Source organism: Taurulus bubalis (genome assembly GCF_910589615.1).
Source record: "Taurulus bubalis genome assembly, chromosome: 9".
Classification (NCBI taxonomy): Eukaryota; Metazoa; Chordata; class Actinopteri; order Perciformes; family Cottidae; genus Taurulus; species Taurulus bubalis.
This window is the reverse complement of record NC_136597.1, coordinates 14,636,331-14,697,976: the sequence shown is the minus strand read 5'-3', so window position 1 is coordinate 14,697,976 and position 61,646 is coordinate 14,636,331. Positions and strand designations below refer to the sequence as shown.

General features: G+C 41.6%; 4 protein-coding genes across 5 annotated transcripts; 2 read left to right on the top strand and 2 right to left on the bottom strand.

The window, feature by feature from the left end:
- Window positions 1–1,678: 1,678 nt before the first annotated feature.
- Window positions 1,679–25,884, bottom strand: iqsec3b (IQ motif and Sec7 domain ArfGEF 3b; the record flags this gene model as incomplete). The annotated part of the gene is made up of 15 exons (XM_079223246.1): window positions 1,679–2,098; window positions 3,184–3,230; window positions 3,939–4,031; window positions 4,142–4,300; window positions 5,006–5,105; window positions 5,238–5,369; window positions 5,519–5,658; window positions 7,375–7,541; window positions 11,507–11,629; window positions 13,620–13,781; window positions 14,555–15,270; window positions 15,477–15,872; window positions 16,907–17,024; window positions 20,855–20,929; window positions 25,364–25,884. 15 exons carry the CDS (start codon window positions 25,882–25,884, stop codon window positions 1,679–1,681), a joined length of 3,369 nt encoding a protein of 1,122 aa, XP_079079372.1.
- Window positions 25,885–27,371: 1,487 nt separating this feature from the next.
- On the top strand, window positions 27,372–32,756 carry wash1 (WAS protein family homolog 1; the record flags this gene model as incomplete). Its single annotated transcript, XM_079223994.1, has 10 exons — window positions 27,372–27,511; window positions 28,617–28,728; window positions 28,874–29,020; window positions 30,521–30,657; window positions 30,811–30,946; window positions 31,068–31,263; window positions 31,355–31,519; window positions 31,754–31,912; window positions 32,451–32,522; window positions 32,617–32,756. The coding sequence occupies 10 exons, from the start codon at window positions 27,372–27,374 to the stop codon at window positions 32,748–32,750; spliced, it is 1,398 nt and encodes a 465-aa protein (XP_079080120.1). The 3' UTR covers window positions 32,751–32,756.
- A 1,134-nt stretch (window positions 32,757–33,890) lies between these two features.
- Window positions 33,891–40,667, bottom strand: ddx11 (DEAD/H (Asp-Glu-Ala-Asp/His) box helicase 11). The gene is made up of 27 exons (XM_079223993.1): window positions 40,587–40,667; window positions 40,266–40,481; window positions 40,079–40,165; window positions 39,859–39,995; window positions 39,715–39,772; window positions 39,484–39,591; window positions 38,995–39,082; window positions 38,492–38,694; window positions 38,221–38,295; window positions 37,976–38,053; window positions 37,841–37,887; window positions 37,588–37,667; window positions 37,436–37,477; window positions 37,295–37,362; window positions 37,162–37,200; window positions 36,864–37,002; window positions 36,408–36,539; window positions 36,200–36,312; window positions 36,044–36,116; window positions 35,345–35,448; window positions 35,107–35,256; window positions 34,914–34,982; window positions 34,709–34,809; window positions 34,529–34,613; window positions 34,366–34,441; window positions 34,115–34,269; window positions 33,891–34,017 (listed from the first exon to the last, which is right to left on the bottom strand). The coding sequence occupies exons 1-27, from the start codon at window positions 40,650–40,652 to the stop codon at window positions 33,991–33,993; spliced, it is 2,616 nt and encodes an 871-aa protein (XP_079080119.1). The 5' UTR covers window positions 40,653–40,667; the 3' UTR covers window positions 33,891–33,990.
- A 948-nt stretch (window positions 40,668–41,615) lies between these two features.
- fkbp4 (FKBP prolyl isomerase 4) lies at window positions 41,616–48,759 on the top strand. 2 transcript variants are annotated; one of them, XM_079223138.1, is made up of 12 exons: window positions 41,616–41,749; window positions 41,888–42,019; window positions 42,494–42,638; window positions 42,719–42,861; window positions 42,989–43,109; window positions 44,726–44,882; window positions 45,160–45,250; window positions 45,360–45,443; window positions 45,545–45,730; window positions 45,925–46,068; window positions 46,947–47,042; window positions 47,160–48,759. In XM_079223138.1, exons 2-12 carry the CDS (start codon window positions 41,927–41,929, stop codon window positions 47,256–47,258), a joined length of 1,359 nt encoding a protein of 452 aa, XP_079079264.1. In that variant the 5' UTR covers window positions 41,616–41,749; window positions 41,888–41,926; the 3' UTR covers window positions 47,259–48,759. The 2 variants fall into 2 exon arrangements, with proteins under 2 accessions (XP_079079264.1, XP_079079263.1); XM_079223137.1 differs by having other exon boundaries at window positions 47,157–48,759.
- The last annotated feature ends 12,887 nt before the right edge of the window (window positions 48,760–61,646 follow it).

Below are 61,646 nucleotides of genomic sequence, written 5' to 3'. Positions count from 1 at the left end.
ATGTGAATAATAATAATAGCTATAATAATTATAATATTCTTTTTTTTTTTAAACTAGATTCTTCTCTGTACAAATACATACGTAGATACACACACTGGGCAAACCAATCACTTTTTCAGAATAAATCTATATTATCTATTTACAATATATCCAATATATTCTGTGGTGCAAAAGGTACAAGACATGTTTGGTGTGTCTCAGTTGGATGATTTGCAATCTGCTGTACAAACTGGCTCAAGCTCGAACCATCGACACTGGACAGACAACCCGATGATGAAATCAATAATTATTTCATGTGATTTCATCTTCAGTTTTCCCCCTAATTAACATTCAGTATAGAAATGCAACTCTGCTTATATAATTTTCGGTGTGCAAGGAAAAATATAATTCGTGAGAGGGGAGTGATGTTTTTGTGAGGTGACCTTGGTCTACCCTGTGTGGAGCAAATCAAAAACATTTTCAAACTGAAGCTAAGAGTTTTCCGGGCACACAAATATTGCCTAAATATGAAGGTAACAACAATATTCACACTAGGTAACCCATTAGAAGTAAATGTGCAGCAGGAGAAAGGCTTCCATCTGGCTATTGTAGCCTTGTTTTGGATTAATTACCAGCCCTACTCCCTGCTGCCCATGAGTAAGCAGACTGAACACCGTGCACAAGCACGCTGCTCTCAGTACAACTCAGATATTACATGTTACAGTGCAGCAAATAATCTCCTGAGCTCTGTGGGAGCAAAATGCCACATAAGCAGGGCAGTCACACACTATTGTGAACATATCGTCTCTCACACAAGTTTAGCAAAACACACAACAATGAAGCACAGAAAAGTATGATTGTCGTCAGGATGTGGTTTTAGGATGATTTAGTGAGTAGCAACATCCTTGCTAACTGCACTTTACTGCACATGACAGGGTAGAGATGCTAGAGCAATTTACCTTCTTTTTTGGCCTTCTGCCTCGCACACTGATTATCTGTTCCCGAGAAGATGAAGGAAACAAATAAGCTGGTACTCTTGTTTCTTCACATTATGCAGAGATGAAGGGGAAAAAAGATTGTGGTGAGGAGAAGCTACATTAGCTCTGCTAAAATGATTCTTCACGGAGAGCGGTATCTAACACTGAAAACCTGGACCAAACAAAGAGGTGTGAACTTAACATCAATATCTTGAAAGAGAACAAAACAAAACAGAGTTTTGTTCTTCATATTTAAAGCGATCCCTTGTCCTTTCAGCGCTGCCAGAGTTTCCTTTTTCTGACGATGCCCCTCAGTTTCAGTCAAAGCTCACAGACACGTTTGTTGGAAAGGTGACATTTAAAAAGCAAAGTCACAAGATATTTTAAGAGTGTGATATCTAGACAGACAACACCTTCAGCTACCGGTTGACATGTTGGAGACAAAAGAAAGAAGAAAAGTTGTCTTTCAGAAATGGCATCAAAACTACTCCATGTTCAGAAACACCGCAACTCAAGACTATGAATAGATTCTTGTTGATTTCCTTTTCCTTTGTTTTCCTTTTTCTCGACTCATGCAGTATATTCCTCTGTTTGTTTGTTTTTAGCAATGCTTTAATCTTACCATTCAAAGTGAGTCAGCTAGTGCTCCAGCATGTGTCTGTTGCTGCATGTGAGTGTGAGGCTTGTGTCTGGGCCTCAAGGTTTGTAGAGTAGCCGTCGACTCAGACGATGCTGCGGGAACCGCTGGAGTTGCGCCTACGGGTGAGAGGCAGGGTGTGGTGGAAGGGCATGGGTGAGTCAGGGGGACAGAACTGGTGGGGGTGGTTGTAAGGTGGAGGTGGAGGCGGCAGAGGAGGTTGAGGGCCATCCCCCTCTCTGACGTGCACAGGTGTGGACATGGCTGACTGGATGAGCTGATGGGTTGCCGGGCCTTGGCTGAGAAAGGCCTCCATCCGCCCTCGCCCACTCTGGTCCACAACAATCACCTTAACAATCTGCTGACATTGGATGAGTGTTTCTGGCCGGAGATCTCCAGGCTGGATGGAGCTGAGCAGGGCGGGTGGCGCAGCCAGGGCCAGAGGTGTCGACTCAATGCTGGGCTGGCTCAGTTGATAGGTCTGCAGCCTGTTGTGAATTGACACCTAGTTTAGGAACAGTCAGAGAACGCATGAGGAGTTACCAGCCTGAACGCAGCCTCTACGCAGCCCTCTGGTGTTTTACGCACATGGGCATGCAGGCATGCAGGTAGGTAGGTAGTGTGCAGAGCGAGCACATGCAAAATACACACACACTCCAAATATTTTTCTCTCAATCATGTTTTACACACACTGACCCAGAAAGTAAGAAGAGATTTTGGTGAGAGGTCGTGGCGGGAACATTTTGGATATTGTGTGTGTGTGTGTGTGTGTGTGTGTGTGTGTGTGTGTGTGTGTGTGTGTGTGTGTGTGTGTGTGTGTGTGTGTGTGTGTGTGTGTGTGTGTGCGAACATGGTGGCAGGATGTGAAGCTTAAATTCAGAAAGGAGTGTCAGGAGAGGAGAGAGGTGACACCGAGGGCGGGGTGTCTCCCTAACACACTTACTTACAAATCTAAAGGACTGACTGAGAAGTAGGAGAGAGGGGAAAGAATGGGCAAAGGAATAAAACTGAGAAATGCAAAAGAGGAAAACAGCCTCCTCTATCACTACGCTTCGTTAAAGAAAGGGGACACACACCCACCCACACACTCCACAGACTGATAACAGTATCAAGCTTGTCTTGCTTTGTAGATGGTATTCTAGGAGCCATCCAGGCTTATGGTGGCTCGCAAAGGCTTATATAGTAAGGCTGGCAAGCAGCAGCTGATGAAAGACAGGATGCTATATAGCAAGCAGAGTGGCTGCTGATCCACTCATAAGGCACAGAAACAGACTGTTTGTAGCACCACTACAGCAGACTCCTCTCAGCGGCCTTTCCATCCGTGGCTACACAGTGGAGATGGGCCTCAGGCGGAGCTCTTTTAAAAGCAAAGCATAAAGCAAACTTTCTTTTCTGGGTGAGGCGCAGTCCCTATCTAACTGCGCACGCACACACACACACACACACACACACACACACACACACACACACACACACACACACACACACACACACACACACACACACACACACACAAATACAAAACCACACCCACAGAGCAGGGCAAGCAGGCACTTACCTGAGGGAGACAGGAGTGGCTTTTGCACTTACCTCAACTGTGTTGTTGTTGCCGGTTTTATCGTACACATCCTGTTGGCCTGTAGGTGTAACAGGTCCATTTGTTAGTCAACAGGCAGATTTAAGCTTCATATATATATATAATGTTATAAACAGATAAATAGTTCCTTATGCAGGGGACTCATTTGTTTAAAGGAACAGTTCAGTATTTTGGGAATATGCTTAATTTATTTATTTCTGAGAGTGAGATGATATCACCTGGTTCTGTCTAAAGTAGAATACAATATCTAAAGCTAAAGGTTTGTTAAGAGTTTGGGAAACAAGTAGATCAACACCTCTCTCATGTCTGTCTAGTAAATATAGAGCTGGAGCTAGCATCCTAGCTTAGCATAAAGAAAAAAGTAAAGAGCTAGCCTGGCTCTGTCCAAAGGCTACAAAACTCATCTGCAAGCACCTCTAAAACTCAAAACATGTAGCTTAACATGTAGCTTGTCAGTTTTATCCATACAAATAAATCTGTGCACAAAGAGAAATGCAAAATCTAAAATTGAAGGTTTTGCAGGAACTAACTAACCTTGTATTAATACAAATGTGACCATTATAGAAATGTTATGCCCTCTGATCATCATCCACTCCTTTTTAACATTTATTTTTCAGTGTGGTGGGCTTCATGCGCTCGTCTTCCATTAAGTTGTCCTATTTTCTACATTGCCTTGAGTAGTGTATGCATTGTTATGAGTTATGTATGCAGTGTTTTGCATTTTATGCTGCACGAGCAAAACTAGCACCTGAGGGAGAGCCGTGTCCTGTGTGTGTGTCCACTTGCCCGCCATTGGTGTGTATGCCATGTGGCTGGATGCCTTGGTGCCTCTCCAATTCCCCTACAACCCAAAAAAAGAGATTGAAAGCAGCCATAAACAGTAGTATGTGTTTGTTTGTTTGTTTGCAGTGTGTGTTTGTTTGTATATGTTGAGGTGTGTGCTTCACTTACACTGTATGTGTATCTGCTCCATCTCGTTGACCTCTGTTATAGCCTCTCTGAGCTCCTCTGCAAACTTCCTGAGTTCTTCTCCACTCGGGGAGCAGAAACTCACCAGCTGCTTCTTCTCTGAGGTAAACGGGCTCAGCATCGTGATGCCATGGGCGTAGTCTGAAGAGAAACCCATCAATGTGTCAAAGGGAAAAAGAAAGCGCTTTTACCACAACGTTAACTGTAAAAAAAGGATGCATGATTTTCAAAACATGTCAGTATTGCAGCTTTTACTTCAGATCAATGACCAGATGTGTTTCTGTTGGCAGCAATTTTTTAAGATTGCAACTAAGGGTTTGCAGAAATATTAGAAACTATTTTGTACTGAAGATCAGTAGTTTTCTATTTTACTTTGTATGCAAATACATTTAGCCCTACCTTCATGAAGCGCCATCATCAGGTACATTTGTTATGTGTCCAACAATTGATTTAAGATTATTAGCACCACTAGCTGCTAGCCACCGGCTCAGTTGTCACCATGTTGAGAGCTGTGTGGAGGCAATCCCTGTCTTAATATGTATAGTAAATATATGCAGAGATGAACAATTCCAGTCAACCTTTTCTACTGAACAGGCTCTGGTTTTTAACAGATTTGTATTGTTTTTAAATTAAATTAGCTTTTAAACTGGCTACTTCGACTGGCTAGTCTCACATCTCAAGTTGGTAATCAGAGTGTAAACATTATTAAGCTGTGCATAGAAAAGGAAATCTTAGCTCAGAGATCCTCTGGCTAGACCAAAACATGACAGCTAGCTCAGCATTTTTCCAGCACGAGGGTGGAACTGTACTGAGAACAAACTGCAGCAGAGTGAAATAGCATCTCACATTCATTGCTGAAGAGGTGAAACTGCATTCCCAGAAGACCCATAGCTTTACAGAAGGTGTATGAGGCCGAGCTTTTCTTCTTGGGACACAGCTTCAGGATCTACCGTCGAGACACATGACACACACAACATGGCGGAATTAACAATATGTCTGATTATGTATGAACTAGCAATAAAATGTGGTTTCAGTTGCATAGAGTATTGTAGCGAGTCACTGAATAGAGGTTCCTCACCAGCAGCAGGTCATTGAAGAGGAAGACTTCTCTCTGGAGCTGGGACAGTTTCTGTTTATGAGGCTTGTTGGCGTCAGGTACCTCAAACAGACGACAGCAGCACACCAGACGTCTGTGGGGCACAGCGAGGATCTACAGAGGCCAAGTTAAAGAGATGGAGATGACAGATTGAGAGGACGGACTGCTGAAATAAAAATAATAATACATGGCACAAGAAAATAGGCGACAGTACAAACAGCTCGCCGAGGAAAGACTTGCACACAACAACAAATATCACTCACAGTTTTGAGGCCAAGGATAGACTGCTCCACGCGGCTCACATAGGTGACGTGGTCTTCGTTGGAGCGGAGCTCTCGTTGTTGGATCCTCTCATAAATGCCTGCCACCATCTCTCTGGGGATGTCAGCTCCATCATCCACACCTGAGGGAACAATAGTCCAGAAAAAGTAGCAGTGGTCACTATCAAGGTTAGAAGGAATCTGAAAGCCTCCCGCCGCCCTAGATGCTGTGGCTACGCCTTTCAAGCCTTCCATTTTTGCACAACGCATGCAGTTTACAGTGATAACGGTAATGGATATATAAAAACAACGGCTCCTTGACCTCAGACAGCCGCAATGATTTTATAAGCTGTAGCTACCTAGCTAATTATGCTAACTTAACTTAAAAAAATGCCATCTTTGACTGACTTTTAAATGATTCCAGCTGCCATGTTTGACAACATTCGTGGTGAGGTTAGTTTTACTTTTGGATTCTCGACAGACATTCACTCAGGATCCTGCAAAGTATTCTTCACCCATGGATGTGTTCACCCAGTGTTGGCAGACGGACAGTTAGCTCACCTGCCCACTCTGGCGGTTAACAGCTTGGGGTTCATTTCAGGTCCATCACTAAATTAGGGTTTTCATGCTGACTATCTTTCATTCAGTTTTTTCCATATTAGTGAAAATTATGATTTAAAATGCGCTGATTTTGGTCCCATGTACTTATTTGTTATAAGTGTATAATGCATAAATATTTTAATTGAACTTTTTTTTCAATAGCATCCATACTATGACCAATTCACTACAAAACGATGCCAAAACTATTACAATATACAGCATATTCAATTAACATGTATCTTATGAATGTTTGAATTATTCACAGATGTTAATTAAAAAAGTTAACTGTGCAGATGGGAAGATTAGTAGCAGCCACAGTCGAAGTTGATAGGGATCCAAATACACTTAATAATCATTGAATTTGAAACTGACTGTGTGGGCTTCTATATTTTTGTTATAGATGTAATTAGCTGTTTTTCATTGAGGGTTTTGCAGCTGCGAACATTTGCTTTTATGTCTGTATGTGTGTTGTCAGTTTGTCCTGGTAGCTGTGAAGCAGCACACAGACATCCTCACTGAAACCTTTTCAGATCACAAATTAAAACTCCATGAAAAACGATATTTCAAATGATTTTAAATGAAGTGCTTTTTTTCCTAACACTGAATGTGTTAAACTTCTCTTCTTTGAGTTCTGGTAGATATAAATGTAACCATTCAACCGCTGGAGAGAGACCTTGTTTAGAGCCTCAGGTGATGAGATGCCTCTGGAAACTCAAGCTCATATCATGAACATCTGATGCTAAGTGAGCCTCAATTAAATGGGTCAATGCCACAGTCTCTGGAGCAGAGCTCTGAGTTAACGATATCAGGAATCTCCTCCTGCACAGCTGATGGTTTTCTTGATGGTAGCTAGCGGAGGCAAGCACCCACCGCCGCTTTGAGTAATTTCACTTGAAGAGGCTGTCACTCAAAAGACTGATGGTAAGGTTGATAAGAGAGTGCTTGTTGTAAAACTTTTACTTTCTCTGTGATCTTTTTTGTCCTCCGTTTTCATTCTGGAATATTTCTTGCATGGATCTCCTCATGATCGCCAGTAAAATGTTTGAAATGTGCATGTGTTTATACATGTGGTTAGGTTACTATATATAACCCATGTTAAACTCTCTTCTCATAAAAACACTTAACATAAATGTTGAAACATGTCAGCCAGCCATTTTACCCCCCAACACTCCCTGAGATGACACATGCACACAGCCTCTAAATAAATACACACGTTATTTCTGTCAAACATGCTCATACATGTATTCGGACACACTAACCTCTTAGGTTGCGTATGAAGTCATCAAGGCCCATTTTGCGCTGGGGTTTGATGTTCGGTGAGTACATGTCAGTGTTGAGGAGGACCACAGCAAAGGCCAGGATGAAGATGGTGTCTGGGTTGTGAAACTGCTGCACCACATCAGGATTACACATACAGTACCTCTGGCTGTGGAGGGGAAATAGGACAACAGAGTTATATAGTGTGACACTTTTCTATCAAGTCTTGGTCTGAATTCTAGGCCACTCTACCACTATTATAGACCCCAAAAAGGAGATTTTGTAGGTGAGACACTGCAAGTACCAATCCCAGTAATTCAAATATCTTTCATATCCTGAGAGGTTTATTGCTTTTACTTGAATAACAGCATGTACTAGCTGACACGTTTTCTCGGGTGCAATAAAAAGAAATCAAATATGGCACAGAGTCAATAGGATTGCAAAGTATTTGCCAGCTTACCACACGGTTGGCGCATAATACAAAAAAGAAAAACATACGAACCACACTGAATATAATAATATCCATTGTACTGTTACAAATAATCACATAAACCAATCCAGCCAGATTATGTTATTCATAAGGATCCTATTAAGTATGTACATACAGACATGTACGGGCCAACTTTACAGCAACACAAAATCATATCAACAGAGTGAATATGTTAATACACTGAGCATCATGTTTTAGGAAAGTGGGATTTTACTGCAGCGCTAAAGTGAAATCACACACTCAGTTGGCTCTTAATCAAGTACACCTTGCTAAAACTAATGCACTCTAATACAGTAATACAATAAATCACACCTTCATGAAGCTTTTAATATTCATCTAATATGCTGTTAAATTGTATTAATACTTAAGAGGTGTTTCTAATATTTTTTCAATCCCATTTGAGGGCATACTGAAAATTAGCATCATCCCTTAACACCCCTGTATCTTCAGGCTCGCAGAGCCAATGTTTCAGAACTCAATGACGCTCTCCATGACTTTGTGCCCAACTGCACTCCCAAAATATCCCCTCAGCTCGAACAACAAAATCAGGGAGGGCATCGTTAAGAGAGACCGGTGCATATTGATGAGATTATAAAAAGCCGTTATTATGAAAAGTTGCTTATTCCTGCATTGAGATGGACATATTCCGACTGCTTTTATTAAGGCCGATGTCTCACCATACAAGCTGAAGCATTTTTTATTCTGACTAACTGACTCATAGACAGACTGACTGACTGTAACTTATATTCAGATGTGAGGGGCACTCTACCATGAAACCATGAGACTGACAGGAGACAGGAGTCATTTGACAAAATGCCACTGCCCTAGGTGGGGTAACGCTGCCCAGTCTGCATTGGAGCCAAATATGCCATATTTGGACTTCCTTTGCTCCATCACTGCCCACAGGCTTCACAAACTCCCCTCCTTCCCCCATAGCTCCCTCCCTATCTTTCATACTGTCACTTACACTTACACAGTGGGCCATTTTAGTTGTGGGAGGCTTTTATCTCTGCAGCCAGGCAGGATGCAGACATGGAGAGGGCTGCTCTGCTCCAGAGAACTATGTACTTGTCAGAGCGTATGCAAGCGAGAGGCCACATCTGAGACCTGCAACCAGAAAGCCTTTTCCCAGACCCCATACAAGATCTAAGACCAGAGTACTTGTTGGGCATCAATTGACTGCAGCCCAGTTCAGTGGCTGTTTGAGGGAGAATAGATCCTGCTTGGCACACACACTGCTACAGATGTAATATGCACACACATAGACACACAAAGGCACAAACGAGCCTCCCGATTTGACATCTTGATGTAATTCTGCAGCAAATTCATCAAAAACTGAAAGCAAGGCAAGATATACTGTGTGAGCGTCTATGTGATAGCTAATGGACATGTGCATGGATGTGTAGTGCATATGTGAGCAAACAGTTCGAGTGAATAAATAAAGCTTCGGTTAGGCCTATGCATGTGTGTGTTTGTTTGTGCTTCATTCACGCATTTTCATTTTCAAGCACGGATCTCCGTCTTATGTAACCATTTCAACACTAGCTCCAGATCTCTTATCTTCATATCTGCATATGAATGTTGCATGCCAGCTGGCACAAATACCGCTTCGTAAAAAATAACTACTCACGACAAGAGTACAACGCGCTTCAAACAGATGACATAACAAGTGTTACGTAACAGACATGGCATCGGATGTCTGGCTGTCCCGATAAAAACCCGCTCTTTTCTGACCTATACTCACAGTTCCCTGCTGCATAGAGTGTGGTCTCAGATCACTGATGAATTTGTAATCTGCACCCAGGGGCTTGGCACGTATGATTGAGTGAGTTGTGATTAACTGATGACCTCACTGGGTGTTCTGATTGGCCCTCAAATCAGAAGCAGAGAGGGGATGTGTCATAATTGCTCCTTTTGCTCTCTCTCCTCACCACTTTGTGACCATAGTAAGAACCCACTTTCCTTAATAGATAGGGCTGATGATCTATGTTTTACCATCAACCAAAACCAACAAATCCTTCTAACAAGTATTGCTTATGAATTTACAGCCTGCTATAGCAATTAAAACACATCAATGCCACACATCAAAAGCCACACATTTGTACTGAGTGACATGTGCCTTTATTATGATGAACATTATGATGGACCTGGAGTTTATTTTGACTCAATCCTACATACATCCTCTTGCTGTTAAAAATACTCACCAGAGCACGAAATGAGTATTAATCCGCGGCTGAAAATAGTCCTCAACATATGTGCTATTTATTTCTGTCAGAGTAATGTTTGATAAAAACTACAATGCCCAGCTGTTTAAGGACATAAAAAAATATATAAATTTGTGCCACACTAGACGGTGTCTCGCGTGAGGGCAATGTTGATCTGAGGGCCACTTTGGTCCTGGTTGAAATGTATTTACTACTGGATTGTTTAGACATTCATGTCCCCCTCAGGATGAATTGAATGACTTTGGTGATTCTCTGACTTTTTATTTAGTACCATAATCAGATCAAAATGCAAATTTGTCCAAAATCTGTCCTGACTGTATCTTAAATGGTTTAAGTCGTCAGTAGGAACCAATGGACTTGGCGCCAAGTACCACAGACAGGGAACGGCAGTAGGGAAGTACTGAGAAAAGGCCTAATATATAATATCAGCAGAGGGAGATTCAATGTATACGACATTGCAACCAATTACTCTGAAACAGAAAACAATGATGGCCATTTTTAGTCGTGGGGGCAATCTTTAAATGTTACCAGGACATCTCAAGGGCAGTGTCAGCCAGAAGATTAGGAGTCAATTGCAGCTCCTATTTTTCCGGTCACTTCTGTCTGTTTTTGCCTCAAAGACCTTTCAGTCAGAAGGTACAATTGCATCATTAAAACCCTGTTTCTGTCCAGGAGGTTGTTAGAGGCAAAACTGGACAGTCCACTAAAAGGTACAAAGGGAGTGTGCAAGCTGCAGTATGTCTCTCAAGGTCCTCTTAGTATTAAAATAAGTATTTTTCAGATGGCTCACTGGAGGGCAAGTCACAATGAGCAGAAAACCCGCTTAGGATAAAACCCCAAACATACCACTTTTACATAATTCAAGTGTGATTTTGGAAAATGGACACACAACTATAATGCAGAGAGCCTGAAGATTTGTCTAGAAAGTACCATCCAGGGGAGAAAGTTGTGAAATAGAGCATGTATTTTTGTTCCACTGATTGCCTACAGCTCAGATCAGCTCAGATTGGCTGACAATCAAACACTGGGTTAAGTCAAAGGTTACAGACAATCAGTCTAATTTGTTAATGATACACGGCTTTGGTTACATCAGAGCCTGCCACAGCAAGCTGGCAGAACCAGTTAAAGACGACACAGTCGTCCTATTAGTATGCCATTCCGGGTACGTGTGCTACCCTAAGGCTGCGAGATGAGATCAGAAAATACTTTTCTATTTTATTGCAAAATATGTGAGCTTGGTTACATGTGTTGCATAAGTGGCCAAAGGCAAACGTTCTTTTCATTTCAAAAGGTTCAGAGTGCCCTTACCAGCCCTGCGAAGTCATGTGATGGAGTGTTGTTGTTTTGAACTCTGTTAAAAAATGAAGCCAGAGCCTGTTAGTCAGTGAAGCCTGGTTGTAAGCGAGTTGACAGTCTCACCTAAAGGCTTCGATGAGTCTCTCCACTTTCTGTGCTTCTCCCTGAACACGAACGTGAGCCTGGAACTTTCTGAGGGCTTCGTCGAGCTCCATGCCGGAGAAATCCATCTCATCCACAACACAACTATTAGGTGACAGACAGAGAGAAAGGAGAGAGACATCGGATTTCGTTACAGTGTGTCACTGTAATCAGAAGGTGTGTGTGTGTGTGTGTGTGTGTGTGTGTGTGTGCATCACACTATGCATAACCAAGTGCTGATGGCAAATCTTCCTCTCACAGTCATACCTCCATTACAGAACCACTGACCTGGAAGACGCACATAGAGACAACATGTTTGCACACGCACACACTTTGTGCAAACATCAATAGGGAAGACAGGGTCTGATGATGGGAGATAAGAGGGAAGGAAAGAAAGGGATGAGAGGGCGAAATAATGAAATGCAAAGAGCAAGGGGGCAAAAGAGAGGTACATGAAAGGCTGAGGGCAGGCGGAAGCAATGGAAGGAGTGCGTGTGCATTTATGTGCACTTGCGTGTTTGTGTCCATGCACGTGTGTCTATGTGTCTGAGGGAAAGAAAGCGAGGATGTGTGTGTGTGTGTGTGTGTGTGTGTGTGTGTGTGTGTGTGTGTGTTCAGTGCAGTGACCTATTTCTACAGTCTCTGCAACAACCTCAGCAAAAAGCCTCTCTATCGTGGATCTCTGTCTACACTGGTTGGATTAAAAAGGGTGAGTGTGAAGGCATTAAGTAAATGCGTGTTTTCATGGATGTGCTGCATTTATGCATGCAAGTGCTGCATGACAAGTGTGTGTGTGCGTGTGTGTGTGTGTGTGTGTGTGTGTGTGTGTGTGTGTGTGTGTGTGTGTGTGTGTGTGTGTTTGTGAGTGTGTGTTTGTTATCACGTGTTTATGTCTGGTTAGGTTCCAACAGCTATTTCTATTTTAGGTATTTTAAAATACCTGAATCCATTAAAGTCAGAGTCAAAGTCTCTTATTTAATTTTTTATGTCCTCTCTTTTTTTAGTGGTAAAGACCAACATACAAAACATCCATTTAAAGTGAATTTATGACCCTGGAAGAGACTTAGATACAATTGAAAGCTCCATAACTGCTATTAAATGGACCTTGGGGTGGGATTTTTTTTTTATCTTAACTGCTGTTTCCAAGGTCCTAAAGAAATTTGATCAGTAACTTTAAAGTCAGCATGGATTATAAATCCTAGAGGTGCTCAGAATAATTTAAAGTTTGAACATCTCTAAAATAGTGGCAATAAAGCAAAGTATACTTGTTAATGAGGACCATGTCATGTGATGGAAACCTCAAGAACTATAAATTGAGATTTTGATGTCAAGTATGTGGCATCATTTAGTTCAGAAACAAATTCAGTTTCCCATTTTTAAATAAATAATCAATTATACAATAACTATACATGTACAAAAATAAAATAGATAAAGGTACAAAAATCAATGTTGAAATCAACTGCTAATGGCTTCTGTGTCTCTGGGGGAGCTTTCTAAAGTCTGAGAGAATAACCCTGATGATGTCATCACGGTCATCTCGGCATGGGTTTGGAAAATATGAAATGGTAAAAGAAAGCCTGCGTTTCAAACTAGAAGTGTGGAGTTTGAAAGAAGTGGACGTTTACTATTCAGGAAGAGTCAAACAAAGAGAGACTTTTGAGTTCTAACATTTGTTGGAGCTTGACCAGCAGGCAGCAAGAGTCAAAATATCTCTGTCTCTGCTGCTTTGACTTTGATCGTTTGAGCATAAAGTCCCCCAACTGGATGCAAGTACAATTATAAATCAAGAGTTCACTCCATGAATGGCTTCAAACTGATCGATAAAGTATAAGTGAGTAACTAATCAACATTAATAAATCCAGTAGTTACAAATAAGTCATCTCCATGAAAACTGAGGAAACTCCACTAAGGAAGTATGAGATAAAAAAAAACTGCTAGTAAATGGATCTTGAGTTAAGATTATTATTATAAAACCTGAATAGATGCAATAGGGAATTCAAAGGGATTTGAATTTGATGACAGGACTCATTACAGGAAACCCAACCAAGTATGTGTCTGTATGTGATGAGTACATGTACAAATAATCAGGACTCACTCAAGGACATCTCTGTTGAATTGCAGTTTGCTGTTCCCCAAGAACTCTCCAATCATCTGTCTGCTCAGGCCCTTCCTCTGGAGCAGGAAGTGAGCCACTCCAATGGCTGTGTCCGGGACGAAACCACGCGTGATGAGGAAGTGGATGCCTCTCTCTGGGTTCCTAACCGCAGATAGCCAACAACAGAAAAAGCATATAGTGTTAAGAGTTTAACAGCAAGTGTGCAATGTATTTGTGCGTTCAAGCAGATAGGTGTGTGAGAAATACAATGTGTAACACTGCATATAAGAGAAAGGGTGTGTGTGTGTGTGTGTGTGTGTGTGTGTGTGTGTGTGTGTGTGTGTGTGTGTGTGTGTGTGTGTGTGTGTGTGTGTGTGTGTGTTAGAGGAAGCAGAAAGAGACAGAAGAGTGCATTCAAGCGGAAGAGCTGTTAGCTCTGGACTTCTGGATCAGGCCCACTGTCACTGATGCACATGAGTTAATTTACTTTCATTTGTATTAACTAATAATACGTGCAGGCCAACCGTGGGCTCTATTTATAGACATTGAGAGGCTCACACATTGTCCATGACCTCCTTGACTGCCTCTCCTCTTCAACCGCATTTGCCCTATCTCTCTCTCTTTCACTCTTCATCCCTCGCCCTCCTCTCTAACTCGTTTTTCGTTGATCACAAGATGGCACTGAACACGCAGCTCCTCCCAAAAATCACAAACACTAATGAGCAACTGCTTAGAGCAGTTTTGCAGGGCTGTTGGAGATTTGTTAGACACAAACAATAATAAGTATACTGTGAACCCTGAGCCAGAGGGTGCAGAAATATTTTGCTGTGTGTGTGTGTGTGTGTGTGTGTGTGTGTGTGTGTGTGTGTGTGTGTGTGTGTGTGTGTGTGTGTGTGTGTGTGTGTGTGTGTGTGTGTTGCGGGCCCACTACTCACACATTGAAGAGGTTGAGTCCTATACGGTAGAGGCGTTTGCGGTGTGTGTCTGTGGATAGAGTTGGCGAGCGACAGGAGGCTGGATCCTGGCAGCGGTCCCTGGGCAGGGAGACGACCAGGGCCTGCAGGGCATCTGGGCTCGCCCCCCCAGGGATCTGCTGAGGATGAGTGTAGTGGTACTGCTGGTACTGGGTGTAAATCTGAGCAGGTTGCTGGTTCGACTGGGCTGAGGTGGAGATAGAGGTGGAGGTAGAAGTGGATGTGGACCCAAGTCTGTCTGAGCCACTTTCTCCCTCCATTCCTCCTCCTAGAGCTGGCATTGCTGAGCCCCTCCTGGATCCTAGATCAGCCATTTCCAGCTCCTCACTGGGTGGAGGTGCAGGAAACTCTGGCTCCTCTGCAAACTGGCCATCTCTGCCTCCGGCCATCCCGCTCACAGAAGTCGTCCTGCTGCCCGGGTCTCCCGCGCCCGCATTGCCCAAGGAGGTGGTGGTTGTGGTGGTGGCGGTGGAGATGGTGTAGGAGCTATTGCTGTCGATATGAACAGTGACATCCCTGAAGGCCATGAGCAGCGAGCTGGCACTCCGAGGCATACAAGCATTCTCAGCAGCTGCACGAAGGGCCCCGGGATCCATCAGTAGCCCCTTCCCGTCTCCACCTTCCGATAAGCTCCAACCACGAAGGGCGTCATCAATTGACTGGGCCAAGGAATGAAGCTGCAAATATGATCATAGAAAATATACACTTCAAAACCAATTTAAAAATGACCAAATGACTCACTTTGTCATTCCTATAGCAATCCTGCGAGCTTGCTTGGCTGAAAAACTATAATAAAAACATTATTGCTTGATTTATTTTTTGGGACCAGTCTGCATCTCTAATTCAACTTATGGCAGCTGAACCATCAAATAAAAACACTAACCTGGTCAGAGAAGCAGTCCTCCAGCTGTGTGAGTGTTTGTCCAGGATTTTGAGGTGGGCCTGGGGCAGGAGGATGACTAGCTGCTGGGGCAGATGCAGGAGAAGGGGGCAGAGAGGTGGAGCGACATGGGGGAGGAGGAGGAGTTTTGGAGCGCAAGGGAATCTGTCCTCCTCCAGGATGCAGACTGTAACTGTGTCTCTGGGCTGCGTTTCGGTTTCGGCCTGAAGGACTTGGATGGCGCAAGGAGATCCGGCGGGGCAGCTTGCTCTCCGACAGAGAGTTACGGATCTTCTGGAAGTTTTTGCTGAGCTGGTACTGACGGAAGGCCGTCTGGATACGACGGGCTGCCCGCCTCGCTATGAGATGGCCTCCATATTTCTGCTCCAACTCATCTATCTGGGGATAAGAGGAGAGAGTTATAGCGGGGGTGAGTTTAAATATCAAACATGTTTACAAGGCTCTAAAACTCACTGAAGACTCTGCAAGAGTGATTGCAAAGCACACATATCATGATGCCATTTTGTGCCCATGTCTACAAAAGATCAAACGAATTTGAGCATTGCCTGAGACATGAGTCAGCACACTCACACCTCTCTTCTTAGAAGTATCCTTCTTACTTATCTGTCCACTCTTTTAAAACCGCTAAGGGTTTATGGCATTAGACCCAAAGTAAACATCATCTATCATCATTCAACTGCTAATAATGGCTGAAGGGCCATGGGAAGGAGGATGGATGGGCTGTGACAAAGGTGATTTTGAGAAAATGAATAGAAAAGTAAACACCCGCACAAGCCTATTTCTGTTCCGTTTGTTGGCAGAGCAGCTCAGCCTAAAATCTCAGCTTCTTACAGAATTTTGCCCTCCTATATTTCCAGCAAAAGTGAGACGAAGGAGGGGGAGTCGGAGGCGAGGGAAGAAAAGACAGAGAGAGAGAGAAAAAGGAGGACAGCCACACATGTGCCAGTGTGTGTGCGTGTGTGTGTGTGTGTGTGTGTGTGTGTGTGTCTGCTCACACAAGCCTGTCCACAAAAAGTGCATGTGCACTCATGCACATACTGAGACACACATACACACTCACACAGCAGCAGCAGCAGCAGCAGCAATAGCAGTAGCAACAGCAGACCCTTCAGCAATTTGGTATGTGAAATAAAGGCATCTCCAGCCGCCAGAAGCAGTTATTAGCTGTTACCATGACAACCTAGCATCTTTTGCGTTGCTGTCGCTGTGACAGTGGAATTTCTGGTGTTCTTTTTCATGTCGACACAACAGACAGAAATAGATCTCAAAGGGAATCTATTTTGTCTCACAATGTCAAATGATCATCCTTCACACAGATCCTTATGTTAAAACAGGTCAAGGAGTCCGCATTCACTTGTGCTTACGGGCCACACACACACACACACACACACTTGAATCAAAGAAAATCATACCTGTTTGTTCTTATTCTCAAGGCTGATCTCGTACTCACTCGGTCCCTCTCTCTTGTTCCCCTCCACTTCCTGTCCTCCACCAGAGGATGTTCCATCCTCCAGGCTCAGCATCTGTCCACTGCTACGGAAATAGGAACAGAAAGCTATTAGTCCTCCCTCCTGACCTTCAAAACTCTGCCGTCATTGCAGTGGCAGGTCATCAGCCAAGCAGTGTTTGAGGAGGTTCATGCGGGGAGCAGCCGGCGCAGAGTGATGTGTGGCTGAGGTGGCTCGGGGCGAAGGTGACTGAGTTTATGTGTCCAGTGTTGTTTGGTCAAATTTGTGGCTCCAATGCAAGTTGCAGGAGTGAAATTATGGATATAAGATCGGAAAAACTATATTTTTTTGTCCAAGTTAACTTGTGCTGTGACCAAAATCATTCCCTCCTTCACTATTTCCGACACACTAAAACTAACCAGTTTAGTTTATAGTCGGACTGCAAGCATCAATGTCTTCATTGCCAAATACTCTGTAAAATATGTTCATCACAATTTCTCAGAGCCCAAGTTGAGATAACACAGAAAATAACAACATATTCCCAAATTTTGAGAAGCCAAAAAGAGTGAATATTTAGCATTTTTCCATTAGTAAATTACTTTAGCGATTAATCAATTATCAAAAAAATGTTAATGATTAATTTTCTATCAATTAACTGATCTAGTGGTTCCAACCTATTTCTGTGTGTGAGCCTAAAACAAAGCGATATCTCCTTGTGATCCCTCGTCACAGGTTTCACGTCTAAATTATCAGCAGTTCAGTCAAGGAGAGATTTTTTCTTCTCAGATTATTTCAATTAAATAATTAATTAATTCATTTGTTGATGCCCGTCTGAGTTGAAATGATGGAGAATTTCACAACAAAAAAAAAAATTGGAGAAAAAATTGGAGAAAACATACACAAATGTGTCATACTTTTGTTTTCTGTGTGATCTACTTTGTTGAACATGTAGGTCCAACTTGAGACTGGACCCCTTGAGGGAGATCATTTTTAAGGGCACTTTACACTCTCCCAACAAGCAATGCTTTGATGTCACAGAGATCTTTGTGAGGCATTGTCAGCTTCACACAGTCAAAATGGTGCGCTGCACAATTGGCAGATCCAAATGTGTTCAGCGCACTAACAACGTTTTCTACGGAAATCAGAGCGGATTTTGTGTAAGAGACTCCAGAAGCTGATGTGTTTCCATGGCAATGACATACTTTGGATGAACATTTCAGTGAAAGTTGTGATGAAAAGTAAAACTTTCTGAGTCTCCTACATAGAAATGGGATTACTATTTTTTTTTATATAACATTTTTTCTATATTCTGCTGAAAGGGTTACAGTATGAAAGCATATTCCTAATCAAGTAAAGTAACAGCATATAAGCATTCAAAAACATTGGAAGAAATGCAGGACAAACATGACTGGCAGAAAAAGAAGGAGAATAAATCAAACAAATTGAACTCATAAACAATCATTAATATAATATAGAAGCAACTGGAAGCAAAAGCAAAACAAATATACATTTGAATTCGGCCTGAATCTGTCTCAGAACTTAACAGAGGCTCAGTGCGTCCCAGCCTCTTCTTAATCCATGTCCACAGATGGAAACATTTTCTTTTTCATGACAGCATTATAAAAAATCTGTGGAAGCCATAGCTTACCTAAGCAAATTACTGCCATGACAAAGCAGAAAATCTAATTTTTACCCAAAGGTTGTTTTAGTAAAACTAAACAAAAAAAAGGTGTCTTGTGTCCAACATTTCTGGCATCAAACCACCTCTCAAAGATATAAAGCACCGCCATTCAGCACCTTTTATCCAGCCAAACTGGCCTGATGCAAGCATTGAGTATGATCACATCCTAAGAGGTTTTATAACAGTGTGCAATTATGAGTGTGAGTGTGCATGATGTTGTGTGCTTGTGCGGACTTTCTTCCACCCAGATAATGCTTACCGTTATAATTTTTTACACGAAAGGGACGAGTGCTAAACACGACTGGGGAGACTAAAAAGCCTGCTCATGGTTAAATAATGAGCTCATCACTAAAGCCCCTCTTTGTTTTCTTTGATTGCTGTTAAAGCAAATACTCTGCATTCCCCAACCAAAAGTCAGAGATAGGGCCAGAGAAGCTTGGTCATATCTTTAAATTAGATAAAGTTAGAGAAGGAATAGAGAGATAAAAAGGGGGAAGAGAGTGGAACCAGTGGCGGAGATAGAAACAGGGAGAGGGGAAGATATAATAATAATAATAATAATAATAATAATAATAATAATACATTCATTTTATATAGCGCTTTTCAAAATGCTCAAAGACGCTTATAGAGAGAGAGACTGTGTTGGTGTGTGCATGCTGGAGGCTGTCTCTATCAAAAACTCTATTAAAACGCTGCCATGCCCCTGCGAAGCATCAGAATACATTAGAGTACATTAGAATACATTAGAGGATTTAAAAGCAAGAGTTGAGCTATTAATGCATCTGGACAGCAAAAGCCTCCATAATGATATGGCATCTATTCTCTCTCTCTCTCTCTCTCTCTCTCTCTCTCTCTCTCTCTCTCACAGACACACACACACACACACACACACACACACATGGTCACATACATAGCAGCAACAAGCAAACCAAGCACACACTCCTGCTCTGCCTGCATGTGTGATGTCATGGTTGAAGAGAAATGAACATCTGTCAAATCACATCTCTCAAGGTCCTTCAGAGAATTATATTCCTGTACAGCCAGGCACGAAAAACACAAACAGGAGAGAAAAGGCTCAGTAGGTTAGACTAGAGGCGGATCTCGTGACATCTCTTGGGAGGTTTGCATGCTCTGATGGATTCAGTGGATGACAGTTAGGGTGTAGAGGTGGTGCGAGTTTGCAGCCATCAGGCACACACAACTTCATGTGATGATAATAATGAGCTACCGTGTTGCACGGCTCGTCTACATCTCATCATCTCAGGTGGGTGTCCACTGCTGCTGTGCCATTAGCTCATCCAATCAGGAATATGTGGGTGTAGATGATGATAGTTAAGTCATCAAATCAGAGAAAATAAGAGGGATTCCAGACAGACAGATGGTGATATTAATAAAAACAGAATGAGAGAGAGACTTGATAAGGAGGGATGAGACATACATAAACAGACAGATAAATAATGAGTTGTGATGCATACAGAAACAAACAACACAAGGTGGAAGATATAACAGCAGATGAAGAGACATAATAATGTTACTGGATGAAAGACTGGATTTAGAAGTACATAGGATTAAACCGTGGGAGAAATGCCAGAGGAAGGAGGGCAAAACATTCAATTCAGTCAATCATTGAGAAACATGACAAAATCAGCTTTTGAGCATTTTACAACTGAGCTTTGCTCATCCAACCATCACCAAGTGAAACGGCATGCCTTCACACACACCACGCATAAAACTAAATATGAACAAACTCATACAACAAACAGACAAGCTGCCCACACAGAGACGGCAAACAGGGCTACAGTAGATCCTCAAAGTTATATTCTCCAGTTACTATGGTAGTGGTAACCATTGCGTCATTACTGGGTTGCCATGGGCACTTTTGTAATGCCAATAACACTTCACCCCCCTCTATATCTCTCCCTATATGTGAATCACTATTGAGGCTGTAAGATCTATAGGCTTGTTTCAGTGCATTTAACTGGAACTCCAGGCATCCCACGTCCACAAATACCCCGATTCACACTTGCATACAGTTCTGTGCACGGACTAACGAGCATGATTCAAACCCTGAGTATGGACATTACTCAGTCCGATGACACACATGCATGCAGTGTGTATGTACAGTATACAGAAAGTTTTCAATGGCCGAAAGAGCATGCTGTTGGAGCAAAACCTGCAGAGACAAATCGTGGCCTAAAGGTGTCTGTGATTGGTGTGTGACTCTGTCTTACCTGGACGAGCCTATGGTGTCAGCCTCTGGGTGTTCAGGGGCGGGGCAGCAAAACTGATGCAGCACGGTCTCGCTCCTGAAGGGCAGACGAGAGAGGAGGATAGTTAAGCAAAGGGGGGAGGAAAGAGGAAAAGCAGACAGAATTGAAAGGACAGCACGTCATTCAGTTATTATCGGCTGTTGCTGGATATTTGCCTTGTTTCCATATTCCTCCTTATGTCGTTCTTAGTCCAACATCCCAAAAGACACTGAAAAGGCTCCCATTTTACTCTTCTGGATTATTTCCATGGATTCTGTTTACAATTTGGCACTGATCCCGTGGTAAATACCCTATGTAGGTCAATTCAAGGCTGAGGACGCTTAGATTGAGTGTGAGTATATGTGTGTATCCGGATGTGCTTGTCTATGTCTCCTCCTATCCAATTAATCAGATCTGTGGCGATTTAGCAGAATTCCCAATCTGGACAGATGGTTACTCCAGCAATGTTTCCTGCACTGTCTCTTCTTAAGTTTGCCTCTCTCATTTCTCCCTCATACATTTTAAATTTACATTCATATTTTAAGCATCTTGCTGGTGCTCTTATCGAGAGCAATTTAGTGTGAAAAAAAAGAAGAAAAAATATAGAAAGAAAACAAGACACATAATGTTTAAATTGTTCCATACATTGACCTTTTGGCCTTCTGTGCAGGACACCTTCCACCACCAGTGACATGAAAACAAGAATAATCATGACTTAAAAAGAAAGAAAGTTGTATAGTAGGTGTGGGTGTGAGTGTAGGTCACATTGGGTCATTTCACAATGAGCTGAAAGCATTTAGTTGACAGTGAATTTTATGTTATTCTGTCTACTGACCTGAGCTCAGCTCAGCATATTGTTTGTGACACAGACCCACAATGACAGGCAGTCAGAGTCTGTGCGAGGCTCGGGGTGACAGTCCAAGCTATAAAAAGCTACTTTTTCACGGCAAAATCCACAGACTTAAAGGGACGCTGATGTTTAAAAAAATATATACCTCTGATCAACACTCCTCACGGTTGGTTTCTATGAATAAAACTGCTCCATTTGTGCAACACCTCTCACATTTCACATTCAGACACACATAAAAACATACTGTGCATCCATGAATCATTTGTTCTCCATTTAGTGCTAGCACTGCTGTTGTGGTTCTTGAGCCTGGGCTTAGAACTTTAAGAACTTTTCCCAGGTGAGGTCTTGAGTGCAGTATCTGCCTTTTTTGACTTCATTTATTATAATGAATTATCCTTGCGAAATGTAGAGTACTTTAATCAAGCTTTTGCCTTTGTTTACCAGCTCACAGGGGTTAAAACAAATCTCTAAATAAACCCATTTCAATACTTTTTCAAATTTTTTAAAGGTTTGCCTTGTATGAGGTGAATTCATTTTGGTTATTAATGCATCTCTTTAATAAAATTCTCTTTATAATATAGGTACCAACTAATTGGACCTATAAATCAATGCAGCATGAATGTGCAGTTCAGCTTCTCTGTGTTGTAGGTTTTGGGGGTCAAAGTGTTATTGGGTGTGCACCTGGCTGACAGAGAAGGGAGATCAAACAATAAACTTTACATCAGAACGTAAAATCACTGAACTAGCAGAGCCAATTTATGTTCACCCTCACAATAAGAGCTGAATTATTTTTGCCAGCCTGATATGAACCCTGAGGAAGAGACCACGCTGAGCGTGTGCAAACACTCACACAACCACACTAACACACACACTTAACGGGTCAATCCATCTGTCGGAACGAGACACACACATTACGGCCATACAACTCCAACAACGCTTACAAAGAGAACAGGTGAATATTTCAACAGTACATGTCTCCTGCTGTCAGGCCATGTTCTCTCTCTCTCTCTCTCTCTCTCTCTCTCTCTCTTTCTCTCTCTCTCTCTCTCTCTCTCTTTCTCTCTCTGTCTTTCTCTCTGTGCCCCATCATCCCTCACACCATCCCGATCCTCTGTCCTGTTTTGTAAGAGTACTTTAAACACAATACTTTTTCATCTGCCAGTATCCAGTAGAGAGTGTAAGCAAGAGGAAGGTTGACATGAAACAAGATCAGCTCTATTTGGACTCAAAAGATTGCCGGTACATTGTATCCACCTTCCACTGTGCCACAGGATGCAACAGCGTGTCCCTCTCTTGTCCCACCTATCTATTTGTCTGCCAGCAAGATATAGATAAACTGAAGCGACAGCTACCCCAAATGCACCCTTTATATCATCTGGTTTGGTCTCTTGTTGTACCTGTCTCGCTCTATGGGTACTGAAACCCCTCCCTGTCCTATTCTCTCATCCCCCCCCCCTTTCTACCTCCTTCCCTTTCACTGGCCTACTCCAATGTCAGCCACAAGCTCCTTCCTCTAGACACCTCAAGGGCTCCATCAAAGACAACGACTGAACATGCATCCCTCTCTCTTTCTAGCTCTGTGCCTTTCTCTCTCCTGAGAATGGCTGATTACCGTTCGCTCCATGGGCTAAGTGGGGCAGATAGGAGGCTCAGCTGGAGAGAGACATAAAATGAGTAGAGAAGAGGATCCTGTCTCTCAACCCATAGGACTTAAACATAATGCACACTCACAGCCAACCATACGCAGCCCACAAGTTATGTATCTGCAGGGCCAAGAAAACTGGGCTAAGTTGGACAGCAATTCGGATAAATACAGATATAAGATGTGTAAAAGAAAGCAAGTGTGCACCTACACGTGCATTTACGCAGATATACAATCCATACACACACACACACACACACACACGCACGCGCATGCACGCACGCACGCACGCACACACACACACACACACACACACACACATGGTTTTGTAACATATACACTTGCTGACACACACAAGTCACTGGCAACAGGGAAAGATCTAACAGATCTGATCTCCAGTCAGCTGCAGAGAGGATGCAGCAGGCATTGACATGAAGGTGAATCCGTGGAAATGCAAGTGAAAGTCTGAGCTCCCCCTCACTTGCAAGCAAAACTACACATTAGGTGTTAAGCTATGGTCTTATCCAGAGCGACTTAAAATCAATGGACAGGTGAAGATGCAAGGTTGCATTTAAGGACACACAATCAGCAACTGCAGGAACAAGACGTCTATTTTACCCCTTGCCCATTATGCTGCATGATCAACTGGTGGATGGTTCTGCTGTGTTCTCCCTCCAGCTTTTATAATGATGACAATTGTTTTATGTCTTCCTCACCAGTTAAGCTAATTTCAATTAAGAACCAGTGGTGTTACACTGATTCCTGTCAAATAATAACAAATTTGCCGCAGGGTATGAGAGGGTAAACTCAGGTTCCAGGCAAAGTGAGAGCAACAGGCACACACAAACACACACCTCAAGAGCAGGAAATGTGATGTTTGGCAGGTGAATCATTCACTGTAGGATCAATATCAACAACTCTTTTTTTCCATAGGCATGTAGCCCCTTCTGCACTCCTATTCTCCTCTCAACTCCTCCTCTGTTCTGAGTTGCTCCCATCAGTGGGGGTGGAGTCCCAGAGAGACCAATCAGGACTCCTGCTGGGAAACAACTTATGAACTGAACATACACACACATGCACACAGAACTAGAAAAAGAGAGAAAGATGGGTTTTTTCTCATTAGATGATGTGCTGATGTACTATGAGGCTCTGGTGCCAAGCAGGGGGTGCTGGTGTGTGTGTGTGTGTGTGTGTGTGTGTGTGTGTGTGTGTGTGTGTGTGTGTGTGTGTGTGTGTGTGTGTGTGTGTGTGTGTGTGTGTGTGTGGTGCGCGTGTATGACTATGTGCACGTGTGCCTCATCTAACGCAGCAACATCAGAAGCCCAGAGGTCCCGTGAGAGTTCACAGATCCCGTGCAGTAATTAATAGAGAAACCAGCAGCACTGTGGACAGCCACTCGCGATGTCTCATCATCGCAAGTGAGGCTGCGCCTGTCTCAAGCTGGCAGTGACCGCTGTGCAGAGCCTATATGTTTCCAGCACACACACATACACACACACACACACACACACACACACACACACACACGCGAGAGCTCACAGACAGGCACATGTATAGGCCTACTACAGCTGTTTGTTATGTAATGATTCAGTATTCGTGATCCAGCGTCTCATTTAAATAATCCGCCTCTTCCTCTTCTGGCAGAGTCCTTGTATGTGTCCTCCGACACGTTCTGAAATTTGAAAATGTGCAAGCTCCTTCTTCATTAGCCTAATTAAACGCCTCTCAATCTGCAGGACACGCACGTGTGCGCGTGCACACTTGACGTTATACAGTTTTTAAAGGATGCTTCTCAAAAACTATGAGGGAAACAAGAGAGGCTAAGGAAATTGATTTATACTATAAGTCGATACTGGAGGGGATGTGATGTGAGATGTGTGCGGTTTTAAAAATATTACCATAGAAACCTACTGAAAAGCTTGCCATACAGCCTATATTCTCAATTGGACTATTTTAGGACTGCCACACACAAATGCATATAGCCATATTCTCTACTCACTCTGATTTCTTTGCCAGGGCCAGGGATTGACAAAGATGTGTGGGGGTCATCGGAACCACAGAGCGGCAGCTTTGGTAACTTCCGCCGTTTTCTGGGTCACTGTCAACTGGGGAAACCGTGGACAAGTCGGCCGGGACCAGCTGCATGTCCCCCGGGTCTATAGGTTCGAGAGGTGACGGCTGAACCCCCGGAGTCGCCTCGACTTCTACTGGTTCCGCTACATGGTCTGGCAGAGACCCCGCACTGGTCTTGAGCTGAGGTTCCTGAGGGTGGTGGTGTTGATGAAAGCAGCTGGGGTCGGTGTGATGGTGATAGTGGTGTTGGTAAGGATGCTGCTGTTGAACCCTGACGTCCCGCAAGTGCCTGTTCTCGCCGATGAGCTCGTCCACCCGTCGGTCCAGCTCCTCTATCCGGGAGCGCTGGGTCTGGATGAGACTCTGCTGGTTCTGGACGATGGTGGTGAGCTCCCGCAGGTACAGAATCGCCTGCACCGGATTTTCCAGCAGACTGGAGCTCATCATAATACCCAAGACAGGAGGAGGTGAAGAAAACAGAAGCTGGACTGACGGATGGAGGAAAGGAGATGTAAAATATCCGTGAGTGCGGATGAGAAGGTGAGATGTCCTTTCGTTCTCCTCTCCTTGATTCTGCTCGGCTGTGGATGAAGGTGGACCGACCGAGCTAGCCTCCGCTTCTCCGGTCGTTTCCCTCCCTCCCTCTCTCTCGCTCTCTTTCCTTCTCTCTCCCACTGCGCTGAGTGGTACTGATGAGAGGAGCCAGATCCAGATGTGACAGGAGAGAGGAGGGGATGAGAGGCGCTGGCAGGCGGATGCGTCATTACGCACATGCACGAGAAAGCTACAGAGCAAGCACGCACCCTACAGGCTGTTCAAGGAGGCTCAAATCTGAGCCACTCTCCTGTTCCTGGTGTAAGCACGTAAAATAGGAAAGTGCTTATGTTGTTTGTATCTACAGCATTGTAGTTAAGTGTGTACCATTATACTCGCCCATCCACATATATACCTACAGTTATATTTTACATAATGGATATCACCTGATCAGCAGATCTTTAGATCTCCTAATGTTTCTCGTTTAGCTTTGTTTACAGATGCAATTTACATACTATTTCATCGTTATCACTTTATATTAATCTAAAAAATAAAAGTGTGTTTACCGAGTCTGCTTGGCCTATACCGTTAAAGTTAGCCAAAAACTCTGATAACTCAAGTCGTTCAAGTGGTACGTGGAGTATTTCAGTCAGAATTCAGACATTTTTGAGTGAACATGAAGGCAACACTCTAACCGCGTAGTGGTCACGTGTCACATGTATGCGGAAGTACAGAACCGTTGCTTTCTGTCAGCAGTGGTCTCGGATGTTAGCACAGATTGCCTTGCTAGCGTTACTTATTTTCTCTAACTGTTAACAAGTTAACAACACCCATGGTCATGTAAGACATAAGCTTCATTTTCTGCATAAACTGCATGTTTTTTTTTAGTCTGTCGTATTCCTAATTAAATGTGAATTGTTCGGCTCATGGCGATTCTTTCTTTTGCATGGACAGGCTTTCCGTTGACTGCCAATATATTAGTTAGCTACATTATAACGTATAGCACTAGATTATTTATTTAGAATATATTTATTGTGAACAGTAGTGCTGGATTATTTGACCATAAACAGCTACAGGGACCAACTTTAGCCAATTCACAAATTAAACCCGAAGACACATCGACATACGTTTGTGTATTCCAGCATTGTCACGTGAGAGTCAGGAGAGTGGGGTCGAGGAGTGTAGTTTAGCTCAAGATACTGGGTCGAAATAACGTGATGACAGTTGTGTGGTGTTGGATCTAACAACAACTGACCCTTTGACTATCAATATTAACACACTTTCTCTCCAAGTTTCTCCATCATTTATGGATTATTGGAATGGTCATCTCAGAGTTTGACTGTGCCACACACAGCCTTATTCTGGATTATAAACTTTGTACCTTGTTGTCGCATATTAGGATGACGCAGAAGCACTGCCTGGAGGGCCAGGTGTACTCCGTGCCTCTCATCCAGTCAGACCTGAGGAGAGAGGAGGCTGTCCATCAGATAGCAGACGCTTTACTCTACTTGGAGACCATCTCTACGGATATTTTCAAAAGGCAAGGCCACGCACACGCACAGTTTTCATGACTTTTGGGGACATTACCTGAAGACTTGCCATAACCCTAAATGTATGTATATTTGAATTCCAACAAGACGGCAGACACACACAAGAGCTAGAGGTTGGGATGGACATGGGAAAACCAATACCTGACTACTACTTGTATGATATCATGTTAACATGCTTTGTAACTGGTTTAAGTAGTGCAAACACTTTTTTTTGCTAATTTGTTTATTTATTTGTCACTCATAAGCATATTAAACAAATAAGCAGTTGTAGTGATACCAGTTGAATAGTTTTGTAAGTTAGAACATATTTGTATTCTTCAGCTCTTATTCTTCAGCCATTATGTTTTGACATTTTACTAAAATGAAATGAATAAATAACAAAATAAATTACCAATTGAGAGATCATCTAATTATTAAATGAATAGTGAAGGCACACCTAATGTAACAATCATATTTTCTATATATTTTTTTAATTTATTCTTTCATTTTTATAGTTAGGTAATGTACACAAAGGCCTGAAGGTTGAATATTGACACTACCAGCAAATTATTGACTACAAACAAAGACAGTTCACAGAAAAAGTTTAACCACAAAACTACAATCAAAAAGGTTGTTTTTTATATCAAAGCATCTGTTCCAAGTTTTAAATTGTCATAAATTGTATTTAATGGATTGGCACAGACAAATACACATGTTATGCTACAGCAGCTGTTTCAGAACAGATGGTCATGTCTGGCATCATCAAAAATAGAGGAACCGTCTCCTGTAACTACATGAAATGAGTGACATTTAATTCATTAACAAAATTGTTTTGCCAATATAAGCTTTTGATAGATGATGTGTTAGTAATTAGATGTTTGATTTGAAATGATTAATAGAGTTCAGAAACAGCTGTGAAATACTTGCACATCATCTTTATTAATTCAGACGTGGGATTAAACAACCTGCAACGTGCATATTAAGAATGGGGAGTGTCTCAAGTTACGCACTCCTCTATATTCAATTGTGTTATATTGTCTCAGAAATATCTTCCTCTGTGGGTTGATGTGTGTATGTCCATATTCATGTTGGTGTGTATGTGTGTGTTGCTTCCAGGGTGTCTGACAGTGTAGAGAAGAACCGCCGCCAGCTGCAGAGTGTTACTGACCGGATCAGACTAGCTCAGGCCCGTGTCAACAAGATCAAAGGCAGTAAGAAGGCCACCAAGGTAACACACTACCTCCAATTTGGCAGGCAGCTTTATACTTTGCACCCATGATACACAATAAGGACACAATAAGGTGACGAGATCATTGAAAGCAATGATTATGTCTGTGTCTGTCAGTTATATCAGCACTTTTCTGTGTGCAAAGGTTTTCTCCAGTGCCAAGTACCCGGCTCCAGAACGACTTCAGGATTACTCATCTATTTTTATTGAGGCTACAGACCCCTCCTCACAAAATCGCCCCCGACAAAGGATACAGAATAAACTTCGACCCTTTGATGAGAAGGCCTTGCACGTAAGATAAATGCATTAACATGTTGATGACACAAGAAATTAAGGTAACAATACAAACATTTGACCTGTTAAGAGAGCCATGGTTTCACAAAGTGTTATATGTCTTGAGGCCCATGAGCCATAGTCCTGTATCTAATGTAAAAGAGAAGACAAGTGTGCTAGCGTGATAGTGTTAGGGCCTCTTTATACAGCTGACACTGCTAAAACTGTGGGTTGAATAGAGGCATGATTCATTTCCATTTACAAGGCTTTTATCTTATTGCTAAGTATTTCGACGCAGCTCTCACTCTGGTCATCCGAGGACAGGAGTGCTTAGAGCTAAAGTCTTGACTCCCATGACCCCCTCAGTATTTATGCAGGAGTTAAGAGCTTGTCCCCTTGCTCCTCCAGAATCCATGGTCTTCTTTTCTGCACCCTGGCATTTATTTCATATATTTTCCTGGGGGGGGATGAGCAGTGCGATTCCTCAATAAATGGAATATACTCTCCAGTGCACTTATTTGTTCACCTCCCTCTGCCAGTCCATAGGCTCTGTTTCCAGTGTCCTGGCACAGTGACAGTGGACATTGGAAACAGAGTGGTGTGAAGCGTTAGCTGAGCCTGAGGGCAAAACACTGAGCCTATGTCCAAACCCTTAACTGTGATCACTGATAGAAGGTGCCTAAATTATATTCTTTCCAAGGGTGGCTGGGCTCACCTTTTATGAATGTGAATAATGATCTGCCTACCTCAAAACATAACAGGTAAAGGTTGACAAAAACAAAAACTGACACAATCCCTTTTAATGTATGCTTCACCCTTTTGTGTTACTATCGTCATGCATGGCTATTTTATTGTTCAACAAACTAAGATTTTCTAGCATGAAAAGCTGTTTTTTTGTTTAGCATCATCCTTATTAAAGAATAATTAATCACCCAACCAGCACTGATACGCTTTAATCCATGTCAGTGTCAATTCCAGACCCCATCAGACCAATCACATTAGCTGCTCATTCTTAACTCCACCGGTGATGCTTGATTAGGAGGTAAAAAGGAGGTGAAAACAACATCGACATGTACAAAAAGTTAAATGTAGTGTGTGTGTGTGTGTGTGTGTGTGTGTGTGTGTGTGTGTGTGTGTGTGTCTGTGTGTGTGTCTGTGTGTGTGTGTGTGTGTGTCCTGCATTATTTATTGTGAACACCACAGTTCTCCATTACCATTTTAGACAACTTTACAAAATCCAGCATATTTTCTGCTGCGTCTGCTTGGTCTTGCAAATGTGTTGTTCTATTCGTGGGGGTATCTGTGTATTTGTCAGAGGGGGATAACAGAGAGAAATGAAAACACTACTTTATTTCTCTGGTGCAGACATGCATTATTCAATATCCCCCAGAAGCAATGTCCCGTGCATGCGTCTGCATGCAGGAGCACTTTGGTGGCATTTGTGATTTGTGTTATTCGAGATTTAGTTGACATTTTACAGATCTGCCTTTCGTTCTATATCTGTATGTCTTCCTTTCAGGAGAAATTGATGTATTTCCCAGTGTGTGTGAGCAAGAAGAAGAAGTCTGAGGATGAGACGGAGGAGGGGCTTGGCAGTCTGCCACGCAACATCTCATCTGTCAGCTCACTGTTGCTCTTTAATACTACAGAGAACCTGTGAGGCCACACACACACACACACACACACACACACACACACACACACACACACACACACACACACACACACACACAAATAGACAGATGCTAACTTTAAACACAAATTATCTAAATCTCTTCTTCATATCTGTGGATTTATGTGCTTTTGAAGATATAAGAAGTATGTGTTCCTTGATCCTCTGGCGGGAGCAGTGACAAAAACACACACAACACTAGAGACAGAAAAAGAAGAGAAGCCGTTTGATGCACCGTTGTCCATCACGAAGAGAGAACAACTGGAGAGACAGGTACCTCAAACATTCCTCTCCAACCAAAACATTGTTAATTTGACTATTTTATATGAAGGATTGGTATGATGCAATAATGATGCAGTGTTTGTCTCTGATCTAATCTTGTTCTCTCTAACAGACGGCAGAGTCTTATTTCTATGTGCCAGACCTGGGTCAGGTGCCCGAGATAGATGTGCCATCCTACCTGCCTGACCTTCCAGGCATCGCAGATGACCTCTCCTACAGCGCAGACCTCGGACCCGGCTTTGCCCCATCAGGACCCACACACAACATCCCTGATCTGCCCTCTTTCGCTGAGGAGAGCGATGCACATGGTACACACAAACACGCACACACAGACACACAATTTAGGTTAATACTGTGTTTGAAAAGCTAATGTAGACTTTTCATCTCTTTCTCTTCCAGGATTTCAGTTCCAATCTAGTGTTCCACCTCCTCCACCACCTCCCCCCCCTCCTCCTGAGCCTGCCCTCGCTCCTGCCATTCCTGCAGGAGCTCCCCCCCCTCCCCCTCCTCCCCCTCCTCCTCCTGTTGACAGCCCCACGGAAGTCTCTCGAGCGCCAAGCTCAGGTTTGTCACATGCATGCAACTCAAATCTGTTCTGGCTACACACTCCAGACTTGGAGGAATATGATCGAGGCTGACAGTGTATGACAGTGGTGAAACTCTGCCACTTCCTCACAGACACACACAACACACAATCTGAGAAACCCTATTCACTCTCTTACATTACATTGTTTTAATTGGCAGCAATGGGCTTAACAAAAAGACCCTGCCAAACCTGACTGTGTCTTCTGTTTGCAGTCCCTCGGCCTGATGCTTCCACCAAAGTGGTTGAGCCGTCAGACGGCCGTGCCAATCTCCTGGAGTCCATCCGCAACGCCGGAGGCATCGGCAAGGCCAAGTTACGCGACTTTAAAGAGCGCAAGATGGAGAAGAAGAAACAGAAGGAGCAAGAGCAAGGTGTCAGATTGTTTGAATGTGGATGTGTTTCTGCTCATGTTTTGTTAACTATAACACAATGCAGCTTTCACAATGAGAAAGACATGCAATCAAAGCACAGCAGGACCAATTCCTAGTTAGCATTCGCCCATGGGTTTATACAATGTGTTACACTGCATGTCAGTATGTGAGCATTTGCGTTTCTCATATGGTTATCATCACACTCCATGTCTTGGTGAGCTTCACTTAATAAATGGCAACTTCATTAAAAGGTTGACATGGTTATAGTTGTATTTTAAGTTGCCTTGACCTTATACATATCAGACAGCATATCTTTGCCTTCATTTCCAGTTGTCTGGCCAGCTCACAACCTAACATTTCATATTTAGAGAGAGCTTATGATACTGACTAACGAGATAACAAGTCTCGTTGTAATTACGTGCTCCACTCTGAAGTGCAGCACTGGGGAATAATTGAAACCATTTCACTGCTCCAATTAAAAATTTGAACAGATAGTGATATTATGATTCTGTAGTAACTGCCTGTCTTTGTCTCACAGCAGTGGGAGCAGCATCTAGTGGTGGAGACTTTATGTCTGATCTATTCAACAAACTCTCCATGCGAAGGAAAGGTGGGGATCTTTTTTATATCAAATGAGATTGAAAATACTGATACAAGTGGTTGGCATTGTGTACAGTAAATAATGTGTCCTGTTCTCTCTGTAGGCATATCTGGCAAGGGTCCAGCCGGCGGGGTGAAGGGGGAAACTCCCAGTGGTGCATTTGCCAGGATGTCGGATGTCATCCCACCACTTCCTGCTGCACATGCGACAACAGACGATGATGACTGGGAAGCGTAACACGATGGACGATGAACAATTAAAGGGCCAGTGTGTAGGATTTGGCGGCTCCTAGTGGTGATGTTTCAGATCTATCTGAAAATCCTCTGGTGTGCCAAACGTATACGAGAACTACGTTGGCCGACACACAAAACTGTGAATGGCCTCATCTAGAGCCAGTGTTTAGTTGTTCCATTCTGGGCTACAGTAGAAAGTACATGACTGTGCAAAAAAGTGAAGAGGATGTAGATATAAACGGATCATTATAACTAAAACAATGTTCTTATTTTTAGGTGAAACAATGAAAACGTACTGAAAAGCATAATGTTACACACTGGTCCTTTAAAGCACTGACAATGAAAGCATTCAATAGTTTTGCATAATATTGTGTACACAGGACATTTTCCGCCTATCACTTAACAATATTTAAAAAAGTGATAACAAAAACTTTCAAAATGTGTAAAATGACCAATAATTGGCAAGTGCATTGGTTTGTTTAACCATTTTAACAAAACATCACTAAAACTCCAATAAAACAGTTTATTGATAATCATATTCATTGTAAAACGTAATTTCATTAAATTAAATAAGCGTTATTAGAACATTCATGGAAATGATGGAACCATTGTACAAATGTCTTTTATAATAATTTTTGCATTACATAACACATAACATTAAATGCTTTAATGATTTAACATATTCTTCAAGGGTAAATCAGTCACATGGATTCCGAAGTCGACGATGTGTCTGATATCTGCTTAGAAGCTACTTCAGTAATTAATCTCAACATACTGAATTTAAAAATAACCTTATAATGTTCCAGACTAAATTTGAAGACATTGCAGGACTGACATACATGAGTCAATATGATAAATGCCCCTTCTGCCTTTGTCTGCAGTGTGACATCATACACTTCACTTCTCTCAACCAGAGATGTTAGTAAGCCAAAGCGGAACACAAAAAGTAGAAACGTCAAATATACCAACTATGGTGTTCTGAAAACAAACAAACTGCCTCACTGGTTGACCCTTGACCTTCATCCAGGAGCACTCAGAGGTCTGACCGCTTCAAAATGTTCAAGAATGTGAACGCAAATAAAAAGGGCTGACGGCATCTTGTGACGATTATTACAGCGGCCCTTGAATTATCTTTAAAGTATTTCAAAATAGAACGCATACATTTTTTGGGGTCCTAAAGTGTCCTCGAAGTTCTTCCCAACCTCGGCCTTTGAAAATGTCAGTTGAGCACAGTGGAAGAGACACTACACTTGCTTCTTCTCCAGGAAGAACTAGGAAAGAAGAATATACAGACAACATATGAATACATCTTTGTAATGACAAAGGAGTTTATTTGAGTGAGGCTTCATGAGCGCATTTGCTTCTCACCTTCCGTAAGGCAGCAAAAGCAGGACCAAAAGTGGCGTGTGTGCTGGTGCGACTTTTGATCCACGTTGGAAGTTTAGAGAGGGTAGTGGGTCGAGAGTAGCGTCGGTCGCACAGCACAATGGAGGAATAGTCGCCACGGTGGCGGATAGCTCTTCCTTTGGGCAGATTAAGTCAAATACATATGAATACTGATCATACTAGCTTACCAACTATGGAATCAGTAATTATTGTGAATTGTATTGCCTCATTACCTATGGATTGATTGACAGCCTTCATGCAGAGGTTTTCTATGAGGGCTTGGCCAGGACTCCTCCCTCCATTGTGAGGCTAAAAAAAACACACACCTGTGAGCTTATACTGGTTTTGACAGGTTTGTGGATACAGTGAAGACTATTAGAACAGTAAAGGTCTCACCAGGTGTTTGTCCAGATAGGACATCTTTTCTTGCAGCTCTGGGGATTTGATGTTGGGATATGGCATTCCCACCATCACCACACACCTGTCATCACATGCACACAGAAAAGAGCATTTAGTATCATGTGCTTTATACTGCATGCGACTGCCAGCTGCCGGTGTGCTCACGATTACACACACCTGCCCAGGTCATCGGAGAAATTGATGCCCTCGCTCATCTTTCCTCCGACGACGGAGAACAGCAACGCTCCTGTGAGCATGCCAGCGTCCACAGCACACCTCTAACAAAAGGAAAAGAGACATAGAAGTAGTAACACTTGTAGAGGCAAACGCTCTTGACGAACCAATGTTGATGTGATGAGGTTTGATGTTTGAGGCAGTTTACCTGGATACAGCGGGAGAACTCGCTCAGCACCTGCTCAACCTGGTTGGCTTTCTTCGGCTCTTGGAAGATCTGAGAAAGTAATCATGATAGCTAAGAGACAGCCTGGAAAAGTCACTTTAAGAACGATTCCTTTAAAATAATATGCCACCATTGAGCTAAGGCGTGATAAAGGCGGCTTTTTCGGGTGAAGCACCTTCTTCTTGTTAGCCAGACGGGTCAGAGCACCGCTGGCCTCCCAGTGAGAAACGATGCGCCTCGAGTACTCATAAGAAGGGAAGAAGCACACGACCCCGCCCGGGACCACGTTACAGATGTTGGAGAGAATGCGCCCCGTCTCGTCCATCTGTCAACAGACCCACATTTTGCAGTATGTTTGTGTAAACAACTCGGCCATATTCAATGATATTACAGCATCAACTTGTGTTTGTTACCATGCGTGGAGAGTCTCTGTTTTGGAAAGTAAAATCCAGCTCCTGACCAGAGGGACCGCTGCACAAGACGAGGGGAAGAATGTTCTCGGGAGGAATTACATGACCTACAGACAAAGTGAATTTAACACAAACAGATTCAATTATTTTAAATGATCAAATAAAAACCATATGCCATATACAAGCCCATAACAGCTGCATGGAACATAACTATTAACACGACGTAAGACTTTTTTGGGGGGGAATAAAAATAGTTAAGATAATTTGAGTTGTGTTCAAACTTCATACAGAACTTTTGAATTTGAGGACAAAGTAATAATACATATTTTCATTTTCAAGTGTTGTTCATGTGGCTTATGATACAACAATCTTTAGAGTTCAAAAAGCATAAACGCAACCTGTGCAGTGACAGGCAGAAAATGTCACAGCGTTTGGATACAGGGGATAGACATTTCATGGTTTGGTTTACAAAATGGCATAATTGTTATCTCTTCTTGGGTCAGTTTTTGTTGTAATCATGAAATGACACTGAGGAAAATTAGCACTTTTATTAAAAAACAATGTCAGTTCTTGTCAAGCATTATATTATTCATCAAAAATTCCCCACGGCAGAAATATTGATAAAGGCATCACTAAGAGAGAGAGCATTATACTTGAGAAACTCCACAAAGTACTGCGGTGTTTTGAAAATGGGCCACTCACCACAGGAAAACTCAGTGATGCGCTCCTCTCCCACTCCGGCAGAAAACAGTAGCTCTTGTTTGAAGTCTGAAACCTACATATCACATCTTTCAGAATGATAAAAACTGACATAGCAAAGATTAAGTTTATTTTCCTTCTGGAGTCACAAAGACTTACAGGCTGCATGGTTCCTCCTGCGATGATAACCGCTCTGCACTGCTTCAGCACCTCGGCAAAGTGGACTGCTGGGTTCAACAGCAGGAACTTGACACTGCTCTCAGACAAAGTACCTGGACATGAAACAGGGAGGGCTTTAAAAAAAAAAAAAAAACACTTTGATTTTATTACTGTCCTTTATTTGGAGTTATTCTTTTTAAAACGGTACCTTGTCTGTGCACCAATACTCTGCCATCAGTGTTGCTGTTGGTGAGAGCCATGAAGAAAACCTCCACTTGCATCATGGGAGACGCAGACAGTACTTTCTCTGCCTCTGACCCCTGCTGGTCTGCTGAAGAAACTGCACCATGGGAGCAGGTGGAGTAGTTAAATCATGAAGTAGATAAATCATGAACCTTGGTGAACAACCAGAGGAATGCTGCATTGCTCAGTGTCTGTTGATTGAGGGGTAAAACAACAATATCTACACATGCAGCTTGACATGCACTTCTTTTTAGCAACATGCTAGTTTAGCCAAAGTTTCCATAAGTTAAGCATTTTAAGTTTTCTCATAACGGATTAGGATCCCATTTGTTTCAGTAAACGACTTTACGTTGCAACAGTAATGCCACATGTCTGCAATAAAGATGTTCCTCATGGGTGACATAAAAATCCTCCCTCTGACCTGGCGCATTGATCTGGGTGCTCTGCAGTGTCTGAAGGTATCGGTTCAGGCCCTCTGTGCGCCGGTTCTCCTTGTTCGAGTGTGTTTGAGTGTGAAGACTCACACCTGATCCTGCGTACTTCTCCACAAAGCCTACTAGCTGCAAAGAGAAGACCCTTGTGAGAGTCACATGATTTTAGAGTGGATCTCTCAATATTTATGAGGCCAAAATCAATCAATCAATCAATCAATATATATATATATATATATATATATATATATATATATATATATATATATATATATATTAATCACTTACTTTTCTGCTAACCATGCTCTTCTCAAAGTATCTCTGTAACTGAAGTGAGTGACATTGAAGAAATCAGAATTTACAGTTTGGATATGGTATTTAGGATCCATGATTTAGATCTTTTAACAACACTTTCAACTACCTTAAACAAGTTGATATTGTCAATCTGAGCCTTGAAGAGGAAGTTGTTGATGGTGTGCAGTTCGGTTCCTAAAAGAAACATGACTGGTTGGCAATTTCATGCTCGATGTGTATTGTGTGTTTATGTGTGTTATCTGCCAACCTGTTTGTGTCGTCTGGCTCTGTGGATTCTGCCCCACTTTACCTGCAAGGAACACATTTACCTCATCATTTGAAATGTCTTGCAATATTCCCACCGACCCTTGTTGCAGACTGGCAATAATTAAAAAATAATTTCAGCTCAAACACACTCACCTCCCAGCCCCCGGACAAGCCCCTCAATCACAAACAGAATCTGTTTGATGTACATCAGGTTCTTCGCCTTCAGTCTGCTCCTGGTGTTGTAGACACATAAACATCAAGAATCAAGAGGCCGATCGAACTAAAATGGAAGGAGTCTGTCTGTACTTCTGTCCTTCGATTTCCTCAGCAGTCGTTCATCCGAACTGCACGATTATAATATTGAATTGGTGGGCGAGTGCATTTTTGAGTCTGTGTGTAAACTCACTTATAGCGGTCTGCATACTGGGTGAGCTGCGAGTGGGCACGGCAAAGCTATAGGAGATTCACAAATTAGTATATTGCAGCGAACATGCATAATTTAAACTTACATTTTGTACATGAGGTGCATGATTGTATTAACCTGCGCTCCAGTGAGCTCTGCGCTGTGTATACAGGAGAGTGTGTCACTAAGATTGTGAGCTTCATCTATGATCACCACCTGTACAAACAATTATAATAATAATTATTATCATGAACACAAATACCTTCCAATGATTTTTGTTATTGCTGTGTTCCAGAGGTTATGGAGGGTAAACTACTTGTGAAAAAATGTGTTTCATGATAATACTCACAATGGATGGACAGCAAAATCTATGATAGTCCTACCTGTCCCTTCAGCTGGACCCCAGCTGCCCTCCTTGTGGGCGCATGAAGCAACATCTGATAGGGCAACACCACCAACTGTGCAGACATGATAAACATACACCATACCGATTAAAACTAAAATTACAATCTGCTTCCCAGAAGTTCACAAATAAATAAAAATGCTCTCAAGAACTTTAGGAACAAGCCAGAGCGATGTTAGCAGCACAGCAAGCGGGTATTCTCCAATGTCATGAGACACAGGAATGGATAAACCGAGTAGGAAGAGGGTTACCTGTGCAGGGGGAACAGCGAGGCGTGTGGCGTAGTAGGGACACGCATGTGTTTCCCTGCCCAACTTCATCATCTGCTCAATGTCGTGCACTGTCCCCAGAACGTTGTCCCTCATCTGCTGCAGTGCTGTAGCTTTTTTATAGGGACACACAGTCTTGGCTGGGCCTCGCTTACGTTTTGCACCTTCTTCATGATGCGGCTTCTCTACAAAATGGAAGAACGGGCAGCATTGTAAGCAAAACAAGTCTTATTTATTTTTTATGTTTTAAACAGCATTTCTGTTTGATTCTGATTTGTGGTATGTTTTCTGTTGTCTGTCTACAACTCATTGTTATTGCCGTGCCTTGAACCAGGACACTCTTGAAAAAGTCATTTTTAATCTTAAAGCCTTTTCTGGTTTAAATAAAGATTATATGACATTTTTAAATTACAATCCTCTCGCTATTTGGAAATGCTCGTCCGTGAGATCCGTAGTTCTGGAGCGAGTGTGTGAGGGGGTCTCACCACTTTTGTTTTTCTGCATCTCCATGCAGCGGTCGTTAATGCGCTGGATGCTGCCCAGGCGACGCACCTCTTCGTTGATACACAGATTCTGGAAAGTACACAGTTTTATGTTTGCTGGGCAAATCCTGTTAGATGGCAATGTTAACAATCATGTTTAATGATTTAATTCATGGTTCCTGTTAAATGCCAAGCTTTGTGTGGAGTGGACAGACCTGTAGATGTCAGGTTTTTGAACTTCCTATTTAAAAAAAATATAGTGTTTAGCCATGTAATTGCATTTTATTATTGGAAACCTCTTTGTGGAACCAGACTGACTGCTACAGATCATTCTAGGAGTCTGTAGCAGACAACACATGTGTAAAGCTCCTCACTCAAAATTATACACTTAACTATATCAGTGCACAATGGATACAGTGTCACCAAATATACCTAAATCTAACTCTTTCACTGCTAGACTTGGTGTGTATATATACGGGTGTGTACACATACCTGCCGTGAGCCCAGTGTGACCAGACTGATGTCCTTGCTGAAGGGGCTCTTTTGAACCTCATGGACAAATTGGGCCAGCTGGGAGTGTGTGCGACTGCAGTAGTAAATCTGGGAACATGCACATGTACAGTATACAGCCTCACTTCAGGGTGAGGTGTGACACTCATTATCATTATGTTTTATTTCAGTGGGACACTCATCCTCACAGTTATTAAAGTCTCTCTCGCACACCTTATTCACATGTTCTTCAACCAGCTCGTCGTCTGTGTCCTCCTCAGCACCACGGAATCTGAGCATGAGAGAAAAACACACACTGCTGTCATTTTCTGTCACAACATTTGATATGATTGGTAACTAATCAATAGCTGCGCTCACCTGCTCCTGGTCTTTGACTCATCATCACTCTCATATTCTGCAATGATAAGCTCCTCGTCCTCTTGATCGCCTGGTGCCTCGGTCTCTTCCTCTTTACTGAGCTGGAGCAATTTGAATGCTTCTTCCTCTTCACAGCTCTATAGACGCATATATTTATGAACATAAGGTTGTCGAGACTGAATTACAGCGATTGTAAATGCCACTGTGCAGGATCACTTACTTTTCTTTTCATTGCATACTTAAGTTGAACATTGTTTCTGATCATTTCTAATCGCTCTTCCCTCTTCTTTCTTTTCAATTCTTCTTCCTGACACATACAAAAACATCCCATAACATTCAAAAGCTGAGCAGGTGAGATGTTGAAGTTCACGCCAAAGAACACATCGGAAATACATTGATAGTCTTACCTTCAACTTTGACACCAAGTCACGTTCTGACTTCTTTTGAACAAAATCAGTGATCCAGTCCGGCTCTCCTGAGGAGCTGGTGGCAGAGGACGGAGCGGTAGAAGTGGAGAGAGCAGCTTCTCCTTCATGCAGCAGAGCAGCGGTCTTCTGTCTGCTCTTCTCCTCATGGTCTGTGAGCCAGCTCAGCGCTCCACATATTAGACTCAGAGACTTGCCCTGAGTTGAAGGACATATATATGTTAAAAACACTAACTCATCAAGAAAATCGAATGGCTCTCGCTGTACATCTCTCTTATAAAACCTACACATGCAAACACACACCGTTCCAGTCGGACTCTCAAAGATGCCCACTTTGCCCTGGTCAAGCACCTTGTACAGTGCCTGCATGAACTGCTCCTGGATGTCATAGGGCTGGTAGGGAAATGGGAATTGGGCCCTGCCATACTCCATGTCCGTGAACCCCCCTGGAAGAGGACACGGGGGTTAACAAAGGAGCTCCTTGGTCAGGTGAACAGCACACCGTGTGTTTAGACTGGCTCGCGTTAGCTACGAGCTTCAGCTCTTGATAGTGATGATGTTTTCTAACGTGACAAACCCAGACAGGCGCTGAATTCTGCTTTCGTGCAGGTCAATCTAACGTTGTATTGTCAAAGTCCTAATGAATGTCTGATTCCGTTTACCTCGTTTTACTACAGCGAAGTAATCACCATTTAAATAAAGAGATTTTCAATCCGTAGAAAACTAGCTAACTCCATGTTATGTCAAGCTGCTCATTTTAAAGGTTGTCACTGCGAGCGTTCAACTTCCCTTGACATCTTTATTGTTAGCTCTCTCGAATTCATGGCTCACTAACTTATAACCGATCCCCTTCCTACGGTTGTCATAAAACAACTACTTACCCGCAGACATTCCTCAGAAAAGAGATTGTACTTTGTGTGATTATGTTAAACTCCCGGGCCATTCAACAACCGCGCCAACAGAAAAGCAGTGAGGACGGATTCTGACCAATAGGGAGCGAGATAAACCGAAGAGCGCGTGTTTTATTATTCCGTTGTGCTTGCATGTACACGCATGGTTTATATTTGTACTTTAACGCGGGACTATTGAGTTATTACAGAATAGTTTAACTAAGTACAACATAAAATATCTACGTGACGGCACACTATATCTCTAAATGTCGCATCTGCTCAGCTCTTTATACGTGCACCGCCTTTGCGGGAGACGCGTATGTCCTATATGAAACGCCCCCAACGCGGGTTTAACCCCTAGTTCTTTCGAGTGTGTCTGGAAAATTCTCTGCCCTTCTTTAATACGCGCTTGTCAGACGCCACACTGCAAGACAACGTGGACTGAAAGTAACTGAACCGAAAGCTCGTACTCTGCTCGGTTAAAAGTGTGACTGGTGCACGACGATAGCACGGTCTCTGCGCAGCTAGCTGGAAGCTGCAACGTGTGTGTTTTTTTTACTTCAGTAGCATTGAAAAGTAAGTAAGGCTAGCCGAGAGCTTTCACCAACGTCCGTGAGCTAGCTAGCGTTGACGCGAGACGGGTTTCAGAAGTATAACGTCAGTTAGCTTTAGCCACCACTACTAACGACAGTGTTCATTTGCATTGCGGTGCAGGAGAAACGTTAGGAGGGTGAAACCTGCTTCTTATTAACAATGACTGCAGAGGAGCAGTTAAGTGAAGGACAACACGCCATCCCAATGGAGGGAGAGGACATCACCCCGAAGAGAGACGGGGGGGTTTTAAAGGTACGTGGTTGTGCTTTTAGTGGCATATACATAACTCCAGCTATCGGTAGCTGGCTGATTGTTGTTGGCGAACATAATGCGTACACTGTCAATAAAACGGCTTATGGAAGCGCAACGTGGACAACACCGTGACACTGTCTCGTTTCCCACCGTTGGTCTCGGAGCTAAACGTCCACTTCTGGTCAGGGTGTCAACAACGTGGATAATGAGCCATTTCTAGAAGTCTCAGAAGAGATTATAAATGCAAAAACTCTTCATGCTAAATATTTGATATTCACACACAGGGGTTTATAGCTCACGTTCATTCACAAAGGATTTGGCCGCTTTACCTAATGCAAAGTACCAGATACAGCAGTGTGGGTACACAGGACACCAATGCGTGGAGCTGGAGTTGTACATCTGTTGCTGTGAAAACTGTTAGAACATCCCTTACTCTCTTTTTTTTGGTAACAAATCCTCTATTTGCTTTTTCAGCTCGTGAAAAGGGAAGGCACGGGCACAGAACTGCCTATGACCGGCGACAAAGTGTTTGTACATTACGTTGGCACACTTCTGGATGGTTCTCATTTCGACTCAAGCCGAGACAGAGGAGAGAAGTTTTCCTTTGAGTTGGGCAAAGGTTGGTGTCATATCTAATGTAGATGTTCACTCGTCATAGTTGCACAGCAAGTGTTGGTAATCTGTCTTCTTTGTCTTTAGGTCAAGTAATAAAGGCATGGGACATCGGCGTAGCCACAATGAAAGTGGGGGAGTTGTGCCAGCTCATCTGTAAGCCAGAGTATGCTTATGGATCTGCAGGCAGTCCACCCAAGATACCCCCAAATGCCACACTTTCTTTTGAGGTAAGCGTTGGCCATTTTATACTTTAAACTGTATTCCCTGTTCGTTTTTTTGTTGCCAAGTTGTATACCATGTTCCTTTTTTTTTAATAGGTGTTAAATGTTTATTTGCACATCTGCACACTTGTAGGTGGAACTTTTTGAATTCCGAGGTGAGGACATAACTGAAGGGGAGGATGGAGGAATCATTCGTCGCATTATCACTAAAGGGAAGGGATATTCCAAGCCTAATGAAGGAGCCTCTGTTGACGGTAACGCATCCAGACACACCTATTTCTTGGCTAAAGTTAAAGAAATATAGCTGCGTATAAGGGGGTGCAATTGAATGTAATATTGATCACTACACTTGATTTTAAGTTTTAATATCCATATCCTTGGAAACTGGCCGCCCTTTCTGAGATTGGAGTGGGACACGGGGAAAAAACTGAGGTTGTGATCATCTTAGCAATAGAAGATCTTTGACGTGTCGAGTCTTGGCCAATCAGCGTTAAGATGTCTACAGCGGCTTCATTTCCCTCCCACCAGTTTTATCTACCGACACCGGACTACATATAAGGAGAGGACAAGTGGAGATTTTATCCAACTTTTATTTTAATAAAGAGAGACCCCCCCCCGCCCCCCCATCATGAGTTACCACAGATATCCTGAAATAATTAGATTTGACTTTGTCCGACTATAATAACATTTCCGTGTCATTTCTAACGCTATGAAAACAATGTACTTTCTTTATTAGGCATCAACCAACACGTCAGACCAAAACTCTGTCAATATATGAGGATGTACTAGGTTTTTGATAGTTCTAATGAATGATTGGATTTTTAAGCCATAAATTGACTTGCAAAATGGTAATTAATAGTAGGCTGATACAGAAATACGTGCAAGTTTACACTTTTAAAATTGTACCTGTTATTTGATGACCAAATGATGAACCCAAACTGTATCTTCTGAGTATCAAACACTGTAGGCTTGAAAGGTGCCTGTACAATGTTTTTAGTTTCAGCCTTCCTGGAGAGCAGAGGCTGGAGCATTAATTTCTATTGATTACAATAGCTTTAAAAAAAAATGCAGGTACAACACCTTGTAGCATGCACAATGTAGCATTGTGTCACCTCTACTGTTCACCTCATAAGAACTGTGAGGAAAAGCACATTTTCCCTGCATTAACTTTCAAGCGTTATAAAATCCTTACTCAAATTAGCACGAACTGCTGTAGTGCCTTCAAACTGGACTTCCTGGTTTTGTATTTCATCTTCTCCATCCTTCTCAGAGGTACTTGCGGCAACATGCAAAACAATGCATGTACCTGCTCCCAAACCGGGTAGGGTTTTATGTGAGGATGGCGACAGAGATTATACATAAGTATGTTGTGGCAGAAATGAGTGTTTATAACACATGAGCATATAGATGAGGACTGGAGAAGTGGATTATTTGAGGGATTTTGCTTCTTTTTACCTCACCATGAAAGCTGGCACATACTAGATTTCATTGTATCTTTTGTGAATCAAACCTGCTCATAACTTCTGATTAAAAAAAATCATTGTATATATCCATATCAGAAAAAAAGCACTTTTGTGTTGAATTCTGAAATCAAAGCCTATGCAGGACTCAAATATGACAGATTGTAACTTTTATTCAACTTGTATTGATTAGCATTTAAATGACTAGATTGTGGGATTTCTTCACTTTAATTTGGCTGTGATACATTTGCGTTAACATAGCAAAATATTTAGATTGACAGTTTGGATATTGCATCACTAGTCCTCAGGTAGCACACACCACAGCTGTCAATCCACTTATGGTTACATCAAGATCAAGTCTCATTTGTAGCATAAAACCCCTAACCCGAGCATTTTTCAACCTCTTTCAGTAACTGTGGTGGGAACCTGTGAAGGGCGTGTATTTGACGAGCGAGAATTGAAGTTTGAGGTTGGAGATGGAGAGGGTCTTGGCTTTCCAGTTGGAGTGGAGAAAGCTATAATGGCTATGGAGCAGGAAGAGGAGGCCCTCTTCAATATTAAGCCTAAGTATGATCAAATGTACTGTTTTTGTAAGCATGTTTTTTTGTGTTTAAAAAAAAAGAGAAGATTATTCATGTGTTAATCGACATCTCTCAAGCTGATTTGTTGAGTTTTATTGGGCATGGGTTTCGACCAAAAAAAATGAAAAGACTTGCTCAACAAAATCATTCAGTCTACTCTAGAAAGTTGTATGTTTCTTTAGCAAGGTTGTTTTAATTTAAGCTGCAACAGATAACACTGGTATATTTGAGATAATTAATTGCAAGTGTGTTTTTATTTGTAGGTATGGCTTTGGTTATGGAGGCAATGCCAAGTATAGCATTCCTGGCGGAGCAACACTGCATTACAAAATAAAGCTGACGGCCTTTGAGAAGGTAAACCCATCTTATGAACACAACATGGCTTTTGCTGGCCAATTACATGTCTGTTGTGTACAGCAACATTTTCCCTGCTGGAAGTGATTCATTCCTTTGTTTTCTTTAGGCTAAGGAATCGTGGGAGATGAACACGGTAGAGAAGCTGGAACAGAGCAGCATTGTCAAAGACAAGGGAACCCAGTATTTTAAGGTGAACACACTTGGGTATTTACAGAGCGCACAGCTATAAAGATAATTGTTTAATAGGACACTTTTTCATGTTTTCTAATGACTTTATTCCACATACTTCAGGAGGGGAAATACAAGCAGGCATCAGTGCAGTACAAAAGGATCGTGTCATGGCTGGAAAACGAATCTGGTTTGTCAGAGGAGGACGAGAAGAACGCGAAAGCTTTGCGGCTGGCAGCACATCTGAATTTGGCCATGTGCTTCCTTAAACTACAGGAGCCTAATACAGCCCTAGAAAATTGTGACAAGGTATTTAATATCTATTGTTAACACCTTATTCAGTATTCCGCACGTTGCCGATTTGTTAGAGTTGATTATTTTTATGTTGAGTATAGTATGTAAAAATGAATAATAATAATACAAATAAAGTGTCTTTTATATGGTGGAATGCTTTATGTTGTTAAATACTGTAACATTTCCCTGTACTCTGTTCATAATGGCAGGCTCTGGAGTTGCATCCATGTAATGAGAAGGCATTGTTCCGGAGGGGAGAGGCACTGTTTGGCATGAAGGAATTTGACAAGGCAAAAGATGACTTCCAGCAGGTTGTTCAACTGTATCCTGCCAACAAGGCTGCCAAGAGCCAGGTAGGACGCAGCGCGTCGTAAAGGAGGAGTCGTTTCACACTGAGCCTTTCCCCCCTATATATGTTCCCATCATGACAAGTTTGCTACAACTATTTAAAAAAAGAAGATTCAGGGAGTTCAATTAATTTGTCAAGACATTTTTTTCTGTGAGATCTGGCATGACGAAGCAAACTGTTGCTGCTGCATTAATTTGCTGGTTGTGAAGCTACCGGTCTTAATTATTTCCTTGTCGCTGAACAGCCACACAGCCTGCTTGGGCAGTGGGGCTCGCTGCGGCACCTCAAGAGTATCCGACTGTTGCTTATTGTTTTTGACATGTCGTGCACGGTTCTCAGCAAAAATAAAGTGAAAATTATCTTATTGTAATCAGATTATAAATATAACACCTTTCACTACAGTGTTTATATCTGTAGAATGTTTTATACTTTTTTTGCAAATGAGCACACATTTCTTAACCTTTTCTCTGTCTAAAATAAATATAAATAACACTTGCAGTGAATTGAAACATTATTGCAGGCCATCATTGATGGCCATTATTAAAGGCAAACTCAATGGAAAAAGATGGGGCTGGCAGGAGCAATGCTTCTGCGTGGACAACGCACGTATGCGAGCTGCAACAGTTTAGCAAGGTAGCATTCACACACAGGTAGAGGTAATGATGTGGCCTACCTCTGTTTGTGTGTGTGTCATAACAGCCCAAGTTTTAACTATTCATATTTATCCTTTAGCTCATGTTGAATTGGTCTTAGAATAGGGATATATCTGGCCAAATGGCAGTACAAATCTGAAAACTAATAAATGTAAAGATATTTTTTTCTTTTACTGTGCCATCTCTGAAAATATGGTTGTCTGACCTCTCCTTCATATTTTTCTGCTAGGTGAGCCTTTGTCAGAAACGTATCAAGGAGCAGCATGAGAAGGACAAACGCATCTACGCCAACATGTTCCAGAAATTTGCAGATAGGGATTCAAAGGTGAAGGAGTGTGTTATCTAAAACAGCCACAAGGGGGTGGGATAAGCATGTTTTTAGATTTCATAAAGAGACTGACATCACGATGTGATTTGTGTTTTTTCACTCCATGAACAGAAGGAAGCCGAGACTGTGAAGAGTGAGGGCGAGGCGAACGGTAATGACGGGATGGAAGTTGAGAACGGAGAAAAGGAAGTTGCCAGCGAAGCAAAGGCGTAGCTAAAGATGTGACCGTTACAGTTCATCTGTGCTTCAGACTTGTGTGTGTGTGTGTGTGTGTGTGTGTGTGTGTGTGTGTGTGTGTGTGTGTGTGTGTGTGTGTGGGAGTTCAAGCATGTCAACGAGAGCACTGACTTTAGGAGCGTCTTCGCTGGCTTTCTTTGTTCCCAGGCTTTTTGATTTGGGACGCACCCAAGCGGGTGGGGCTTCTCCAGCTGATGGAATGTGGTTTTAATAAATGCATTGTGTGCCACAACAACCCCCACCCATGAACCTTCTCGACGCACAGCTTTGAACTGTGCATGTTTTTTCACAGCATTTTGGGTAGGATAAAAGTGCATTCTAGTGTTAAGTGCAGAATTTCACCCGTCAAGGGCTAGACCATTTACCTTGCACTACCCCATGTCCTCCACCCTTCATGTTTTGTGTTGTCCGTCTAACACTCCCCATGGGCCTACTGATCAATTCCTGGAGTTGTGATGGTTGTGTGCATAGATATGTGTCTGAATGTTGGTGTGATTGAGTCCCAAAGTACGTATGTAGCAGCACTGTGGATAGGTGGAGTAATAAGACGTTAGCCTGGAATAGCTGTCAAACTTCGAGCTTCTTTCTCAATCTAAAGATGGCGCTCGCCTATAATCCCCAGGTTACATGACTGTTTACTTCTTCTTTTTTTGGGAAATCTTGACTTTGTACTTTTCTTTTTTGGTGCTGTGCTTGTGGCTTCTTTGTTGTTCTCAAAATGATGAATACAACCAATTGCGTAACTGGAATAAGTGCATTTTAAAGCAGCTAGAAATGACATGAATTAGCCTCTCCTGTGCACACAAGTAATAAAACAGTTAGTCTTCGTCTTAATTTACTGTAAAAATAAAAAGTACATGAATGAACGTGTGCGTGCGCAGCCCATCAGAATCAGGCTGTTGAAGACGGTACGCCAGAATATGAATATGTGAGCCCTGTTCATTGTCAGTCAACAGCACCAATGGGGTAGAAGCTGACTTAGGGGGCTACTTTAAAAACTGGTCTGTGGGTCATGTGTTAAGTTTATCTTTGTCTTTTGGAAGGGTCACTGCGTGGTCTCCCCTGACAGAAGGATATAATAAACAATAACTACCATTTAATAGTGTGTGATATTCTTGACTTTTTTCCTTGTGTTCTGTCTTAATAAACTGGGAACTTGTCATTTATAATAAGGAATCTACTGACACTTGACCAACCTGGGAGGGTCTGTTTTTTTTTTTGTTGGGAGCAACTGGACAATCTTCTCTTTGTTCTTTGTTTTCTAAGAGGGTGGTTCAAATTACATACAAGTTATGACCATTTATATAACTTTAGATTTAATGTGTGCACCAATTGCTTTGGAATTATTTAAGATGATACTAGGGTCATTACAAAATGTATGTTCCTATGGTCTCGGTCAAAACTTTTATTAAACATGAACACCTCTCTCCAAAAACCTAAGATTTGTGATAATGATACACACGTGGACAAAATTGTTGGTACCCTTCCGTTAAAGAAAAACCCACATTGGTCACTGAAATAACTTGAAACTGATACAAGTAATACAAAATAAAAATGTACTGAAAATTAACTAATGAAAATCAGACCTTTTTTTTGAGTTGTGTTTCAACAGAATCATTTAAACAAGACAAACGAATGCTAATGGCCTGGATGAAACTGATGGTACCCCTAGAAAAGATTGAATATGATTTGACCATAGGGACATGTTAAACTAAGGTGTTTCCTCTAATTAGCATCACAGGTGTCTTCAAACTTGTAATGAGTCAGTCAGCCTAGGATGAAAAGTAATCGCTGTGCTGTTTGGTATCAAGGTGTGTACCACACTGAACATGGACCAGAGAGCTGTCTCAGGAGATTAGAAAGAACATTATAGATGAGCATGTTCAAGTTAAAGGGTAAGACCATCTCCAAGCAGCTTCATTCAGAAGTTTAAGGTCCATGCCATAGCCAACCTTCCCGGACGTGGCCGCAGGAGGAAAATTGATGACATTGAAGAGACGGATAATACGAATGGTACCCAAAGAGCCTAGAACACCGTTCAAAGAGATTAGAGGTGAACTCCAAGGTCAAGGTACATCAGTGTCAAATCGCACCATTCATTGCAGAAGACAACCACAAATGATAAAAAAAAAGAGACTGGAATTTGCCAAAATGCATATTGGCAAGCCACACCACTTCTGAGAGAATGGCCTTTGGACAGATGAGACCAAACTGGAGCTTTTTTGGCAAGTCAATAATATAATAATAATAGTAATATTACTTATCTCAATTACAAGTTATTTCAGTGACCATTGTGGGTTTTTCTTTCCTTAACGCATTGGTTCTCAAACCTTTTCTGTCACGCCCCACTTTAGAGGAAGAACTGTTTATGCCCCAACACAATTGTCCATGCTGAATTTGTATTGCAATAACAACATTTTGTGATTTACCGAAAGCACAAACATGTTGCCATGTATTATCGACTTAGTTTTATGTCTGTGTACTTTGTACTTTTGTAATATGTGAAGTTCTTATGGAAGCTCATTTCCACCAGTAAATGAAAAAAAGACGAGATAAAAAGTCATAATTATGAGACATAAAGTGTGCATGCACTTCAGTGGCGCTGGCTTGTTCTTTTCTTGTTTTTTTTTTACTGGAAATGGGCTTCCATAAGTTCTCAATGAAGTTCCTGACGTAAAAAAAATCTGCATTTATTTTTTGCGTACCACCTGTACCTACCTGTACCGTCTCTCAAACTGCGTCACCGCAACCAGTTTGAGAAATACTTGCTTAACGGAAGGATACTAACAATTTTGTCACGTTTTTGTCAGTCTGGATATGCCCCATATACAATGAATGGGAGAGATTTTATGGATGACAGTGAGAGCATGCAAGGGAATGTTCCTTAGTATATGGGTACACACATATTGACATCATCAGAAATATAACACTTTTCACTACAGTGTCTTTGTCTATATTTTTAGAATGTCACAAATATGAAACATTGTTGGGCCTTTTTTTTGCAGACTTGTTAGAGTTCATTGTTTATATGTATGTAAATAAGATGTCCTATATACTGTAACATTTCTCTGTACTCTGTTCACAAGAGCAGGCTCTTTGCATGCATCGAAACCAAAGACATTGTTCCAGAGGGAAGAGGAACTGTTTAGCATGAAGGAATTTGACAGAGCAAGAGATAACGTCGAGCAGGTTGTTCAACTGTATCCTGCCAACAAGGCTGCCAAGAGCCAGGTAGGACGCAGCGCGTCGTAAAGGAGGAGTCGTTTCACACTGAGCCTTTCCCCCCTATATATGTTCCCATCATGACAAGTTTGCTACAACTATTTAAAAAAAGAAGATTCAGGGAGTTCAATTAATTTGTCAAGACATTTTTTTCTGTGAGATCTGGCATGACGAAACAAACTGTTGCTGCTGCATTTATTTGCTGGTTGCGAAGCTACCGGTCTTAATTATTTCTTTGTCGCTGAAAAGTCACACAGCCTGCTTGGGCAGTGCGGCTCGCTGCGGCACCTCGAGAGTATCCGACTGTTGCTTATTGTTTTTGACATGTCGTGCACGGTTCTCAACAAAAATAAAGTGAAAATGATCTTATTGAAATCAGACTATAAATATAACACCTTTCACTACAGTGTCTTTGTCTATATCTGTAGAATATGTTTTATTATTATATTTTTTTTGCAAATGAGCGCAAGTTTCTTAACCTTTTTTCTGTCTAAAATAAAAATAAATAGCAGTTGCGTAAATTGAAACATTATTGCAGGCCATCATTGATGGCCATTATCAAAGGCAAACTCAATGGAGAAAGATGGGGCTGGCAGGAGCAATGCTTCTGCGTGGACAACGCACGTACGCGAGCTCCAACAGTTGAGCAAGGTAGCATTCACACACAGGTAGAGGTAATGATGTGGCCTACCTCCGTGTGTGTGTGTGTGTGTGTGTGTGTGTGTGTGTGTGTTCGTGCGCGCGCGCGTGTGTGCGCGTGTGGGTGTGCGGGTGTGTGTTGCTTGGAGCAACTGGACAATCTTCTCTTTGTTCTTTGTTTTCTAAGAGGGTGGTTCAAATTACATAGAAGTTATGACTATTTATACAACTTTAGAATTAATGTGTGTGCCAATTGCTTTGTTATTTAAGAAGATACTAGGGCCATTACAAAATGTATGTTCCTATGGTCTCAGTCAAAACTTTTATTAAACATGAACACCTCTCTCCAAAAACCTACACTCTAAAAAGTCATTCAGGGCCTCAGTATATATCACAATAATAAAACACTATATTATCTCAATAAAATCTCTGAAAATCACAAAACTGATTATTTGAGTTGGACATATCAAAATAAATGCTTAACAATCCAACAGTTATTTTTGCCTCATATTTACATATATTATTTAAGTTTATTTCACAAAAGAAATCAGTATTTGACAAACAAATTATAATTTTAAGATATCCATAATATTTTCAGTAGATACCAGTCAGAATATTTGAGTATGGAGCAATTATACCAATCGGTTTCAAGAACTTTAACTATTACTCACTCTAATTCAATAGTCTTCATCTCTAACAACAACTTAAGAAATTGAGTATTTTTTTGCGCGCAAAGACAGTGGAATCATGGGATATCTACCCTGCTTTTTGCATAAAGCAAGCAACAGTCTTGGATACGGAAGCGCATTGCATTCACTGGATAAAAAAAATAAATAAACCCCTTTTCTCGTAATTACGACATCCTGATCTCGTAATTACGAGATCTTTTCTCGTAATTACGACATCCTGACCTGATTACGAAAGGTGCCATACTGGCCACTGTATGCATGTATGTGTACAGGCGTCTTCTTAGACGGTTCCGTTGCCTTAGATACTCCTTGGGGATCTAGGATTTTTAACAGGTGCCGCACAGTTCTTTGAGTCACTGTAGCATCCCCGGCAGAATTATTGTCTGTCTTTAAGTGATGGTTCGTAAAGGTTTACTGAAGTCACCGTAAGAACTATGAAGAAAAACAGAAATAGCAGTTGGTTAGCTTAAGCTCTGACACAGACAAAAAACATAACAATCTAAAACAATATTTTCTCAAAAAATGAACTTGAACAGGTGCAAACCTTGTGCCCATATCAGCCAGGTGCTAAACTAATACATCCGTAACCTTTTTATCACTGTTTTCCGTTGTTATGGCAACTTTTCCTTTCTGCCCGTTTCTTACTAACAACTTCCGTTTTTTGTACCTTCAAAATAAGAGCGCAACCGGAAATGCACCGACTGCAGTAACAAAACGGACTAAAATAAAGGACAAAAAAAAAGGAACAAACTATTACAATACTTTAAACTCTAAGAGGTCCGTTACAGCCACTACCAAACCAGATTAGATGCACTACAAATGCATGAATTTGTATCCATGAAGCATCCCGTGTTGGTTCAACTGCTCCTGCAGAAACAGAGCGACATCCAGCACGTCAGACTGGGCTTTCCGCCTGAACAATCCTAACGCCTTGAGATGCCTGCGCAGTGTTGACATACTCAATTTAATACCATCCTCATTTTTGAGAAACATCAGTATTTCACAGTGTTTTAAACCGAGAAGGTAATAATAGCAGATTAACTGCGATAGCGCCATCATTGCCACTGAGAGAGGATTTACAGACGTTTCCAGACGTTTCCTCGTAACTACGAGATCAGGATCTCGTAATTACGAGAAAAGGGGTCTATTTTTTTTATCCAGTGAATGTAATGCGCTTCCGTACTTGGAGACACCAGGGTGAAAATCACTTGGAGGACTCCATACACCGGTAAGTAGAGCACTAACACAATGTCATTAAATAGCGACCCTGTCTTCCTGCACATAAACGTTATTGTTTGTTTTTCTAAATAATGTCACCACCATGCTGTTGTACATTAGCTAATTTAGCTAACTTCGTTAACAGATTTCTAGCCACCAAACTGCTCAGCTAGCACACGGTTCATTCAGCTAACATACAGTTTATACAGCGAACGTCACCAAAATGGGTGTAAAATGACTAATGTATTCGTATTTTAGCGTTACACATGCTCAGACATGACCATATTGTCATCGGCGCATGCTGAGCAAGCACAGAGCTGAGGTGGGGGAGGGGTAAATTTGCTCCGTGTTTCTGTGGTTTAACATTACTTGGACTTCGCCGTGTTCACACCGGACGCGACGCGTATTTGCGGTGCGACCAGTTTACATGTTTAGTCAATCCACAGACGCGCTGCGGCGCGAATTTGCGAATTTGCGGCGAGATAGACGCGTTGGAGGCGGCGCGAACAGAACGTTTCACCTGGGGCGAACAAAGCGAGGGACGCGGCGCGAATTCGCGTGAGTTGAATTATCCCAACTCTGGCGGAGAAATCGCGTGACGCAAAGTTGCGGCAGCCAATCAGCGTTGAGGATCAGCGTTGAGAAGCTCCGCCCGTCACCACCGCCGTCTCCCCTTTTCTGAATAAAACTGCTGCTGCTCCGCCTGAACCAGCGCTGACAGCGGCTTCATTGAGACGCTGTTGTGGGACTACGGATAATATTATGAACCCAGACACCATGGAGTTTGATGTTCCGACATATGTGGAGTTTACACAAAAAGTATAAAGCAGAACTAGTGGTTATTTCCAGAGGTGTCAAGTAACGAAGTACAAATACTTTGTTACTTTACTTAAGTAGAAATTTTGGGTATCTATACTTTACTGGAGTATTCATTTTTCAGACGACTTTTCACTTCTACTCCTTACATTTTCACGCAAATATCTGTACTTTCTACTCCCTACATTTTAAAAATAGCCTCGTTACTATTTCATTTTGGTTTGTTTTCACTCCGGCTTGTCATCGTTCAAAAACACACACACAAAAAACCTCTCCGCCCCATTGCCCACAGATACGTGCGCGCGCACACAGGTGAGCACTGAGCACACACCAGCGGACAGAGAGCGTCGAAACATATGTCGCGTGAAAAGTAGACCGCTATATCTGCGTTTTAAACGCTCCCAGGGTGAAGATGCAAAAGCAGCTCTCCTGTGAGGAGCAGCGGAGTTCTCCTCGCACCGGAGCAGCTCTCTGAACCTGGAGCAGTTCTCCTGCTCCAGGTGAAACGAGCCAAAGTGCTCGTGTCTTCTACCAACAATGAGCTGCTGGCTTCACATATTACAAAAGTACAAAGTACACGGATATAAAACTAAGTCATTAATAAATACATGGACAAATGCCTGTACTTTCGGGTAAATGGTTACGGTACGCCGTTAACAGGTTACGCTTGCGCATGTGCGATGTGACGCGACGCCGTGAGCTCCGTGAGCTCGTCTTTTCCTGCTGTTGCGTTTCTCAAAACAAAAAAACAGATCTAAGCTCAATATTGAGCATGAATTGAGAGAGGCCGTATCAAATATACAACCCCGTTTATAACATATGTGTCGAGGAAAGCAGCTCACTGCAGCCACTAATACTGATACAACCTGATGGCTCACATATCTGCACTCATTCTGTTTTGTTTGGCAAAAAAAATTAAAAGCTTATTGTTTTCCACAATGAGCTATTTAGTAGTAACTAAATATGAGTTATTTTTTGCACAGATAGAACTTACACAAAACATTGTCTGATGGGGCAATCTGATTTACTTGTAAGTGATTGCAATTGTCTTTATTTTGTTATTTATAAAAGCACAGATGAGTCACACAATTATGCTATTTACAGAAAAAGTTTGAGAACCACAGCTTTAAGTGTTTGTGTCGGAGTCGCCGCTGCCGCCTATTTTGCACTATTACAATACTTATAGGCAACTAGTTATCATGTCTTCTGCTCCATGAAACGCATGCTAATGCTCAGTAGTACACATATGGTACTTTAATGTATTTGCATTGTAATAAAATGTGATCATTTTAAATGGGCATATATGCAGCTGAAACGGGTAGCCTAGTGCATCCCACATTTTTCAACATAACAGTTTAAAACATTATAGTCATTATGGTCTTTATAAAAATGATTGTTTTGGGGGAGGTAGGGTAGTGCACTATAGGCCCCTGAGAGGCTTAAGAGTTTGTCCTTAATGGGAAAAAAACATTCCCCTTACATTACTTTTACTTTTATACTTTTAAGTAGTTTTTAAACCAGTACTTTTACACTTTTACTTAAGTAAAAAGCTTGAGTTGATACTTCAACTTTTACAGAAGTATTTGTAAACCCTAGTATCTATACTTCTATTTGAGTAATGAATGTGAATACTTTTGACACCTCTGGTTATTTCCATGGTGGATGGCATAAACTGGTTTGTCTGCTTCCCTGCAGAAATGTCCCTCCTGTTTAACGTTGCAGTTGGGGAGTAGCTGGTGCTTTGGAGCTATGTCTCCACTCCCTGCCACAGCAAGTACGGACATTTCTGCAGGGAAGCAGACAAACCAGTTTCTCTCCCTCGCGATAAAAGTGCATTCCTTACCGGAAGTCACATAAAAGATATACCTACACGATCAGGAAAGCCTCGTGCTACTGGTGGTCAAGTTGTTTCAGTGATAGTTACAACGGTTTGGCCGTGAAACAACTTTCTCTGTCGGGAGGTTTCTGCCGTTTCCAGCAGCTTGCTCTGCCTCTGACAAGCCAGAGGGAGCAGATTCTCACTTGTCAAGTCAAGTCAAGTCAGCTTCATTGTCAATGCATATGACAAATATAATAGTACACACAGCTTGAACAGTATAAATATGGCACATACAGTTTATATATATATATATATATATATATATATATATATATATATATATATATATATATATATATATATATATGTAAAATATTAATAGTAGTTAATTAATGCATACTTTTGATAGATCTGTATGATAAAACATTTTGGTCATAAACTATGTACATGAATGGAAATAGTATTAAATCAGTCTTATTGTAACACTGTTTTTTATCATCCTTTTTAAGGTGCGGCTCATGAGATGGCAATGTAAGCGCTGCACATTTGTCTCTCAAGTGAGTAATTGGAATTGTTGTTACAGAGTGGTCAACACATATTGTGCACTGAAAACCTGCATGTTTCACAGTTACACACTCATTAGTTAGACCTGTGTCATCTAATGCAATCAAATACAACAGCTCTGCCACGCATACATTTTCAGTTTTTGTTGACATTGTCAGAAAGGTGATTATTATACTTTGTTTATCATTGAGGTTGTAGTGGGTGGTGCTGGTGTGCTGGAGTGCAATACATTGAAAAATGTTCCTAATATTTGTCCCCTTCAACATATGTTAATGGATTGGACAAAAGTATAGGGACACCGCTCAATATAATTCACTCCAATACACCATTATCCACAATGTCCTTAATGATAGACAAAGTATACTAATCACCTTTCTGACAATCTCAACAAAAACTGAAAATGTATGTGTGGCAGAGCTGTTGTATTTGATTGCATTAGATTGCACAGGTGTACCTAATCAAGTGTCTGGTGATTGTACATCCTATTAAAACTTATAATGGAACAGTCTTGCATCTTGCAGGTTTTTGCTGAATGACAACAGATGAGTCACCAGTTATTTTTTCTCTTTTCTCATCTCTCTCTCTCTCTTTCAGGTTAGCGCAGAGTTTCAGAGAATCACCACACTGAATCTTGAGGCAAAATTCATGCCAATGTTGGACTTCTATACACCTAAACTGCTGTCCTTGTTTCAAACGAAGAAAGGTGCTGCAGGAGAGAGATATCGGGCACAAATGAGTGTTCTACTTTAGGTATTGAAATGTATCCTCCACCTATTCAATTTATACCTTACCTGCAATAATCATCACCTGTCTCATTCATGTTTCTCTCCTTTAAGCTAATTACCATCAATAATTAGATATTCATGTCCTAATCATACAACTTATCTTTATCCCCACCGACTCCCTCATGCCTCCTCCTATCCTCCAGCCTTCCTTAACAGTTCTTGCTTTTTCTTCCTTAGTTTTCTGTCCCTCAATCTCTCACATCCTATGCACACCATTTTACATGTTTTGGTTTATTCTTCCATCACTACACTCCAACTCCAGTTACATTTTTCTAATGTAAATTCTATTGAAAGGTTTGACTTTCAAGTTTTTCCAAAAAATTAAAGCTATGCTTGAATGTGTAGTTTTGCATTGTATTTTAAGACTTTCTGTTCTGCAGAGTGGAATCCCCATTCAACAGACCCGTGAGGTTGTCGTCCGATGTCTCATCAACCATTTGGGAGAAGATGCCAGTATCTTGTTCAAGGACTTTGAGGTTAGTATAATACTGTTATTATAATATTGTTTTCATGATTTTTAACAACATAATCATGGGTGACCATAGAGTTACTGCAGTACAGTTTGTTTTTTCCTTACCGCACACTGTGAAAAGCAGCTTCTTCTCTTAGTATAAACCAGCTGTGGACATCAGATACTGTACGAGTGAATTTTGTTTGGAGAGAGAAATAAATTATATGGAAGCATTAATTTAGTTATTTGGTCTGCCTGTGTGATCAAAAACAAATTTGGGACCACCACAGTAGTATTGTTTAGTTTGTCCACTTTATGTCCTGCTATGCTCTTATGTTGGTAGGTGGTATATGTCTTGTGACATGCAGGTTGAGAGTGAGTTCTAAACAGTTATCTTTACAATGTCTGCAGGATGCTGCTGATGGATTTGCCAGTGTTCAAGAGGAGTTGGCAGAAGAGGTCATGAAGATTTACCTGCTGCGGAAACAAGATGGGTCAGTGGATGTCGGGATTGTCATTGAGGGCAACACTGTCCTCAGTAGTCTTGGAAATGTTAGCAGGGCCTGCTGCTATCTCTTGGGACTGACGTACGCGTTATAACTGCAATACCCCAAGAACCTAAAATATAGTTTTGAGGTATTACAGAAAGTACTGCTGGAGCTGGATTCTGGAAACCTTTCCAACAAGGTTCAGAGACTAAATAATTACCCCTGTATGTAGTGGCTGGCTACTGTTCAGCAAGATGCTCTCTCAGTGAGGGAATTTTTCATTGGCAAGTCTAAAGTTTAGCTGATGTACTGTTGTCTTAATGTTTACATAAGACTTAAGGTTTCCATTCATAGTGAAATTGCATGTTGGACTGGTATTGTTTTCTGATGTGGAACTTTAATGTGAAATATCACTGTTTTTGGTGCATTTTAGACATGCAAAATGTTATTGTTCTGTTCAGACCCAACCAGACCAGTCACACCCCCTGAGGGACTCATTATGGCTCCTGGTCAACGCCTGGTAGAGAGTTCAGTTAAAGCAACAAAAAGAAAACAGAGATAAATATGGAGGATGTAGCTGTTTGTCTTTACTCAGACCCAGAAGAAACTAGATAATATACCATGAGTTATAATGCCAGTTGAGATTTCCAGGTTGAGACCCCTTATTAAGAGTTCAGCGGTTTTTATAGCATGGCCATTTTTACATGTCATTTGCAAAGATAAGCTGTTCGGATTTAAACTTGATGTTTTATATTTGTCAAATCAAACAAATAAATGTTTAATTAAAAATGTTGATGTGTGTAGAATTGCTTTATGTTTATTATTTTGTTTCATATATTAACTTGTAGTACTCTAGATTAAAGAGTAAATACTTTAAAAAAAAAAGATAGTCCAGTATGAATTACATTATGTTAAAAACATTAAGTAAATGTAGCAGATTTGTTTTGTTAAATAATAATCTAATTTTCAGTTGCATCTACCTAACATTTTAATTATATCTACTCATTGTTTTGAGTGGTTTGAACTTAGGGTTACTATTGCATAGACTTAAAATTTTAATTATATCAACTGAATTTTATATTTCATGGTGCTCAATGTAGTTGTTCAGATCTGCTTATATTTTTTAATTACATTTACTTAATCCATAAGGTAAATCTAAATGATTTCACAGCTTTCAAATTTACTCAATATTTTTAAGTGTAAAATGTTACACAGATTAAATTGAGTAGAGCATAGGTAAAGTTTTTAGAGTGTAAGATTTGTGATGATACACACGTGGACAAAATTGTTGGTACCCTTCCGTTAAAGAAAAACCCACAATGGTCACTGAAATAACTTGAAACTGACAAAAGTAATAACAAATAGAAATGTACTGAAAATTAACTAATGAAAATCAGACATTGCTTTTGAATTGTGGTTCAACAGAATCGTTTAAAAAAGACAAACTAATGCTAATGACCTGGACGAAAATGATGGTACCCCTAGAAAAGATTGAATATAATTTGACTATAGGGACATGTTAAACTAAGGTGTGTCCTCTAATTAGCATCACAGGTGTCTTCAAACTTGTAATCAGTAAGTCGGCCTATTTAACCCTCCTGTTATGCTGCGGGTCAAATTGACCCGTTTCAAAGTTAGGAAAAATATCTCGGTAAAATATTTTAAAGTACTTTTTCTGTATGAAACTTCTTCTGCTTGGTGTAATCAACGTAAAAAATAAATACAAATAAAATATCATGTATTTGTAACCCCCCGCCCCCTATCGCCCCACGTGAACCACACCTTTCAGACTAAACAATGTTTCTTATCTTTTCACTTTCCCCCTAAATACACCTTTATTGGACCAGGAACATGTCTCTCCTAATAAATATGGTACTATATGATATCAAATAGACTGAGACACTGACTGAGAGTGACACACACACCCTATTTCATCCCAATCTCAGACGCACGCACACTCTCTTTCTAACTACCCCACCTGTGTGAGAAATACAGATACTATTTTGACGAGAACCTTTTTTTTTCTGATGGAAAACTGCCCAAACTTAGCAGAGGAGGTGAAACACAAAGGGGTTGCTTAAGAGTCCTACCAACATTACACTCTGCAGACACATACCACTCAGCAGCTTCCTGGAGACAACACGAGCAACAGAAACAAAAGGATGGCAGCCCTGGAGGCCCTGGATCACAACAGTGAAATAGAGGAGTAAGTGTCTGAAGATGAAGACCATCTTGAGGTCAATTCAGATTTCTTAACACTCTAAATAAACATAAATAAAGTTGACTTTCAATATAAATCCGTATGACTCATTTGGCTTGATTTTGAGTGAGTGGGTCAATATGACTCTGAACAGCAGAGGTGTCTCATCTCTATTTATCTACATCACCCCATGAACAAAAAATAATTAAAAATGCACATCAAATTTAGGAATAAATACATGTTATGGTAGACTAATGCAATTTATATCTAGGTTTTTCCAATGTACCAAAAAAATTGTTTGAACATATATTTTTCATTAAAACTAGTGAGTTAGCCTAATTGAACTATGATAGATGGAGAGGGGAATAACTCCATTCCACTATAAACTTATTGAATTGTTAGTAATGGTGTTGGTAATGAGGTACAAACTATGTTTACTAGGATTTTTTGGTTTCCGACATAACAGGAAGGTTAAAGGAGGAAAAGTAGTCGCTGTGCTGTTTGGTATCACGGTGTGTACCACACTGAACATGGACCACAGAAAGCTAAGGAGAGAGCTGTCTCAGAAGATTAGAAAGAACATTATAGACAAGCATGTTCAAGTTAAAGGAAAGACCATCTCCAAGCAGCTTAATGTTCCTGTGACTAGTTGCACAAATTATTCAGAAGTTTAAGGTCCATGCCATAGCCAACCTTCCCGGACGTGGCAGCAGGAGGAAAATTGATGATACATTGAAGAGGCGAATAATATGAATGGTACCCAAAGAGCCCAGAACACCGTTCAAAGAGATTAGAGGTGAACTCCAAGGTCAAGGTACATCAGTGTCAAATCGCACCATTTGTCACAGAAGACGACCACAAATCATAAAAAAAAGAGACTGGAATTTGCCAAAATGCATATTGGCAAGCCACACCACTTCTGGGAGAATGTCCTTTGGACAGATGAGACAAAACTGGAGCTTTTTTGGCAAGTCACATCAGCTCTGTGTTCACAGACACAAAAATGCATACAAAGAAAAGAGCACTGTACCTATGAAACATGGAGGAGGCTCGGTTATATTCTGGGGCTGCTTTGCTACATCTGGCAAAGGGTGACTTGAATCTGGCCAGGGTACAATGAAATCTCAAGACAATCAAGGCATTCTGGAGCAAAATGCGCTGACCAGTGTCAGAAAGCTTGGTCTCAGTCACAGGTCATGGGTCCTCCAACAGAATAATGACCCAAAACACACAGCAAAAAACACCCAAGATTGGCTAAGAGCAAAACATTTGACTGTTCTGAAGTGGCCTTCTATGAGCTCTGATCTCAATCCTATAACATCTGTGCAAGAAGCTGAAACAAGCAGTCTGGAGAAGGCACTGTTTAGTATGAAGGAATTTGACCAGCTTATCCAGTGAATTTCAGTTAGCCTGCGCTGGAACAGGTTCAAGGATTTGGATGTGTCGCTATGGTGATTTTTCCAAACTTGCTTC

Coding starts and splice junctions, on each gene's coding strand:
- ddx11 (XM_079223993.1), bottom strand. CDS start 40,652: ATGCAGGCACTGTACAAGGTGCTTGACCAGGGCAAAGTGGGCATCTTT. Junction 37,668..37,840: donor CAGTATGCAGACCGCTATAA/GTGAGTTTACAC, acceptor CTACAACACCAG/GAGCAGACTGAAGGCGAAGA. Junction 35,449..36,043: donor CATCACTGAGTTTTCCTGTG/GTGAGTGGCCCA, acceptor CTTTGTCTGTAG/GTCATGTAATTCCTCCCGAG.
- fkbp4 (XM_079223137.1), top strand. CDS start 41,927: ATGACTGCAGAGGAGCAGTTAAGTGAAGGACAACACGCCATCCCAATG. Junction 42,639..42,718: donor TTCCTTTGAGTTGGGCAAAG/GTTGGTGTCATA, acceptor CTTTGTCTTTAG/GTCAAGTAATAAAGGCATGG. Junction 45,251..45,359: donor AGCTGACGGCCTTTGAGAAG/GTAAACCCATCT, acceptor TGTTTTCTTTAG/GCTAAGGAATCGTGGGAGAT.